Source organism: Ceratotherium simum, chromosome 4, assembly GCF_057802395.1.
Source record: "Ceratotherium simum simum isolate JZ-2026a chromosome 4, ASM5780239v1, whole genome shotgun sequence".
NCBI classification, from domain to species: Eukaryota; Metazoa; Chordata; class Mammalia; order Perissodactyla; family Rhinocerotidae; genus Ceratotherium; species Ceratotherium simum.
This window is the reverse complement of record NC_141903.1, coordinates 46,714,882-46,775,829: the sequence shown is the minus strand read 5'-3', so window position 1 is coordinate 46,775,829 and position 60,948 is coordinate 46,714,882. Positions and strand designations below refer to the sequence as shown.

Sequence of the window (60,948 nt, the reverse complement as noted above, 5' to 3'; positions counted from 1 at the left end):
CCCAAACAGCACTTTCTGGAGAGTAACCTAGACAGCCACCTACACACATTCTCAGTGGAAGGAGTAAGAGTCACCACCGAAGGGAACAACCCATTGTAGTTGCAAAGCGAGATCTGAAGTCAGGGCATAGTTAAATAGCATTAACTTTTCGGTGAGGCATTTTAGAATGCTTACAACTATCAAGTCTAAGAGATATATTGATGTTAAATCTATGAATGGGTTCCTGAAAGAATTTGGGAACAATAAAAACAACTTTTTATGTGTTTTAACAGTCAGCAGTTTAAAAAGTGCTTTCATATACCTTATTTTGTTTGACTCTGTTACTTGCCCGAGTTAGAGTGGCAGATAATATTATTCTCATCTTACAGATGGAAATATGGAGACTTAGTGACCCGTACAGGGTCACAGCTGCGCAACTGGCGTTAGGGTAGTCTCAGACCCAAACCAGGACTTCTGATTTCAAATTCTTTATTTTCCTCCACCGCATTCCATTCACTGATCTATTTAATGTACATTATTGGACACCGACTGTTTCAGATACTGTTTTAAGTGAAAGTACATAAGGTTAAGAAAGTTCATAATCTTTGTCTTTGGTTTTTCAATTTAAAAAAAAGAATATAAAATACATGTACTTAGGGAAAAAATCAGTACAGTAGCTGCTACCTTTTCCCCACCCCGCTCTCTCTCTCTATCCTGATGCAACTGCAGTTAGGTGGAAATCTTTGAAAACACATAGGATAAGTCCCCTGTCTGGAGCGAGGTCCTGCCTGGAGGCGGGGTCTGGACTAGACCTAGGCTGCCTCATCTCTATAGCCATGGGCGGCCACGGCACAGGATGAGTGAGAGACACCTGGTAAGAGAGTGCGATTCGCGCGTCTCGGGGGTGCGGAGGAGAAAGGAGGGCAGTCCTACTGGAGAAAGCTTCTGAAACCCGCAGCGCCACGCCTCGGCGGGCAGCCGGATCTTTGGACCACGGCGCTCGGGTTTAACCTGCGCCCTGGGGGCGGGGCTCCCAGCGAGCGGGGCGGGGCGGGGCGAGGCGCGGGGCAGGGCGGCGCTCGGCCGACGTGGCAGGCGCAGGGGCATGCGCCGCCGGTGGCCATCTTGGAGGCGGGTACGCGCGGTGGCGAGTTCCTGTCTGCATCTTTCTCGTCGTGTCCCAGCGGTAGTCTTAGCACCCCGACCTCACTGTCCCCTCCTTTTCAGCTGCCAGCAGACACTCTTGCGGGTCCCCAGGTGAGCGTCAGCCTGGCAGCAGCGCCGATGCATGCGGGCGGCGGTGCCGGGCGCCTAGGGGTTCAGTCCCTGCAAGGTGGGCGGGCCGGCCGGCGCCACGGGATGCCAGGGTCGTGTCGGAGCCCCGCAGTCGTTCGGTCTGGGCTTGGGCGGTGGGAGCATGCGGGGTGCAGCCCGGGCACACGTCACAAGGCGCGCAGTCCCCGCCGCGGATCGCACTGCGGGTGCGGTTCGCGGGTCTTGTTCCGGCACTTTGCTCCTGTCCGGGGACCGAGGCCCGCGCCCCTGGCCGTTTGGCTCCGCCTTCCAGCGCGCTGGCCCGGGGAGAGAGACCCGCGGCAGGCGCACGCTGACCTTAGCCCGGCCCAGCCCGGCCTGGAGACGTGGCAGACGGAGCCCAGGGGGAGGCCGCTCCCGCCTTGCAGGCTCCTGGGTCAAACCGGGACCGGCTATGGGAAGCTTATTTCCCGTAGGTTCCCCCATCGGTGCCTAGGAGGGCGTTTTCATTCTGCTGTCTCTTTGTTCGTTCCTGGGACCCGTTTGAGGCAAATTTGCAGGATAGCCTGTATCCTAGATTGGCAGAATTTATATCCAAGAGTGTTTTTATCATTTAAAGTAGTTATTTTGAGAGACAGCATGTGTATTGTGAACGTGACACATTTTGGCATTCCAGTCTTTCTCTTTACAGCCACTACTTAATTCAGTGAACATTTATGGAAGTTTATTTTGGGATCAGAGCTGAGAATACAAAGATGAAACTCAGACCCTGCTCCAGCGCTCACTCTCGGGTGGTAGAGACAACCTCTGCGCTAGTAGTACATCAACAATAAGAATTGCTTTTAATGCTTTTACGTTTATCAAAGCTCCATTATTCCGTTTCTTTTCTTGTGTCCTTACAAGTAGCCATTCACTTGTTAACAGAAAAAGCAAGACTCAAGCAAATTGAAAGAGGAGGGTTTGGCCAGAGAGTGAGGACTCAATAATCCAAGCCATTTCCATCCCTTTTTCTTTAGTGTTGATAATTAATACTACTTGTTGTGCTGAGACTTGAGCATTTAAAACATTTACCGTCTTTGACATTTCACTTACCTTATCACAATAGCTTTTCTTTAGCAGAAGGTATTATGTTTATGTATAAAAAATTTACCCAGTATTGTCATTATGCCAATTCTCAATTAGTATAGCTTTTAAAGACTGAAAGAAGTTGCCCAATTATTCCATGTTGTGGGTTGTATTCATTGTACAGGTTCTTTTGCCAACACATTCGTTAATATTAGGGATCAGGATTCTCTTTAAATCTGACTTCCACTAACTACTATAAGGATTTGGTAGCATCTGAAGGAGGAAGATGAGTGACCAATAGAAAAATGGGGAGATGAAGAAAATTTCGAGGTAGGTTTGGCAGGGAGTGCTAAAGTCCCCAGACGGCCGTTTCTCTCTGAGGTTATCTACCTTTGGTGTATAGGTACTGAATGAAAGGATTTTGCCTCCCTGGATCCCTGTTCTCTGCTTATTGCCATAGATCTTTCCTCTACATTCACAGCCGAACTTTTTGAAAGTGCTGTACGTATTTCCCTCACCTCTCAACCCTCAGTCCAGTTGAAACTAGCTTCTATCCCCACTCCTTCCTGGAAACAGCTCTCACTAAGTTCATCTCCACTTTGGCAAGTCCATTGAATTTTTCAGATAACATTCTATTTGGTGTCTCTGCAGCAGTTGATACTGTTGTCTGTTCCTACCTTGAAACACTCTGGCTTTTGGATGCCACAATCTCCTGGTTTTCTTCCTTTCTTTTTGGTCATCTTGCATTCTTCTTTGCAAGCTTGTCTTCTACCTGGCTGGCTGTTCTTCAGGGGTTGTTTGGATCATCTACTCTTTTCACTTGGTATTCTCTTCTTAGATAATCTCATCTCTGAACATGACTTTAGGGACTATGAGTAAACTGATGAAAGCCACACTTATGTGATTTCTAAGCTGCAGACCAAGTCAGTGTGTCTACTTGGATATTTCAAGGAGCTTAAACTCAGCATGTCCATTATTAAACACTGTGTAGTCCCATCCACCTCTAAGATGTTAAACAAACATCTTGACCTCTTCCAAGGTGAATGGCTCCACCATCTATCCAGTTGTGCAAGTTATGCCTCTCTCCCTCATTGCTCCCATATACAGTCTATCACTGAGTCTTACCACCTAAACATTTCTTGAATCTATCTGCTCTTCTCCATCTGCACTATCATCACCTTAGTCTAGTCAAAGTTTCTCATCTTTGGCATTATTGATATTTGGGGCCAGATAATTCTTTCTTGTGGGGGTGCCCTGTACATTGTAGAATTTTTAGCGGTGTCCCCAGCCTTTACCTATTAGATGCAAGTAGTACCCCCACAGTTCTGTCAACCAAACATGATGCCTGGGGGCAGAATCGCCCTCCTCCCCCCATTTGAGAATCACTAGTCTAGGGGTGTTATCATTTTCTATTTGAACTACTTTGATATCCTTCTTAATAGTCTCTCTGCATCTACTCTGACTGTCCTGTGGCCCAATCTGCGTACTGTGGTCAAAGGCATCTTTTCAAAACATAAGAATTGCAAAAAGCTGGAATCAGCCTAAATGTCCTTCATCAGATAAATGGGTAAACAAACTGTGGTATGTCTATAAAATGGAATATTATTCAGCAATAAAAAAGAACCATTGATAACATCCTACAACTTGGGTGGCTCTGAAAAGCATTATGCTGAGTGGAAAAAAAGGCAATCTCAAAATGTTGTATACTGTGTGATTCTATTTATGTAACATTCACGAAATGAGAAAATGACAGGGAACAGTTGGTTCCCAGGGCTTATGGTTGGTGGAGGGTGTGACAGAGGAGCAGCATGAGGGAGTTTCTTTGGGGTAAGGAAACAGTTCTGTATCCTGATTATGGTGGTGGCTACATGAGTCTGTGCCTATGATGATACTTCATAGAACTACACACACACAAGTGAATGTTAAAACAGGTGAAATACAAATAAGGTCTATGGATTAGTTACTTACTATACCAATGTTAATTTCCTGGGTTTGATCATTGTAAGATGCTATTATTGGGAAAAGCTGGGTTTAGGCTACTCATGAACTCCGTTCTACTTTTGCATCTTCTTGTGAATCATTTTAAAATTTCCTCGAAAAAGTTAAAACAAAAGACAAATATGTTACCCCAAGCTTGAATGCCCTGCGTTGACTTTCTGTTCTTAAGAAACCCAACTCTTTAACCTGGCTTATAAGGCTCAATATGGTCTGGGCTCCTGCCTATGTCTCCAGTCCTCCTTTTCTGCTCCTGCCACGTGGGTTTTCTTGAATGTGTCTTGTTCCCTCTACCTTACAAGGCCTTAATACTTCCTTTATATTCACTTTTTCTTGGAATCTGCCCTTCTTATCTCCTTTCCTTTGCCTAATTAAAATCTAATTATCCCTCAGATCTCAGCTTATATGTGACTTCCTGGGGAACCCTTTCCTGACCTCTAAGTCAAAATCATATTCCTGTCAAAGAGAGCTGTGTTCTCACCCTCAGAGCACATAATTCAGGCTACAGTCCATTGTACATTGTTATTATTTGATCGTCTCCTATGCTGGACTCTAAGTATCCTATTTGTTTTTGCTTACATTGTATTTCCAGAGGGAGTGGTGCAGTGCTTGGCAAGCAGTTGACCATCACTGAATATTTGTTAAATGAGTAAAAACTTCAAAAACAAATTTGGTGTATTTAGAAGTTTTGATTTTGTACTTGAGACAGGCTTGAAAATATGTAATTTCTAAGGAAATGTTCCCATATTTTATAATCCATTTTCATCTGTTAGGACATTGCTATCTAGTAGCATTTTTGCTACGGTTAACTTTTTTTTTTTTTCCTACTTTCCTTTTTTTTTTTTTTTTTTTGTGAGGAAGATCAGCCCTGAGCTAACATCCATGCTAATCCTCCTCTTTTTGCTGAGGAAGACCAGCTCTGAGCTAACATCTATTGCAATCCTCCCCCCTTTTTTCCCCCAAAGCCCCAGTAGATAGTTGTATGTCATAGTTGCACATCCTTCTAGTTCCTGTATGTGGGACGCGGCCTCAGCATGGCTGGAGAAGCGGTGCGTCGGTGCGCGCCTGGGATCCGAACCCAGGTCGCCAGTAGCGGAGCGCGCGCACTTAACTGCTAAGCCATGGGGCTGGCCCCTACAGTTAACTTTTCTAAAACCTGAGACATATCATTTAGCCATTACTGGTTATGTTTTAGAATGTGAACTAGGAAAACTGAGAATTGAACACATTTAAGGTTTTTTTAATGTTAATAGGAGTAGCCCACATACAGTGCTTTATGGGGAGAGAGGAAGTGTTTCAAAATACTTTAAATAATTTATTTTTATTTTGAATGTAATAATGACTGGAATCTAGATATAAATCTAACATCTATTCATGTGGCAAAAATTAAATTAGTAATTTACAATGTGAAGTATATTGGGTAATTAATTACATAGTTAACATGAAATTCTTTTCCAGTTATGAAATATGTATATGAAAATGTTACAGATTGTTTGCGTATTAAATATTCTCACAGACTTTTCTTACGAATTTTGACAGACTCTTCATCTGTAAATAAGTGGCATTACAAATAGTAAAAACAGATTCTGTGTCTTGATGATTATTTTTTAAAATTATTCTCTAACTATACCAGCTTTAAAAATATGCTTTTGATTACTGTGTAATATCTATTACATTTTTCTATTTTTATAGTATACCTTAATTGAATAAAAATGATGGAAGAGAGTGGAATAGAGACAACGCCCCCTGGGACTCCTCCACCAAATCCTGCCGGGCTGGCCACTGCTGCAGTGTCCTCCACCCCAGGTCCTTTAGGTACGTGGAGGTGTCTAGTGTCTAGCGTGTCTTGAGGATAGTGAAGATACTCTTATCTTTTCTCAGAGTCATTCAAAAGAAGAATGCGCATATTAAAACTTCTCTGATTTTTGCCAGGATGAAGGGAACTAGCCTTCTTTCTTTAAGCCCAAAGACAGAAAACATGTATGTTTTGCTTTAGGTAAACTTTCGTTCTTTATATTCATATTGCCTATAAATCACCTTTCTTGTGACAAAAATATCCTAAAAGGCATGGGTTAACTTTTTCAAATGTTCCGTGACTTTGTGGTGATTAATCTTCTGACCAACGTTTTTGAGCCTTCAGTGTGTAGATTTTTATGCTCACAACAGCAGGGATGAAAAACGACTATTTTATTAAAAACATCAAAATGAACAAATGAAGTCACAAAGATCTACTTATGAACAATACCTTAATTTTATATAGCTGCCTCTTTTACTTACAGGAGTTCAAAGTCATTTGCACTTAATTGTATTCATTGTATATTTTAAATTACACATTTAAAAGTAATTCTTGGGATATGGTCTGTTAAATTTAAAAATTTTGCAAGAAGGTAATGAGATACTTTGAAAGCTAAGTGAAAAGCATTTCCAATTTTGTGTTTTCTCCTCCCCACCATTTTCTAGCTGCAGCCAGTTCCTTTTCTTCTCCAGATGTGTCCTCTCTGCAGTCCTTGCCGCCGCACGCCTACTCTACCCCCCAGCCGTCCCTCCCCCCTGTGAGGCCCTCTGCACCGATGCCTTTTGTGCCTCCCTCCCCAGTTCCTTCTGTTCCACCACTTGTTACTTCTGTACCACCTTCTGTGCCTCCTCCAACTGCTGCTGCCTTCAGTAATCCTTCTCTACCCCGCTTCCCACCTTCAACTTCTGCCCCAAGCACTCTTTTATCTGCACCCTCTGCGGGTCCTCCTACTTCAGGTTTTTCTGTTGGTTCAACTTATGACATTACGAGGGGACATGCAGGAAGAGCCCCCCAGACGCCCCTGATGCCATCATTTTCTGCACCTCCAGTAACAGGTAATTATCTCTGATACTTTGGAATAAATGGCTATAGCTAATGTTTTGTTTATTTTTTAATAACAGCTTTATTGAGATATAATTTACCTACTATACAGTTCACCCATTTTAAAGTGTGCAATTCAGTAGTTGTTACTGTATTTACAGAGTTGTGCAACCATCACCATAAAATCAATTTTAGAACCTTTTAATCACCAGAAAAAGAAACCTCATAATTATTAGCAATCATTCCCTACTTATTCCCAATCCTCATGACCCCAAGCAACCACTAATCTACTTTTTGTCTCTGAGTTTGCCTATTTTGGACGTTTCATATAAATGGAATCTTAAATATGTGGTCTTTGTAACTGGCTTCTTTCACTTAGCATAATATTTTCAGAGTTCATCCATGTTGTAGCATGTGTCAGTACTTCATTCTTTTTTATGGCTGAATAACATTCCATTGTGTGGATATACTACATTTTGTTTATTCCATTCATCAGTTGATGAACTTTTGGGTTGTTTCTGACTTTGGGCTATTATGAGTACTGCTTTTATGAACATTTGTGTCCAAGTTTCTGTGTGGATGTATTTTCATTTCTCTTGGGTATATACCTAGGCATGGAATTGCTAACTTTGAAAAACTGCTGGACTGTTTTCTAAAGCAGTTGCACCATTTTACTTTCTCACCAGCAGTGTGTGAGGGTTCCAGTTTCTCTGCATTAATGTTTTATTTTTTTAATTCATTTCTTTGATTTCCAGAGTTTCCTGTTCTCATGTTTTTGCCATTTAAATTATTAAAATAAAGTTGATGTAACTTAGTATATGATTTTTACATATGGTAAAACTTAGTATATGATTAGTATATGGAGTGTCAGACAAAATTCCAAAATTTCTTCCTAATGTCTTGTCCACTTACAGAGAAACATCAGGGTGAAGTCTGCGAGTTCTTTAAAGCTTTACTTAAAAAATTATTAGGACTGACTGGTCCAGGAAGTAGTTTTATTTAGCCAGGTAAAAATTCAAAACCAAATAAAAGCTTGTGTGGGCCATAAATTGGTGGTATTGAGCCATTTCCTTTTCTAGGCCAGTTATACCTACTGTTTTGTCTTCCCTGGAATGATTATTGGAAACCAATATCAAACTTCATCCTTGTCATCTTCTGCCTATTTTTCATTTTAGGAAAAGAATCAACTTTATTGTCATTTTTATTATCCAACTTTGCTTATCTACCTTTACCAATAAAATTTTTTGTGGAGGACAGTATTATACCCATGTTTATGTATATGTGAATTTTCTTTTTTGAGTTCCAGTAGAGTATATAGGGTATGTGTGCTAATTGTTAGAAGCTTTCATCTGATGGGCTTGGGTGCTCACTTCCGTTATTTTTATGCATTGAAGAGATTAGGACTAGAGCTGTCCATATCCAAGTGCTAAATAGGGCAAACATGAAGTCATTTTTGATATATATTTTTTGTCCATTTTCAGGACACTTAGTGTAAGCCTCTGAAAAGGGAAAGAGATTTCTTTGGAATTTTAATTTGTATTTTTTAAAGGTTTAGGTGATTCTTTGAGTTCATAACTCAATCTTGAAATGCTTGAGTATATAGTTAACATTATTAAAGCTCTTTTGAACTGCTCATCTTGTATCTTCTTTTTATAGGAAATAGCTTATGGAATAAATTACATATATTACAAATTTTTGCCATTAACTAGGTATTTTGCCAGCTCCCATTACTCAGCAAGCCAGTTTGACATCTCTGGCACCAGGACCTGGAAGCACATCAGCCATTACTTTTCCAGAGGAACAAGAAGATCCTAGAATTGGTAGAAGTCAGGATGAAGCGTCTGCTGGTGGACTGTGGGGTTTTATTAAGGTAAATTGTATTTACTTTAAAAACTATGCTTAATTTTTTAATTATAAAACTAATAGATGTTCATTAGAATTTTGAAAATACAAAATGGTATAAGGAAAAAATAAAATCCTTTTGATTCTTATTACCAGTTTTCTATATAGTTCCTCTCAATCTTTTGTATGTGCATATCTATGTAGATGTATCTCTTTTTTAATAAAAATCAAATTCGGGTAATGACATGTGGACACTGTTTGTGTCTTTTCTTTGTCTTTACCTAGCATGTATCATGAACATCTTCCCAGTCAAAAAATATTCTTCTGAAATTTTTTCTATATGGCTGCTTTGCCTTACATGCCCTTGCATTTATTCCCATGTTTTATTTCACTAATCTGTTATTGGCATTTTCTAATTGTAATTCCTATCAATAGAACTGTGATGAGTGCTCTTGTATGCAGATCTTCATGTGCATCTCTGTTTTGTCAGAATTAATTCCTCATGAATGTCAGAGGGAACATTTTAAAAATTCCTAATACATATTGCTCTCCAGGCAGGTTGTACCAGAATACACTGTCACAGCATTTTTCACTTACCAGCGCTGATTATTAATTTGAAATGCAGTATTTTCTACTTTACTAGGCAAAAAAATAATACCTTGTTTTAATTTGCATTTCTTTGTTATTGAATTTGAACACTTTTTCATGTGATTTTTGGCCATGTGTATTTTTCTTCTATGAAGGTCTCTATTCATGTTCTTTGCCCAGTTTTGGATTGGAATGATTTTCTTCTCAATGAATTTGTAAGAGCTCTTAATGTAGTAAGAATATTTTATCATATGCTATTATATATTGCAGTTTTCTCCATTTTTACCTTACATTTTAATTTTATAATGCTTTTTTGACACAAAAGCTTCGAAATTTTCAAGAGTCCTTTCTATCGGTCTTTTTTTTTTTTTTTCAATTTTTTTAGGATAAAAATGACCTTTTACCACCATAATATACGATCAGTGTTTTTCTATGATTTCTTCTAATTCTGGAGCTGATACTTACTTTACTGTATTATATGAAGTAGAAGTAAAACTTAATTACCGTCCAACCACTTAATGGACTGTTCCAGCATCTTATCCCGGTGATTTGATGTGTCACCTTTATCTTAGTTACGCAGTCGTGTGTTAATGTCAGTTTCTGGGCTCTGTATTCTGTTCCACTGCTCTGCCGTGGTTGCAATAGTACCACACTATTTTCATTCTTATAACTCTGTTTGCTTATTATACTAATATTTATTGAAAGCCTACTCTCTGGTGAGGTGTGGATGGGGAGTATTCGTTGATGAATAAGAGAGAAAGGTCATTTCCCAGTCTCTGTTCATAGAGATATATCAGTATTTGGTTTTATAAGTTTGCTGATTTCTCTTTTCTTCAAAAGTTTTCTTTACTAGTCTTTTCCATTTATTTTTCGTAATGAATTTTGGAATCACTCTGTCAAGTTCCCCCCAATATTCTGCTGAGGGTTTGGCTACAATTTAATTATGTATTGAACATATTTTTAAATTAGTAGGTGGTTAACTGATTACAGTACTTGAGCTTCTTATTTCTGAAAAATGGCATTTTTCTAAGCTTACTTTTTTATACCCTACTGTACTTTTTTTGGGGTGGGTGGGAGGAAGATTAGCCCTCAGCTAACATCTGCCAATCCTCCTCTTTTTGCTGAGGAAGATATGCCCTGGGCTAACATCCGTGCCCATCTTCCTCTACTTATGTGGGACACCGCCACAGCAAGTGGCTTGACGAGCCATGTGTTGGTGCGCCGGGGATCCGAGCCTGCAAACCCCGGGCCGCTGTAGCAGAGCACGCACTTAACCGCTACACTACCGGGCAAGCCCCCTTGTGTACTTTTTAAAGGTTTTTCTTTTTCTTTTTGAGGAAGATTGGCCCTAAGCTAACATCTGTTGCCAATCTTCCTCCTTTTTTCTTTTTTTCTCCTCAAAGCCCCAGTAGATAGTTGTATGTCATAGTTGTACATCCTCCTAGTTGCTCTATGTGGGACGCCGCCTCAGCATGGCTTGATGAGTGGTGCGTAGGTCCATGCCTAGGATCTGAACCGGCGAACCCTGAGCTGCTGAAGTGGAGCATGCAAACTTAACTGCTACGCCACCAGGCCAGCCCTAAAGGTTTTCTTTATATAGGGACTATCACTGCTTTTCCTTGTTAAGAGCATGTGTCAGTGTGTTAGTTACCAGTTGTGACGCCCAGTTCAACTCTACAGGTCTTGTAAACAACTCTTCTAATATTCAGCGTAAGACTGATTGACAGTCTTAAATACCTGTGTTATGAACTCATCTCTTTTCTGAATCGCCTTAATTTAATGACAGGTTGGAAGAGGTGGAATCATGGCCTGTTAGCCAGATGCCATATCAGGAGGCACTGCTCTCTCTAAGTCTCTTTTATCTTGGGAGAAGTGTAGCATAAGAAGGAAATACTCAGCCCTGGTGCCTTCTGTTGACTAGTGCAGTTTTAAGAATTCAGGGAAATAGGTCTGGCTTAAAAGGGAGAATTTGGGAGTGAACAAAACAAACAGGAAATAGGAAAAAAAGAAGAAATTTTAGTGAAACATAGCAGAATATTAAGATAATAAGTAACTTCTAGGGAATAAAGATGACAAATGTTTTTATTGTTTCTATTTTTTTTATTAGGGAACAAAGTATGGGTCTATAGAGACATCTGATTAAAGTCTTTATTGGGGACCTAGATGGACAAGTTTTGCCTAGTCTTTTATATAAATAAATAGAAATAAACTGTACATATACATAGAAATAAATATATATACATACACACACATATGTTTATTCAGTATATACTTCCCAGGCTGATGCTACTCAAAGTGTGGTCTGCAGACTGCTGTTGGTCTGTGATGAGATAAGAAGGAAATTGAGAGTAAACATTTTGAAATTTAATAGCAATTTGATATTGCCATAACCTTGTTTTTCTTATATTTTACAAAAGTATAGCTCTGCAATACCCTGGAAACTAAAAAAAATTTCTTTCACCAACAGATGATCATGGTGTTCTTTGTATTTATATGTTAATTTGTCTTGTGCAGGGTGTGGCCGGGAATCCAATGGTGAAGTCGGTGCTTGATAAAACCAAACATTCGGTAGAAAGCATGATTACGACGCTGGACCCTGGCATGGCTCCATATATCAGTATGTACTGAAGACAGAGCAGCATCTGTCATATGACGTTAAAGTATGTGCCAGAGTTAGCCTCTAATCGTAATTCCACAGGTCTTGTAATCGGTGGAAATCCTCTTGTATTCTCATGTTGTCAGTCTTAGTGTTGGTATTATTAATTCATCTTTTCTTAGTCACTATTAAATAAATTTTGAAAACTCCACAGAATGAACTTTGGAGGAGTAAAGTGATGTGAATTATTAGTATACTTACTGATTTTAATTGTAAATATGGTTAATGTTGCTTTTATGAATACTTCATTCACTCTTGACATTTGAAGTGATGCTTTGTTCATATTTGATTTTGACGTTTCTCCAATTAACTATTTTAATTGAATGTGTTTATGCTTAACTCAGGAATAATATTTTGGGGGGAAGTTAATCTCTTTACTAATAATATCTGATTACTTGGTTTGTTGTGAAAGCTATTTTAACTTCTTTTGAACCCTCATTACCAAGAATCCTCCAGACAGTTGATAAAGACATGCTGTCTGCTGTTTAGTTTTTAATGTACATATCCAATATGTGAAAAAACATAATCACTTAGCAGACTCAGGGACCAGTTAATTCTGTTGAAGATAACAGTTTATAGGCCAAAGCTGTGCACCAGGTACCTGAATAGAGATTTTCAGAAGCAAAAGACTTGATAGCTTTCATGAGTCTTTACTGTGTTGGTAGTGTACTGTCTAGTAAATGTAAAAGATAAGACTTGATGTGATAAGTACTGGTTATTAAATGCTTGCTCTGCCAGGCACTAATTTTCATAAGAGCTCTGCAAGGTAGGTATTATTGGCCTCAAGTTTTAGATGAGGAACCTGGGTTCAGAGAGATTTAATCCTAGATCACACAGCTTGGTGGAGCTAGATTGAACCCATGTTTAATTTTTTTACACTTAGCCACTTTGTTTCCCTTAAAGTAGAAAATCAAATCAAGAATTAAATCAGCTGAATTGCTCCTTGTGTTTATAACTGCCAAAGATTTAGAAATTGGACCCTACCCTATATATCGATTTCATATATTCATAATCAAGTTTGACATAATTAATGCATCTTGTATATACTTTTGTTCACAAGCTCGTATTTTCAATGAGGGAAAGAAAGGAATTAGTGTTTTTGGCACTGTTGCTGTTTTAATGGGTTTTGTGTTAGACTGTGAAAGCCATTATCTTATTTCATCCTTAGAGCCAAGCCCTGTGAGGGGCAGGGATTCTACTCTGAAGAAACACACTCAGTGACCTCCCCAAGGTAACAAAGCTAGTAAATGATAAAGTCAGGGCTCAAACCCAAGACTGTTTCTCAGGCCAGTAGTCTGCCTGACATCAAGAAAAAGGGAAAAACCAAGGAGAGAGGGAGAGAAAGGTAACAAAATGAAATTTGTATTTTAGCAAATATCATAACTGATATAATCAGTTAGGTATAAAAAGCAATAAAACTGAGTGTGAAAAAAGCTGACACCTTACTGGCAGGCAGCAAAAGCAAGACCATTCTGGTCTAACAAAACTCAAAGTAAAACAACGATGTTTTTACACAAATATTCCAGAAATCACCATAACAATTTCAAATCTATCAAGAAAGCACAAGAACTATTAGAAATGGATTTTAGCAGTTTAACTTTCTACATGCTTTTAATTCGTTATCCCTTCATTATCATGAAAGCCAGCACCACTCACCACAAAAAGGCTGAAAAGCTTTTGACTTGAAGCTTAATGGAGCAGTACTCAGCTAGGGTCAAGAGATATGTGCCACATGGAGAAAAAGATGAGAGAAAAGTATATTCTTCCTCTTTTCTCCTATGTGACCCATTGCTTTTAGATTTTAGTAACTTACAAAATTCCAGTAAAGACAGGATCTGTGGAACATTATGTCAATCGGGAAAAAAGAGATCCATGATAAAAAACCCAAATATTTGGAAAATATTTTCAACTATTCTATAAGTTATTTATTAGGGAAAAGCATAGCGTTGTTTCTGGGGCAAAATGTTTTACAATACGAACAGCTTCCTTGAGAAATCTCTTTACCGGGGTAGCCATTAATGCCAAGTAGCAAAATGTGGTGTGCTTGGAACCAGGCCTTTGAATTCCGTGTATCACAGCATGTCAGATTAAGATTTGAAAAATTAATTAGCCGTATTTGTCCGATTACTCTGTCTAAATAGTACAAGGTTTTTAAAATAAATAATTGAAATATTTAAAATGTTTTATTTCATATTGCTCTTAGCCCTTTTAAATATCAAGTTTTATGTACGTTGTATTTCAGTTTTCATAAATGCTTGAATATTTATATAGGACAGTAATAGATGTATAGTTTAGAAATAAATATCCATTTATGTGCTTTTCTTTTAAATAATGGGGCTGTATAATAGAAAAGTTTGGCTCCCACATTTAAGGTATTTTCTGGATAAAAAGCACATTTCATGGTAGTCCTTGTTTAGTGCAGAACTTCTGTGCAACTCTTTGACAAGTTATTTATCATCCGTTACAGTCTTTATTGTCATTTTCTATAAAGTGAGTGTCCTAAATGTGTAACTTATACTTCACAAGCCAGTTATTTAATTTCTGTGATTGTCCCTAGCTGAAGAACTGGAAACTGGCATCCACAAGATGTTAGAAGTTTGTGTATAATAGGTGTCTGTCTTTATTAACCAACTGCAGAAAAACCATTTTGATTTGCAACCTTAAAAATGCAATAAATGTGTCTATCCAGAGTTTAAACTAATCAGAAAATGAAACTTGGCTAACTTAGTAGAGTGGTATAGTAGAAAAACATACTGTTTCCATAGCTGCTATAACATCATTTCCCAAATTGATGTCTATGGAACACTTTTTAGGAGCTGTTATTAGATGCTAAAAAAGTATTCCATGAACAGATGGAGAATACTGGGTTAAAGTTATGATTTTTGATTGTTGGATTTCTCAGACTCTTTATGTTAATGTGCATTGTGCAAGAAAGATACATGGTATGCAGCATCTCCCAAGCGTGTTTGACCACAGCATGCTGTTTTCAGGGGGAGCTACTAGTATATTCTGGAACGGTATTTCATAGTATACAGAAAAACGTGTTCATTTGTGGCGGATATGCTATTCAGAACCATTAGAAGGTATGTACTATCTTCTGCTTACAAATAAGACTTCCTCAGGTATTGCATTAAATTCTCATTTTCAAAACTCAGGAAAAGTTGGTAGTTCAGGGCTAAGCACTTGTTGGAATAAGATGCTGTTGATTAGAGGGTGAAAATGCCTCTGGTTGCATCAGATCGTGAAAAGAGGATTTCAGAGTCTGACAGACCTGGGTTTGAGTCCTGACATCATCACTAAGTAGTTACGTTACCCTGGGCAAGATCTTATCAGCCTCAGTTTCCTCAGCAAGTAAAGAAAATTAATAATCTAGGAGCTGGCCCCGTGGCCTAGTGGTTAAGTTCGGCGTGCTCTGCTTTGGCGGCCCAGGTTTGGTTCCCAGGCACAGACCTACACCATTTGTCGGCAGCCATCCTGTGGTGGTGACTCACATACAAACTAGAGGAAGATTGGCACAGACATTAGCTCAGGGCCAATCTTCCTCGCCAGAAAAAAAAAAAAAGGTTAATCCATATCTTGCATTGTTTTGTGAGGTTAGTGATAATTATGTAATAAAATTTTAGCATATGGTAGTAATTATGAGAGCTTCATTATTTTAATTTGGAATTGAAATTTGCTTCTGGCCTTTCTAGAATCTGGAGGTGAACTGGATATTGTAGTGACCTCAAATAAAGAAGTGAAAGTCGCTGCCGTCCGAGATGCCTTCCAGGAGGTCTTTGGCTTAGCTGTGGTTGTGGGGGAAGCTGGGCAGTCCAATATCGCCCCACAACCGGTGGGCTATGCGGCTGGATTAAAAGTGAGTAATAGCACCCGTTTTTCAGAATACAGAAACTGGAAGTTAATTTTTTTATAATTCTGATAATAATCCTATGACCTGTGTGGAGCTAATGGGTTTTTACCTACTGACATATTGATCAGCTTCGTTTTTTTTTTTGTTTTTTTTTTTTGTGAGGAGATCAGCCCTGAGCTAACATCCGCCAATCCTCCTCTTTTTTTTTTTTTGCTGAGGAAGACGGCCCTGGGCTAACATCCGTGCCCATCTTCCTCCACTTTATATGGGACGCCGGCACAGCATGGCTTGCCAAGCAGTGCGTCGGTGCGCGCCCGGGATCCGAACCAGCGAACCCCGGGCCGCCGCAGCGGAGCGCGCGCACTTAACCGCTTGCGCCACCGGGCCGACCCCCTGATCAGCTTCGTTTTTAATTGACAACTCTTGTAGTGTTACGAAGATATAGTGGAGTTTTAACTTAAAGAGACCTAAGATGGGTTTTGATTATTGGAAGAGGGGAGGAAACACGTGCAGAGAGGACAAAAAAGAGTAGTTAGTCCTAAAAGAGCTCTTCTTAAGGCAGTGTTAACATTTCAACCAATTACTTAAATTATAATATCCTTTGAATCCCATAAGCTTTTTATTACTATCACTATTAATACTACTTTACAGTTACGTATTTCTTCATGGTTTATGGGACTCTCCTGTATTGAGAAGTTTCCAGAGTAGTAATGGGGTTCTAGGAAGCAGGTTCTGGATTGACCCTGCAAGTCTTCCTTTTCTCTTGTACTTGGTGAGGGGACTCAGCACTCAACTGAAAAGCTTTTCTTAGCTCACTTGCTTTGATTCTTCCCCTTGCCTGTCCTTTTAACTCTCTTGCCTTAAAGACCTGATGACCTGGCACCTTATAGGCACATTGCCTACATATAATGAGAGTTTGCTAAGGTCTCATCAACATATAGAGGCCTGTGAAATCTTATTACCAGTAATAACCCACTTATCAAAAGGAAAACATTGCCTTAGTTTTTCCATAGTGAGGGAAGAGGATCTTGTGATTGAGTCTATAGATAATCCCTACGTAATAGAGGCAGATGGTAGAATGACTTATTTTGAAGAGAAATTTCACACAACTGCATACTGACACCATCACTTGAACATCACATACTTTGTCTTCTGGCCTGTTACCATTACAGAACTCATCATACATCTACATAAAACCAATTCCATTACCAGTGTACTAGATCTGGTCCCTTCTAGCCTATTCACTGTTCAAGTTCCAAGAATTTTGCCCTCTCTCTCATACAGTTCTTACCATCAGCATACAGACATACAAACATCTCTCCCACCTTAAAAAAACAAAAATAAACCAAAGAAAACCGTAAATTTTTTGACCCCACTTCCCCTATCACTTACCACGTTAGTTTTTTGCTTCCTTTTGCAGCAAAACTCTTCCAAAGAGCTGCCAACACTTTATCTCTAATTCTTCCCTGCATATTCTCTTAAACCCACCCATTCAGGCTCTCACCCCCACCACTCCACTGAGAATGCTTTCAAGGTCACCAGTGCTCTACATCTTATTTGATCTTTCAGTGGCTTTTGAGACAGTTCACCACTTACTCTTCTATAATGTTTTTTCATGTGACTTCCGAGATACCACACTTTTGGTTTTTTCCCTGCCTTGCTAATTGCTAACTCCTCTGTACTTCCTTTGCTGGTTCCTCCTTTTCTCTCCAACCTCTTGATGGTCTCCTCTTTATCCACATTCACTCCTCTGGTCATCTCATACTGTCCCATGGCTTTAAACACCATCTGTGTGCTGACAGTTTCACATTTGTATCTCCAGCAGAGACCTCTCATGTAAACCAGATTTATGTAGAAGTTGCCTTTTCGACACCTTCACTTGAATGTCTCAAACTTAATATGTCTAGTACTCCACTGCTTTTCTTTCCTCCCAACCTGCTCCCCGCAGCCTTCTCCATCACAGTTGATGCCAGCTCTGTCCTTCCATTTTCTCGGATGAGAAACCTTGGAGCCATCCTTGTCTTCTCTTGTTACCCATATCCAATTCATTGAGAAATCTTGTTCGCTCTACCTTCAGAATGTCTTCAGCATCTGACGACTACTCACTGTCCCCACTGCTGCCTCCCTGGTTGGAGCATCACAGTGTCTTGCTGGAATCTTGCTGTCACCTCCTAACAGGTCGTTCAGCTTTAGCCCTTGTTGCCTTATAGGTTGTTCTCAACAGAGGAGCCAAGATAACCTTTCAAAACATAGGTCAGGCCATGCCAGTCTTCTTTTTAAAACTTTATATTTCACTCAGTGTAAAACCCAAATGCCTGGGGCCGGCCTGGTGGTGTAGTAGTTAAGTGTGCGCACTCCACTTCTTCGGTGGCCTGGGGTTCGCAGGTTTGGATCCCAGGTGCGGACCCACGCCCTGTTTATCAAGCCATACTGTGGCAGTGTGCCATATAAAGTGGAGAAAGATGGGCAGGGATGTTAGCCCAGGGCCAGCCTTCCTCAGCAAAAAGAGGAGGATTGGCAACAGATGTTAGCTCAGGGCTAATCTGCCTCAAAAAAAAAAAAAAAAAAACCCAGATTCCTTACAGAGGCCTCTATAGCCCGACACGACCTGTCTGATAGGGCCTTCTGGTTTATTCTCTGGCTTCATCTGCTAGTCTTCCCCCTTTGCTCACTCCACGCCAGCCATGTTGGCCTCCTTGCGGTTATTCATACTTGTCTGGCACGCTGCTCTCTTCAGTAGCTGGTTCCTCTCTCTGGGACACTCTTCCCTCAAATACTTACTGATTGACTCCTTAACCTCCTCCAAGTCTTCCCCCAGATCTTCCCCCCACGGTGAGGCTGGTCCTGACTGCCCTATTGAGGACCACCCTCTGCACCTGCACTGCTGATCGCCCTTACCCTCCTCTGTGTTTTTTCCTATAGCCGTCAGTACCTTCTGATATACTATTTAATTTACTTTTATATTATTTTTATTTTTTTAATGCTTTTTCCCACTAGAATTAAGTTCCACAAGAACAGGGATCTTTGTTTTGTCCACAGATGTGAACTCTCAGAATAGTGCTTGGAGTTCTTTAAAATGAGTATCCAGCAGTCTTATCAAATTATCTTGGTATAAAAAAATTCAAAATGCTAGGGTAAATTTTTTAAATTAATACTTTATTTCCTCAAGTGAGCAGTCTAATACAGAAGACATTTTCATTCTGGCATCTATTTTGAGTTTTGATGTAACACGCAGTCTTTTGAGAATAGATATTTTTCCCTGAACAGAACTCGAGCAGCCCGCCTGTTGCTATACCTTGGTAGAGTACCTTTACAATCAACTGGTGGTCTTCAAACTGGTGTTTGAAGTACCTCTGGTGATACACAAAGCTTTTGCAAGGTCTGAGTAGACTCAGGTAGTGTTAAGGAACTCAGCTACTTCCTCAGCTTCCATGTGTACTCTTTCCTAAAATTTTTCTGCCTGAATACGTGCCTGTGATTGTATTCCATGTCCCTTTATAAGCCATTCTCCTGTTCCATGTCCCCTTAAAAAGCCCTGTTCTCTCTGATTAGAAAATAAAGACATCTCTCTCACCCACTGAGTCCTAATGTGATACCTTGCCTCAGAACATAAAATCCTCCTGAATGTCATTTGAAGGGATAATTCAAAATACTGTTTTAGCTATTGAGAGGGCAAATGACGTAATGACTAGGTAAAGTCCTTTTGCAAGTTGTGTAGTTTCCGATTGTTTGTTCTCAACAAAACTGAAAAAGGACCAGATAGAGTTGTCAGCAGATTGGTCGTTCATAATTTTTGATGATAGATCACCGTGTGATTTTTAGACTATGACTCAAAATTTCATGGTTTTTAAAACACGGGTCTTAAATATTTTATGTTGAATATCATTACACAGAAGATATTTAAAATTAGATATTGGACTTGAGAGGCTGATGGAGATTTTTTTCTACAAAAACACCTTATTTTGTGGATATTATTAGTAGTTTAATTTGTGTTGTGATTTTATTAGTATTTGACAGATTTATTTTTGCTATGGGTTTTTGTCCTTCAAATTTAGACATATGGGCTCCTTTTCCACAATCTTCAGTACAAGCTTAAAATTAAAATTCATTGAAACTGATATTAAGTATATATAGGAAAGGAATTTGCAAACTTATCAGATGTTTATTTTTCTCAAACAGTAGGGGGAGCTAACGAGAAGAAGAATAATGTAGAATCCTAGAATATTAAAATTTCAACCCAGTTTTTTCTCCCCATCAAATTTTATTGGAAAATGAATGGCTTTTTTTTGACTACAGGTTTCCTTTAAACGTATAAAATTGTTTAAGGAAATAAATCAGCCTTTATTAAAGTTAGGAAGCTTCTGAAGCTTCTCCTATGCCAAGTATTAATTTTATTGAAAAGCCAATCATAGATATGACCATTGTTTTATAGCTTATATTCAACAAAGATGTAGTTAATAGCTACAAGCACTTATCAAGAAGCATGGAATTTTGATTATCTGAACCAAGTTGCTTAGTATAAGCTCCTAGAGTATAGTGTAAGTTCAAGGGGCCTTTCTCTATCTTACTTCAGTTCTGAGGTAATTACTTCAGTGTGGCCTCTAAACTTCCTAATTCTTGATCCCCTACATTGCTGAAAAATAAAGTTAAAATTCCATTCTCAAAACATTGGTATGGACTAATAATAAAGTGTCTGTATTCGTGACTCCAAAAGATGCCACGTTTAATTAATGTTGTAGTCAGAGGAGAAGAGAGGCCAATATAACCCCCTCTTCATTTTCTCTTCTGGATTCCATAAACAAACAAAGAATTAAAATTGTCTGCCTAGCTCATTACTTATAGGTGCTAATTAATTTTAATTAAATATTTTGTAAACCCTATGAACATAAAGCCGTATGCTGTAGGATGGTAAAAAAAATGAACAAACTTAGTTTTTGTTTCCTAGAAGCATAAAATCAAGGAATATTTCATTGTAGTGCATAGCCGAGATATCACCTTCGAAGAGGTAGGGATGAATCTGTAAATATCTCACTAATCCCCTAATAGCTGTTACCGACTTAACATTTATTTAAACTTCATTATAATCAAAATTTAGCTGTAACTCCCTCTTGGGAGGAGTGAATTAGGCAAATTTAAATTATCCAGTATAAAGAGTTAAGTTCATCTTATCTGTTATATTTTCTTTCAAATGCAACAGCTGCATCCTCATTCAATATTACTGGATTTGGTGATGCCGTATTGACACTATTCAGATTCTTAACATTAGCAATGTAGGGCTTCAGAAGCCCTTTATTTTTTCCTTTGTTCAGTTTTTCATGTAGTAAGTTCTTACTGAATGCCTATTAGGTTAGGCATTGCTAGGTACTAGAAATATAAGAGTAAGTAAAGATACACAGTCTTGATTTTATTGTGGTTTAAATCTTGTTTTCTTTTCTCCTTCATCTTTGTAAGCTAATGTCTTAAATTGGTTTACCCATTCTCAAAGTTGTCACTTTCTCTTCATTCAGTTGTCTCTGAAATAAATTCGTCTTAAATGTCCTAGCTTTCTTAATTTTCACTTGAATAAGGCTTGACCACTTAATCTCATTCACTACTTAGCTCTGCTGTCTATAATAAAAACAGGTGTATTATCCATGGCTAGTTTTATTCAGAAATAGTTTTATCTTGCTTTTTTAATATATTCTCAGCAAATCATTTATGATCACTGTTTATGAAGTGAATCAGATAAAAGTAAACAGCAACCTTGCCCTCGTTAATCCAGCTTGTAGTTTTGTCTTATGATGTATATTTAATTAATCTGTATAGTGTTCTCAGCCCCTCTATTTTGTTTCATAAGTGGTAATAATTTTCCTGCATAAGCTTTGGTGTAATGTATACATTTTCAGTTAAAAAAAAAAACAGCTCATTTTGGTACATATTTAAGGCTATATTTAAAGGGGATGAGAGGAAAAGAAAAAAACGTATTTACTGTTGATATGATTGGCTACCAAGAAAATTCAAGAGGGAATCAACTAAAAAACTGCTAGGACGGATAAAAGATTTTTATTTAGTAAAATGGCCTCTTGCCAGATCAACATTAAAAAGTACAGGGTTTCTTTATATTGGTAATAACCAATTAGAACATGTAATATAAAAATAATCCACTTCACAGCAGCAACCAAAATAATAATGCATACGGGAATAATGTGGCGGGTACACTGCAAACTTAATACTGAGGGGAACATGATTGGACTTTCTCATGTTTTATTCTCTGTACTCTTGTTTGAATGTTTACAGTGAGTTTATTTGTGTTTGTGTATAAATGTATACATCTGTTACTTATATAATTAGTATATTTATTACTGAATAATTTGAAATGGTTTCTAACCTACACTGTTGTTATTCAGGGTGCTCAGGAACGGATAGATAGCTTGCGTCGAAGTGGAGTGATCCATGAAAAGCAGACTGCTGTGTCCGTAGAAAACTTCATTGCAGAATTGCTACCCGACAAGTAAGAGGCTTTTTTTTTTTTTTTCTAACATAGTTGCAATTTTTTTTCTTACAATGAGAACTTTCAAGATCTACTCTCTTAGCAACTTGCAAATATAAAAGACAGTATTATTAACTGTAGTCACCATGTGTACATTAAATCCCTATGACTTAATTTATTTTATAACTGGAAGTTTGCACCTTTTAACCCCCTTCACCCATTTTGCCCACACCTCACCCCTCTGGCAACCATCAATCTGTTCTTCGTATCTATGAGTTTGGATTTTTGTTTAGATTCCATATATAAATGAGATCATACAGTATTTGTCTTTCTCTGTCTGACTTATTTCACTCAGCATAATGCCCATCCATGATGTTGCAAATGGCAAGATTTCCTTTTTTATGGCTGAAAAATTGTCCATTATATATACCTTTTTTTTTTTTTTTTGCTTGAGGAAGATGGTCCCTGAGCTAACATCTGTGCCAATCTTCCTCGACTTTTTTTTTGTATATGGGACACCGCCACAGCATGGCTTGATGAGCACTGTGTAGGTACATGCCCAGGATCCGAACCCCAGGTTGCTGAAGCAGAGCGTGCAAACTTAACCAGTTTTAATAGATGGCTTTTTTATGGGGAAAAAAAGTTTTTAATGTACTGGATTGATTTATATTGAAATAACTTCCCAGTGGTTGAAATCTACCTTCTCTTGTAATCACATTGTGGTTTTGTTGTTCTTTGAACTTTTTGTTTGTTTATTTAGTATTGAATAACACTGTGCCCAGTACTTTGTGGCTATAGTATACAAAAAATGTTCTCCCACTTTGGGGGTATATTATAGGCCAGTTGGGAGAGAAAATATATACACAGATGAACGGTTTTAAATAATTACATAAGAAAGCATTTAATTTTTTGCTGACTGGAAATGTTATATACAATATCAGTGGAGGTAACTCAGTGTGGAGGTCATGTCAGATGAGATTCATGAGTGATTGGGACTTGAACTGGATTTTGAAGAGTAGGTAAAATTTGGATAAGTGGAAAAGAATAGGTAGGACATTCTGAGTAGAGGAAAAGTTTGAAGATGATTAAGATGTATTCTGAGGTCTGTGATTATATCAGGATGGCTGAACTTTTGTTGAATAGGAAATGAAGTGATTTGGGGACAGATTGTGAAGAGCTTTAAATGCTAGTTTGAGAAGTTTGAACTTACTGTGTAAGCACCAAGGAACCATCCAATGATCATTATTTCATTTCCCCCTCTATTAACCTTTTACTATTTAATGGTTACCTTAGAGATTGATTACATTCTGCCTTCTTTGATGTATTACATAATTTTTATTATACTGAAACCTCTCAATACCATTTACCTCCTGCCCCTTCATCTTTTACAGCATTGTGGTCAAGTATCTTACTTTTGCATGTATTGAAAACTCCTAAGATATAATTAGTATTGTTCTGTGCAGTCAATATTCATTTATGTTTACTCTGAATTCCTTCCTGCATTTTTGTTTTTCCTTCTGCCTAGAGAACTTCCTTTGGTACTGCATTATGATGGAGGACTGGAGCTATGAATTCTCTCAGCTTTTGTTTGTCTGAAAGTGCTTTTAATTCACCTTTATTTTTGAAAGATATTTTTGTTGGATATAGAAGTCTAGGTTGGCAGTTCTTTTCTTTCAGCACTTTAAAGATGTCATTGTATTGTTTTCTGGCTTCCATCATTTTTCTTAAGCAGCAGCTATCCATCTTATTGTTTCTGTGAAGATAATGTTTTCTGTGGCTGCATTTAGGACTTGCTGTGTTATTTTATTTTTGCAGTACTATGGTACACCTGGGTGTCTGTGTATTTGCTTGCTTTTGTATTTAAATCTTTGTGGATTCACTGAGCTTCATTCTGTCTTTCATTGGATTTATGTCTTTCATCAGTTTTGGAAAATTTATGGCCATTATATCTTCAGAATTTGCTTCTGGCCCATTGTCTCTCCTTTCTCTTTCTAGGACTCTTAATTACATGCTTGTTCACGTTTTGACAGTGTTTCACGTTGCTCACATTGTCGTCCCCCCTGGCCCTCCCCCACTCTGGTTTTTCTCTCTCTGTTCTTCAGTTTGAGTGTTTTCTATTCACAGCTTCAGGTTCAGTAATCCTGTCTTCTGCTGTGTACGGTCTGCTGTTAGCCTATACGTTGAGTTTTTTCCCCTAAATAGTTCAGTTTATCTATTGAATATCTATATATTTTCGTCTATTTTGACTATCTTCACCTCTTTTTTCTTGAATCTGTGAGTCATAGTTATTTTAAAATCCTTGTCTACTAACTCCAGCCTGTGGGTCACTTGTGAGCCTCCTTTAGCATCCTTTTGGTGTGATGATATATGGTGCTGTCTCTCTGAATGCCTATTAATGTTCGAAAGCTAGACATTGTTTATAAGGAACTGTTGAGTCTTCAGGTGAACTTGAGAAGGTTCACCCTTTCCTCTATTAAACAGAGTTGTGGGGTGTGTGTGGAAATGGGTAGTGTGGTGTACTTTAGTCACAGACTGAGTTGAGGCTGGGTTGCACCCAGGCTCAGCTGCAGGTCTTCAGCTCGTCTTTGACTGGTCTGGTCTCCCTGTCCAGCGTGTTATTCCTTTTTGTCCTTCTTGCTTCTGTGTCTCTTTGATGCCTTTAGATGTGTGACTTGTGTAACTCATCCGGCTTTTCATTGGGAGTACTGGCCTCCATCATAAACTGCTCCATCATACCTAGATAGGGTAGTTTTCCTACCAAATACCTTTTGAGCAGAAGAGTAGCATATTAGGAAGATTAGGAGTAGTAAATAGTGTTAGGAAGTCTGTTGGTGGTTTCTAGCATGGATTAAGGAGGAGAGAAGATGGAAAGGTTGTGATAGTAAGATACAGAAGGAGGAGAGACAGAGGACATAAGAACAGACAGCAGATCCAAGATCCAAAACACTTGATAGTTCCTGCTTTGGCTAATTCTCTCTGTGGTGTTCCTGTGGGAAATAAATGTACAGAAGATAAAGTCAAGGAAGTGCATGCTTATAACTAAGACAAGAAAAGACCAATCCGGGAGAGCAAGTCAGCCAAAAGAAGAAATCCCAAATGTGTTTAGCCTCGAATATCGAGTAGAGCCGTTATAGACCTAATTGTCCTTGATGAACTTTGTATCAGTTCATGCTACATTAGAAAAATTAGCATGATGTATACTGTACGTGGAAAAATGCCTGTGTAAGCATGGACTGCCCTTATTCGGATATTAACCTATCAAGTTTAAAAACCTTGTGTTCTGTGTAAAATGTGCTAAAACGTCTTTAAAATTTCCTTTCTTCTGTAAATTGACTGGTGGTAGTAGATGATGGTCTGTCTTTGGTAAAATACAAATTGGCATACCTACATCAGTTCCCTAGATTCTACTTTGAAATTTTTTCTGCTACATAAAATCTAAATATCTTGGAACCACAGTTCTACTTCAGCTCTTTTTAAGTTAAAGCAGCCTCCAGATAGGATTGGTCAAGTCCATGAGCTGACTATCCTTGAACATGATCAGCGGAGGTTACCCTTCTTCCTCCATGCCGGGGTGGGGAGTGGACGTGGAGTTGAAGGACAGTAGGCAGGAGAGGGAGAACTGCGAGTTTACTCAGCCAGCGGTGAAAGAAATGGACGAGGTTTTGGTGGGCATGACAGGGATCACAGTTTTAGATATTGAGTTGGAGAGAATGGGATATCCAGGTTGATATGTTCAGGACCATGATAGTATTTTAGGGAACAAAGGGGACCCTGGAATTCTTCTCATGTGCATTCACTGGTATCATAGAAGACTTTTCTCTTACCTTCAGTGGCTCTGCTTTTTAGGACATCCGTGCCTAACAGCTTAGTCACTGTAATTATGCTCTACCATCTGCATTATACAGAAATCATGCCAAATGAGATGTACCGAAATACAATATTGACTAGTATACCAAATAAAATGAATACTATTTCATGTTCTTAATTTGAAACGTTTTATTATATGACTATTACAAACATTACAAACTGCCATTTTAATACTCCGCAAAGTTGTTTGTTATTCTATATTTTACTTTGTTGTTTCTTTGACTAGGTAAATAAAAGTTTCCTAATCCATTTTGTATTACATTATACTTTATTAGATCTACATATTTTAAAAAATAGACTTTGAACATTTTCTTGCTCCATATCCTCTTGTTATTTAAATTCATAGCTTCAGGGCATCTGGATTCATGATTCTGGTTAGCTAAAATGCTGATGGTGTTACAAATGATTTCACTTAAGTTAATTTTAAAATGTATCACTTTTTATAATGTCTCATTTTTTATAATTTATAAGTATCTTTAAATGGAAGAAAGTTTTCTTGATTTCATGAAGCTATTTTCAAAGACTGATTCGTTGTAAATAGTTCAGAAAATGTGAGTAGAACGATTTATCAGGAATGAGGAGAGGATTTATTTCCTCTGAATGAGCTTATTTTTTAATTTGCTAATAACTTTGTTAGTTGGCTACATGTTAATAATACAGATGGCAATATAAAATTTCCCATATTTTAACAACTGACATTTTAAGAATATTACTCATGACAAACTATTTGCACGTTCAAATGGGCAAATTTATCTGCTGCATATTCGAGTACTCCTATTCCCATTCTTATCCTCCATCTTAGCAAGAAAGGGAACTTTACATGGTAAGTAATTTTCAGGGTTTGTTTTTGTTATTCTCCATTCTCGCCTCTTGTAATTAAGCCAACAGGAATTAAGCCAACAAGAAAATTTTAGATATTGTTTTTATCGATTGTCCTTTTGAAAATTGATTAGAAAAACATTTCCTTTTTGCAATCTGCTCATGTTCTATCTGAATGATGGTACCTGGTTTTTTTGTTGTTGTTTGTGTGCTAAATAGAAGTTATAGTGAATAGACAAAAAACAAACAACTTGAAACTCCTATTCCATTACAGGTGGTTTGACATTGGTTGTTTGATAGTTGAAGATCCCATCCATGGCATTCACCTAGAAACGTTTACACAGGCCACACCAGTGCCTCTGGAATGTGTACAGCAGGTTCGTCTCCTCCTTTTCTTTTTATTGTGCTCCAGAGAAACTTGCAATATTGTTTTCAAAATAAAAATTTGTGTCAGACTTTTCCTTGGAAATCTGATCTATTCTTGCTTTTGTTTCCGTCTTTTCCCTTTTAGCCTTTTCTGTTGGCTTTTCAATTTGCTATTCCTTCCATCTTGTTTTAGTACCTCCTCACTTTGGTTTTCCAGCTGTCTTTGAAAAGGTAGTACATTACATAGTTAATCACTATTTTCCTCATTTTTTCTTTGTTATGATTGTGTTGACTATCCTAAGATCTTCTGCTGGCTTTATGTTCACCTTTCATTTACTTTCCAGTTTATCTCACATTTTATTGCTCTGTTACATCCATTTCCTTTTTCTTTGTCTCAATCATCCTCTTAAGTTTGTTCATCTTTAGTAACAAGTAGAAACCTATATAGCAAAAAGTTTAGAAACTTTAGATGAGAGGTCCGTGTCTTTAGGTTTGTTGAAAAATGTAACTAATAGTTTACCTATCCACAGAGTTTCCAGAAGAATGTAAGCATAAATGTATAATGATTTTGATTCATTCTATATTTTTGTTACATTTAATCCTTTTTTGAGCAAAATGGAATGTAAATATATATTTTGCATTGTAATCTTTATACTCATAAATGGTACTTTGTTGACTTTTTTCTGTCCTTCGTCTCATGAAATTTATCACATTTGTACTTACGTGCATTGTTAAATGCCATTTCAAAACTGTCTCTTTAAGTTATTTGGGACTTCAGGCATTTGAGAATCTGATAAAGCTTCTGGGTTCTCTCCTAAGAAAATACATGTATGCAGTCACATATAAATTTGGCATACATGTTCATAGAATCCCTGAAGGCAACCTGTGGCCCTCTTAGGGGTTTATAGGTTAGAGAGAACTAGGAATTGATCATTGGAATTTTGAAATTTTATTGAATCTTTTACTTATACATAATTTTTATCATATTTTCAGAAGTTGAAGAAAACATTTTTTAGGTGGTAACATTAAACTCACTCTAATATGAAGGTGATTAAAAGATTGTAAGCAAATACTATGGATACTGTTACGCCAATAAATTAGAAAAATGGATAAAATGATTAAGAAAATATAAATTGCCATAGTTGAATCGAAAATAAGTATTAGGTTGAACCATATGAAATTGCTGTCTTTGAAGTCAAAAACAGTCAAATATTGGCAGTTTCATATGATTCAACCTAATTACCTCAATGAAGCATTACAGTGGAAGAATTTCATTTAGCTCCAAAAATATCACTGAGTTCTAATGGTGTTATAAGTGAGGTCTACAAAATATTCAAAGAACGTGATTCTCATGCTATATAGAATGTCAAAACTAGAGGTAGAAAGTTTTCCATTTCATTCTGTGAGACTAGCCTGTCACCTAACACCAAAAAAAATTATAATACAGTATCACTTAAGAACTAAATGTCAAAATCATTGGTAAAATTAATAAAATTTCTGAACTGTATTAGAAGAACATTAAAAAGCGTTCTGGAACCAATTCCAGTGTAGGGGGAGAGTGTCTTCCCCCCCCCCGCCCCCCGGCCACCCAGCAATTCTCTGATACCTCCTGGAGTTGTACAAGTCAACTCAGCGCTGACAATATCTACCCAGACATGGTGCCAGATCCCACAGGGTGTTAAGGGCTCAGTCCTGTAAGACTGCCCCTGCCCCCCAGGCACTAGTCACAAGTCCAAATTGTTACCTGTGCGCTTCTGACCGACTGGCTATAAATCAGAGATTCCCAAGGCCCTCTCCTTGGGTTCAATTAATTTGCTTGAGCAGCTCACAGAACTCAGGAAACCCACTTACTCACTAGATCACAGGTTTATTATAAAAAGATATACCTCATATAACTCAGGAACAGCTAGATGGAAGAGATGCATAGGGCAAGGTATGGGGAAAGGGCACAGGGCTTCCATGCCCTCTCCAAGCTCACCACTCTCCCCAAATCTAAACATGTTTACCCACCTAGAAGCTCTCCATACCCCATCCTTTTGTGGAGGCCTTATTACATAGGCATGATTGATTAAATCATCGGCAATTGGCGGTTGATTTCAACTTCCAGCCTCTCTCTGGAGTTGGGGGATGGGTGGGGGAAGAAACCGAAAGTTCCAACCATCTAGTCTCGTGGTTGGTTTCCTTAGCAACCGGCCCCCATCCTTAGGTTACCTAAGGGCTTTCCAAAAGTTATGTCATTAACATAACAAAAGACACCTTTTTCCAAGGGTCTTAGAAGCTGTGTGCCAGAAACTGAGGTCGAAGCCAAATACATATTTCTTAATGTAAATCACAATATCACAGTCCACCCCCTGGTCTTCGAATACGGGTCCTTTATAGCAAAACAATTGTAAAGGTCAAAAGATACTGGCACATTACTAGAATCGCATTCAGTCATTAATAACTATGCAGTCCATCATCACATCATATGAAAATGTCTCAGGGCAAGGCCACTCAGGTTTGCAGGCTTCCATTTGATCTTGTCAGGTTCCAAAAGCAGAGTGCCGTCAGCAATATATGGCTTCACCCTTTCAGGCATCTGTTATAATCAAGCTAAGAGACCATATCACCTCTTGCGCTGAGCCTCTTTTCAATGTGTTAGTGTAATATTCCATTTCCTTCGTTACATAACCCATTTATTCATTCCTTTAGCCATAGCTACTGTTTTTCCTTTTCTCCATTTGTATCCAAACTTTTCTACCTTTGGATGGGACACTAGGTTCGGCCACTGTGCTGGTCTAGATTGATGCTAGTCCAGCAAGTGCCTCCCCCTCAGTCCACTTCTGTTCAGATAAGGTAAGGTTACACAGGTGCAGAACTAGTGGGCTGTTTTTACCGGCAGCAATATAGCCGCATTCACTGTGAGCCCCAATTTTGCCAGATGGAGTGAAGGCACATCCTATGCCCCATAGGCCCTTGGGAGTTTTAACATAAAAGTTAAAAACATAGTTACAGTTTCTTGCTTAGGAATCATCCTTGTTTCGGGCACTTGTATTTGCAACTCTGGTCGTATGGCCACTACGTCAGATGGGGGTGTTGGGGGGAAGTCATAACAGCATCCTAGTGTCCTCCCTTGGCAAGAATTGCATAGTCATACTAGCATCCTCCCCCACCCCTCTTCCCCAGATCCACCAGAAAAAAACGGGAATCTATCCAGTGTGGACACTCCTTTAGTCCCACTTATGTTGAGTGTGAACACAAACTCCTGAGGAGGATATCTCTCTGACCGTTGTTGGGCTGCAAAGTGTGTTCCTTGCTCTGAAGAAATAATGCTCAGCAGTCCAAATTGGTGCACTACCTTCTGTTCTGGTTCTTTTATAGCTCTCTGAGCATTTGCATCTACCACTGGGTAAGAAAAGCCCAGTCTGGAGTCAGTGTCTAGTCCTGTCAAGACCCGTTTGTAGCCACCTAGGGCTACCAGCATCAGTCTCACTCGTCAACTATGTTTATGGCCCTCCCACCAGGGAATCTGCCACATAGCTGTTTGCAGTCTCTCTCTCTCGCTTATTGGCAGACAGTTCTTATTGGCATTTTGTGCCTCAGAGGGTGCAAGAGGAATATGTCTCGATTCAGCCCATCTCTGCATTGCTGCAGTATTCCGTGTTCACTCATTTCATGGACCCAGGTGGCCATCTAAAGGGAGCACATGGGGATATCTGCTTGTCAATTCCAGTCACCTTCCAAACCTGGAAGCAAGTTGTTCTGATGGTCATCAACATGTCCTACTTTAATGTACCCCTTAAATTCTCCTAGTGACTTTCACAGTGTTGAGCCCCAGGTGGGCATTTTTTTACTAAGCCAGGTGTCTGTAGTCCTCCTGCCTTACCATATAGCCAGGCCATTGCCCACTGCCCATGAGACAGTAAAAAACGAAACATGGGGGATTTTCCCACTGTTCAGTTCTTTCATCACTGCTGGGCAAAGAGCATGTGGTTCAGCCCACTGAGCTGATTTGTTTTTACCCTCTTCAGTCAGAGTGGTGGCCTTCCAAATAAGATGTCCATTCACCTTGGAACTGCTGTCTCTGCACCAAGCAGCTCTTTGTTGTTCAGTTGAGAGCTGCTCATAGGGCACTGTCCATGTGGCAGTCAGTTCCTGCAGCTCCTCAAGTGCCTCCCAAGTCAGTCCTAGAGGACAAAAGGCTCCCTGCTCATGAGTGTCTCTTCCTTCCACAGGCTGCATGGTCCTTTGTCGATCATTTCCATATTATTAAGGAACTCTTCTGGGCACTCCCATCCCCATTAGGGCATTTCTCCAACATCATCCTAGACATTGTGCGTATTTCACATTTCAAGATCATTTTATGTCCTTCAGTCGTAGGAATAGCTTCAATTAATAGTGTCTAGTTGCTAGGTAGTAAAAGCCCCTCAAATGGGAATTCTCTAATCCAAGGTCCCGGTGGTCATCACTGGGAGGCATTCGAAGTTTTTGCCATAAGCTCAGCCTGTGCTGTTGCTGATTGATTTAACCTCCAAGCCCTTCTCCCCTCCCTGGAGTTGAGGGGGTGGGAGGGAGGAACAGAAAGTTCCAACCTTCTAATCTTGTGGTTGGTTCCCCTGGCAACCAGTCCCCATCCTTAGGTTACCTACCTAAGGGCTTTCCAAAAGTCAACTCATTAACGTAACAAAAGACACTCGTATTGCTCTTATCACTTAGGAAATTCCAAGGGTTTTGACAGCTCTGTGCTAGAAACTGGGGATAAAGATCAAATATGGATTCCTTATTATAAATCATAGTAACACAAACATTATATCCCGACCAGGAAAGATTTGTCACAGGAATGGCCAAATGGTTCAAACAATAGCAAATCAATTTACCTAGTTCAATACGTGAACAGATTAAAAGAGAAAAGGATCTCAGTAGAGTTGAAAGGTATTTGCTAGAAATGATAACCCATCTTGATAACTTAGCTGATTAGAATTAGAAGGGTATGTGTCTGATTTTCCAGCACATGCTAGAAAATCAAAGCAAACGTCAGCCCTAATGATAAAACGTTAGAAACTTTGTAATTATAAAGATGCTTCTGTCATTGCCACTCTCGAACATTGCTCAAAATCAGAGGTCAGCAAAAAAATTGCCTTCAGCCTGTTTTAATAATGAAGTGTTGTTGGAACACATCCTTGCCCATCTGCTTACATATTGGTTACATGTTTACAGCTGCTTCTGTATTCCAGCGGCAGAATTGAATAGCTGCAATAGAGACTATCTGGCCCACAAAGCCTACAATATTTATTATCATGGCCCGTTTCAGAAAAAGTTTGCTGACCAAACTTTTTTGTGCTAGATGTCTGACCATTGCAAAACGACAGTTTTTATTTTATTTTTAGGAATATATATTGGAAAGAAATACGCATGATGCTCAAAGAACGCAGCATCAAAACTATATACGCTAATAAAACTATATAAACCAATAGCAAAATTTATCTATGACATTGCTAAAAAATAAAAAACTGCGTTTAGTGTGGTCCATATATACTTTAAAATGTATATAAATGAATAGGGGGAAAAAGGCCTGGAAAGATACACAACAAATTGTTAATGAGGTTAACTCTGAAGAATGATGTCATTTGCTTTTTACTTTGCCTTTTTTTCTGTTGTGATTGTTGTGTTTTCTTGTCACGAGGTTCAAAATTAAGAAGATGCAAAAGTGAGTGTATTAAGATGCCTTCCTCTTATTCCTGCTCTTCAGCTCTCCTCCCTGTTTCTTTTTTATCCACCTTGAGACGTTTAATTCTTTGTCTCTTTATTGTTGGAATTTAAGAGAGCAGAAATTAGCCCTTTAGGGAATTATAATCAGCATGTATATTAGTGAAAATCTGGAAAAAATTTCACACAATTTATGCTTGTTAAATTTAAATAAAAATGACCCCCCCCCCCACAGGTTCCCCCCCATTAAAAACCCAGCTATTCTGGATCTTTGCAGATGATGTAGAATACCTTGTTCCTCAAAGTATGATCCTAGGCCTAGCATCATAAGCATCACCTGGGAACGTGTTAAAAACGTAAAACATTTGACAGACCGTGTTAGTTGTTGGTCAGATCCTCAGTAACCCTTTCTTTGCCCCATACCCATTTCACAGTGTCTGCTGTTTCTCTTCTTTCAAACATAGTGTAGTGCAGTGTACATTGTAGAAGAGAAGACTTAGAGCAGGGTCGCCAACTGCTGGGCTATTTGCAGCAAAGTTACTTGGAAGCTACTTTATAAGTAATGTACTCTTTCTCTTGGAACCTACTGTGGAGTTTCCAATTCAGTGGTCTTAGGTGGGGCATAATAAACTGGTTGTGTTCAAAAAAAAAAAAAAAAAAGCGTCTCAGGTGATGGATAGTACATTTGGGAAACACTGTATAGATCCATTCTACATATGGATATACTCCTCTGGACTGTACCTAACACTCTAAAACAGAAAAACCACATTGTTCTTGGATATCAAGCAATGAGTTTATTCTTCTCTCATTTCCGTGTAGATGAATAAATGATTTGACTGGGAGCAGATATAGGTTGGGTCAAGTGTGAATGATTGATGCCGTCCTGGAGATTTTTTGATATGTGTTAACTTATTCAGATGGAAATGAAGTTTCCGGGATACTCTTCCACAAATTAATTGAACAATTCTTTTTTGAATGGATTGAAGCCTTAATATGCTGTTTCCCTCTTTCTGGTAGGAATTTTATGATTGTAAAAAGATATAAGCAATATTTCTATTTTAGCACTAATTTTATTATTAACCTGAATTGACACTGAATATAGATAGAACTAGAACTTAAGCCCTCTGACCCTGAACTCTGTTAGATGGAGTCACTGGACTTAAGACTTAGATTATATTTGAACAACAAAACGAGCTTAATGTGAACATTTTAAACAAAGTAGATGTGTGCAGTATTGCTTTGACTCTTTTGTAGCCTTGTAACTTCATACAGTTGGCAGCATAACTGTGTTTCTCGGGGTTTGTCATAATCTATATTAAAAGTAACCTGAGAGACTTTGAAATGTCACTTATAACTTGTTCCAATATTTTTTAATGTATTATAAATAGTAGCAATTTCATTTTTCCATAGGCTCAAAGTCTAACACCCCAGGACTACAGTCTGAGGTGGTCAGGCCTTTTGGTGACAGTGGGCGAAGTCCTGGAAAAGAGTTTACTAAATGTCAGCCGGACTGATTGGCACGTGACTTTCACTGGCATGTCTCGTCGACAGATGATCTACAGTGCAGCCAAAGCAATAGCGGGCATGTATAAACAGCGCCTGCCCCCCAGGACCGTGTGAGAAAAGACTGCCCCGGGGTGCTGAGACTTCCCCACTTGGAGCTTGGTAGTAAAGAAGAGATCATACCTTCTAAAATTGGATAGCTTCAATGAATCCAGCAGTTCTGATAATTTTCTTTTAGGCTGCAGTTTTTTTTTTTTCTTAGGCATGGTGTCATTCCAGTAGATGAAACACATCCTTTTTATGATCATATAATTTCATATACCATAGTTCTCAAAAGAGAACTTATATAAATATTTTTATAGGACAGTTTGATATATCAGATTTATAAGGTGCAAAATTTATGTGCTAAGACATTTAACTTAATGATATGTGCTTGATTTTTTTTAAGACATAGTTAATTAAAGAATATGTTTACTAAATATTCTTTAAAAGCGTTGTTTCTTTTAATTCATGATTAATCTCTTCCCTGTCAGTCTTTGAAGCTTTTTGTGTGTGCATGTGATCTGAGGCCTGATGCCGAGTGGTGTGCTCAACAGTTTACCTTAAGACACCTACTCATAGGGAGCTGGCATGTGTGTCTACACATGTTTTTAACATGGGCCAAAGTAACAGAATTGATCATTTTCTTTTTGGTTATCATGTACACATAGTCTGGAAAAATTCTACTTTTTTTGTTTTTTAAAATAAGTTTTGGCAGTTCACAGATTTATACTATGAACATTGGGGTAATACATTTTTTCATTGCTCTATGACAACTGCGTGGCAAATGATTCAAGTATATTTTAAATCAGAAGCATCTGTGTTATTTTCATATAATACTATGCAGTACGTCCAAGTAAACTCGGACAACAGCCATTGTTTGTGCTTCTACACATATTTTCCCAACTGTAATGGAGAAATTTGAGAGGGAATTACTTTGTTGTTTATGGAATTGTCTGCCTCTTATTTTAGTTAAGGTTACTTCTTACTTAGTTTGCCTTAAACACTGCTTTTCTAACTTTGTGCCATTCTGCCTTTACTTTATATGAAAGTTTTCAAAGAAACTTTTATATTCAATCTGGTTTCTTTAGTCTATAATGTTTGTATCTAGTGAAAGCTTGTTTTTCCCCCAAATAATATATATTTCACTGTTTTTGGATTTATACAAATCAAAATTAAATAGCTTATCTTATACTTTTGAACATCTATATATGCATTCAAATAACTTTTTGAGAATAGTTTCTTATATAAATGTAACTTAATTTTTGTTTACTCTTTTGTACAATTCTCTAGATGTGAAAGAATTAGTACAATCTTATAAAGGGTGTTGAACCTCTTATCCTGCACGGGTCGTCATTACATGTAATGTTTGCTTTGTGTTAATATTACTTCAAGTACTTATTTGATTTTTGCTATTTTTTTATCTGAGGATGAGAATAATAAGTATTCATTTTTCAACTATGGTATATGTTAATTTCCAAGCACTGTGTAATGAGTGTTCAGTGAAATTCAGACTTCTGTGTCAGTAAAAGAATGAAAGAGAGAAAAGAGATGTCACCAGTCACAGTGGCATAATAGGGACAGTATACTTTTCCCCTCTTTATGGTATTTATGGAACACTTCATCTGTGTTTTCTCCATCTTTCACGAATAAGAAAGAGAAGCTTTTCTCCACCATTTGCTTCTCTCCTTTATTTTTAAAAAAGCTACCCTTTTGTAGTGATATTTTATCATGGCTTTGGCCTGATGACAGATCACAATTAGAGATGAAGGAAAGTATGCAGTATGCCCTACCTAAAATATTTCTGCTACTTTCCCTCCTGTTATAGGGAAATTTTAAAGATCCTAAAAATGTCTGAGTTTTAATTTTCTTTTCATTTTACCAAGTTTCAAATATCTTATTTGATGTTTTTGAGTCGTTTTCATAGAATCACAAACTGACATCAAATTAGACAACGATTTTCCTAGGATCCTCATGACAGTGGCAGAGTTATTCGATGGCTTGGCTGAAGGGAGATAATTTCCCTGCCCCTGGTAATTGGATAAGCCTTCTGTTCCATGGAACAGTGTGAGTGGGTGAGGAGGATTAGGAAAGGACAGATGGGAAAGATAAAAACGTGATCTGGTCTGGCCTCTGATTCTTGTTTTGGCCCAGAGTTATTTTTGAAAGGCGTCAGAGCGTGACTGACTGCACATGCTCAGCTTTCCCAACCTCTCGTTTATTTTTTCATCCTTCGATTTCCCAGTTGTTCGAGGGGCAAGAAAGGGAACTTATTCTCTCTCCCAGGCCGTGGCGGCTTTAGCCAGGCAGTCTTGTAATGTTGGTATTTTGCCGTAAGATGTGCTGATGATCATCAGTCTAAGGCCGCAGTTCCCTTCACCAGTCATCCCAAGCTACCCCTTGTTCTTTTCTCTTCCTATTCATTTCATTATAACTCCCACATTAGCGTTCTTTAGGAAGAGTTGGACTGGGGGCTGTTGGCTTCCTTCTCCCTCAAGCTTCTTAGGAAAATCTGTCTTTAACTCAGTTCTTTACCACTGTTGTTTTGGTCGTGTTTGTGATATTTTTTTTCCTCTGAAGTACTCCAGGAACTATTTATTGAATTTTATAAGCTTGTACACTTTTTAAAATTAAGTAGTGTGAAAAAGAAGAGGAAAAATGCAAGAAGAGTAATTTAACATCGACCTCAGTTGATAAGAAGGCACTCAGATTATTTAGTTCAGGATCCTCTTATTACATTTGTCAGGTAACCCTGGACCTAGAGCTGTGCCATGGACTTCTCGAGTTGGAAAGCTTCAGACAACGCTAGTGGGTTTCTCTTCTGAGTCTCTTATCCCATTCTTCGTTCCTCTTTCTCTTGAGGATTAATGAGGTAGAAAATTGAGATGAATGAATATAGACAAAATGGTAGTATGATAGTAAGTATAAGTAGATAAGAGTACAGATGAAAGTAATATGTACATCTATTAAAAATTGTGCAAACTAGTAATATACTCAGGGTCAACTAAATTAATTTGTTGTTGAATTTACTTTCTCGGCTAGAAAAAATTCTAAACTGGACTTTGTTCTGTGAAGCCAAATTGATAATATTCTATGTTCTAAAAGATGTTGGGTCATGCATAAATTATTAAGAAACTCGGATTTTTACTCCCAGAATATGGTGTTCATTTTTAAAATACTATGCAGAATGATGTATTCAATAAAACCAATTTTGTAAGTGTGTAAATGTCATAAATAAATAATACCTTGACTTATTTCTCAAAAGATGTATAGTGATTTTTTTAAATGCTAATTCATATTAATATATTAGAAGGACCCAGATTCCTTTTTTGCCTAAACTGGCTGCTGGCTGCCAAGAAGTCTTATGGAACGGCACCTTCAAATACCGTCTTTCAAGTGGAACTGTAACGTTCAAATATGCGAGAGTTGATAACTTAAAGAACTCAGAATATTTAGAGGAGGGGATGCACTGGAAGTAGATGTAACAGGCAAGACGTGTTAAGGCCTGTGTTCATGAGGAGACCTCTGTCTGGAGTGTTGTTTAATTTACCCTTGACCTCCACAAGTATCTTCTTTAAAAATAAAATATTTGTTACCATATTTGCTGTTCTGAGCCTGTGATCCCAGGATGAGATTTTTGTTTGGATTTGGCAGAAGAGATGCTTGCCAAAAGACAGAGTATTGATGTAGGGTGTGTGTTTGCCAAGAGACAAGAATACAGGCATACTTCATTTTCCGTTTTTTTTTTTTTTTTTTTTTGTGAGGAGATCAGCCCTGTGCTAACATCTGCCAATCCTCCTCTTTTTTTGCCGAGGAAGACGGCCCTGGGCTAACATCCGTGCCCATCCTCCTCCACTTTATATGGGACGCCGCCACAGCATGGCTTGCCAAAGCAGTGCGTCGGTGCGCGCCTGGGATCCGAACCAGCGAACCCCGGGCCGCCGCAGCGGAGCGCGCGCACCCAACCGCTTGCGCCACCGGGCCGGCCCCCAGGCATACTTCATTTTATTGCAAGACCCTCCACCAGCAAAAAGACTCGAACTCACTGAAGGCTTAGGTGATCGTTAGCATTTTTTAGCAATAAAGTATTTTTTTTGATTAAGATATATACATTGGTTTTTTAGACATAATGCTATTGCACACTTAATAGACGACACTATAGTGAAAAAATAACTTGTATATGCACTGGAAAACCAAAAAAATTGTGTGACTTGCTTTATTGTGGTGATCTGGAACCGAACCCACAATGCCTCCGAGGTATGTCTGTATTGTTTTTAATAGACTAGAAAAACACCAGTTCGGGGTCCAGGAAAAGACCAGTTAAATTTATACTTGTGTTCCAGAATTAACTGGAGGAGAAAAAAAATTTTGGCAAGGCCTGTATCAAGGAGATATAAAAATTTACAGAGGAAGGAAATCTTTGAAATTATCTTTAAAATTAACTAGTTTTAAGAATTTAAAGCAGTAAGAAAGAAAAGAGAAAGTAACATGATACGTACCTATTGTTGGTTGGGCACTGGAGTGGGAACTTTTTTTATAGATGAGTAACAAACAGCTTAAGCTACTTAGTACCATCACAACAAATGAGTTACAGAGATAGAAGTCAAACTGTGTGTGAAAAAAAAAAAAAAAAAAAAAAAACTGTGTGTGATTTATTAAACCATTCTCTTCCACAGCATCCTGAATATTTGCTTCAGGAAGTTATGGGTACATAATTAATCCTAGTAAATATTTGTTGAATTCAAATAATGGCATGAGGACTTTACCTTAGTATAATTTTCCAATATTATGTTTAAGGAAAACGATTTTTACTCCATGTTTTTCATTTTAGTTTGAAAGGGCTGTTTTGGTCTTTGCTTCTGGTATGAAAATGTATTTGTGATACTTGAATATTCTGCTCCAAAATTTGAGAAAACATAAACTAGATTTATCTTTTGACTATCATTTTTAGGATAAAAGCCAGAAATGTTTTTGTTCAACTAGTTTTCAAGGAAGGTGCTGACCACATACCTTTTAAGTTTTTTTTTTTTTTTTTTTTTTTGGTGAGGAAGATCAGCCCCGAGCTATCATCCAATGCCAATCCTCTTCTTTTTTTTGACAAGGAAGGTTGGCCCTGAGCTAACATCTGTGCCCATCTTCCTCCACTTTATATGGGACACCGCCACAGCATGGCTTTGACAGGAGATGCATTGGTCCACGCCCAGGATCTGAACCTGCGAACCCTGGGCCGTCGAAGTGGAGCACAGGCACTTAACTGCTTGCACCACCGGGCCGGCCCCTTAAAATGTTTTTAAAATAATTTATGGCTGCTCCAGGGACCACGCTTTGAGAACCACTGCTGTAATGTGAATCCTGACTCACTCTGCATATTCTAAGATATTTCATAGTGATATAACCAGATAGCAACATAGATCATTCCTGACTTCACTCCTCCTCACAAGAACAACGGCTAACTACTCATGGATGAGACACCACTGAGAGAATCCTAGAACATGGGGTGAGGCGGAAGCACCCCCCCCTGCACCAGAGAGACCGTGACAGACCACTTCAGAAGGGTAAGAGGAGAGGCTGCACACTGACCTCATTGCCCCTACCCTAGGCTGGTGCAGCACCATGTCAGTCTGCCCCGAGCCTGCATTTCCTCCAGTAAGAAAAGAGAGCCCAGGATGGACATCCAGCTCCCCTAGGGTTGTGTGTCACTTCTTGGGAGCCCCTACTCTGGTCTAGCCCCAGGGCGATTAAGGGAGAATCTGATTGTGATCAAGAGGGGAGGGGCTTCCAACAACCAGCACTCAGATCTTAGCAGATTGAGTTCCTACCTGCAGTGTCCAAGTAACAGTCCCAACCAGCGGCTTTGCTCATCTGCAGAACCAAATCATTGAAGCAGTCAGACCAGGGGACTCAGCAGGGTGCAAGTCTACCTGATTTGGGTCCTCAAACGAAGAGCCTCACCAGCCCTAGAGCCTGATCTTACCCCACCCAGGCAGGAGAGCTGAGTCATAGCATGGCCCACTGCTGGCTGTAGTTCACAGCACATCCTGACCAGAAAGCCTGATCAGGAAAACCTGGGAGGCTGCTTGGAGTTGGCCCTCCCATCAGGGGAACTGAATCGTAGCCCCATCCACTGCTGAGTGAAGCTCCCAGCCCCAGCCAAGAAGAAATCCTGGCGGAACACCTGGACAGCTACATAGCCAGCAATGCTCAAGCACAGAGGGAGGCAGGCAGAGCTGATAGTCTACAGAGCAAAGCCAACGGCTTGTTCAGTAGGGAACATGAGGCATGGGTCAACTTGAGTCCAGTAAGAGCCTTACTAGCCTTGGAGTTGTTTCTCCTGCTGCGCCTAGACAGGAAACTAATTTATAGTCCTGCTTGTTGACACAGTCTTAAGCACACCCAACCAGGGAACTTAACCAGAGCACACTGGAAGCTGTGTAGCCCATCCAATAGCCCTCCTTACAGTGGCACTTGAACAGAAAACACAGCCTGGGGCTTTCCCCATCTGCAGAGTGAAACTGGTGGCTCTGGCTAGGGAATTCAGTGCACAATCTTGCCTGATTCAGGCCCCCAAACAACAAGGCATGCAGGCCCTGAGCCCCGTCCTGCTGCCCTGCCAGGGCAGGGAAGCTAATCCATAGCCTTGCCTGCAGCTGAGTATAGTACCCAGTCCTGACTGTCTGGTAAGCCTGACCATGGACTCCATCCTATCACCTCACTTGAGTGGAGAACCAAGCCAGCAGTCCTATCCAACTGTTCTAAGTAGAAACACCCCCTCAAACTCAGAGCTCCAGCAGTGGCCTCACCCCAGAATAGACCCTGGTAGCCCCACCTGCCCAAGGACGTTACCAGCAGACATATCCAGAAACCCAAACTGAGCTGACTGATGAAGGTCTGTCTCTGCCAAAGTGAACCTGTAAAGTCTGAAAGAGGAGACCACTTGCTCAAATGTGTAGATACCAATGTAAGGAGTCAAGCATCATGAAAAATCACATAAACATTATACAACCAAAGGAAACTAATAGAAGTCCAATAACTGACCCTAAAGAAATGGAGTTCTGTGAACTGTCAGACAAAGAATTCAGACTAATCTTCTCAAAGAAGTTTAGTGAACTACAAGAATACACAGACAACCAAATGAAATTAGGAAAACAATGCATGAACAAACCAAGAAGTTCAATAAAGCAATAGAAACCATCAAAGAAACCAAACAGAAATACTAGAGCTGAAAAATACAATGTCTGAACTGAAGAATTCAATTGAGAGCTTCAAAAGTAGACTCGACCATGCAAAGAAAGAGCAAGTGACCTAGAAGACAGGACATTTGAAATTATCCACTCAAAGCAGCAAAAAGAAAAAGGAATAAAAAAGATTGAAGAAAGCCTATGGGACTTGTATCAAAAGAAACAATATGTGCATTACAGGAATTCCAGAAGGAGAAGAGAAAGAGAAAGAGACAGAAAATATACTTAAAGCAATAATGGCTGAAAATGTGCCAATCTTGGGGAGAGAAATGAACATCGAAATCCATGAGGCTCAAAGGATCCCAAGTAGGTTAAACTTGAATAGGACTACACCAAGAAACATCATAATTAATTTGTCAATAGTCAAAGACAAAGAAAGAACTTTGAAAGCAGCAAGAGAAAAGAGAGAAGTTACATTCAAGGGAAACCCCATAAGACTAAGGGCACATTTCTCAACAGAAACATTTTAGGCAAAAAGAGAATGGGATGATATATTCAAAATATTGAAAGAAAAATATGTCAACCAAAAATTCTATGCCCGGCAAAGCTGTCCTTCAGAAATAAACGAGAGATAAAGACTTTCCCGAAGAAACAAAAGCTGAGGGAGGTCATCACCACTAGACCTGCCTGACAAGAAATGCTAAAAGGAATTCTTTGAGTAGAATTAAGAGGACACTAATTAACATCATAAAAACATAAGGTAGCATAAAACTCACTGGTAATGGTAAATACCCCACTTTAATACCCCACTCTCAATAAGGAATAGATCATCCAGATAGAGAATCAATAAGGAAACAGCAGATTTGAACAACACTATAGACCAAATGGACTAAATAGACATATACAGAACATTCTATCTGACAAGAACAGAATACACATTCTTCTCAAGAGCATATAGAACATTTTATAGGTTAGACTATAGGCCACAAAACAAATCTTAGCAAATTCAAGAAGATTTAAATCATACCAAGAATCTTCTCTGATCACAATGGTATGAAACTAGAAATCATTAACAGGAGGAAAATGGAAAAATTCAGAATGCATGGAAATTGAATAATGCTCTACTCAACAACCAGTGAATCAAAGAAGAAATTAAAGGGGAAATAAAGCATCTTGAGACAAATGAAAATGGAAACACCACACACCAAAATTTATAGGATGCAGCAAAAACAGTTATATGAGGGGTGTTCATAGCAATAAACACCTACATTAAGAAACAAGAAAGATCTCAAACAATCCAACTCTACACCTTCAGGAACTAGAAAAGGAAGAATAAACAGCCCAAAGTTAGCAGAAGGAAAGAATAAAGATTAGAGCAGAAATAAGTGAAATAGAGAACTGGAAAACAATAGAAAAGATTAACAAAACTAAGAGTTGGTTCCTTGAGAAGACAAATAAAACTAACAAAATTTTAGCTAGACTAACCAAGGGAAAAAGAGAGAGGAGACTCAAATCAATAAAATTATAAATAACAAAGGAGACATTACAAACTAATACCACAGAAATACAAAGAATATAAGAGGCTACTATGAAAAACTATACTCCTTAGAGGGCACCAATGTGGCTGTTAAAACCTTTAAGTCTGCCAGCTGTTTTTGAAATACCCAATGACAATGACACTGATGCAATTGCAGAAAATAGCCTTCAGATGTATGTTACTTATATTACTTAACATGGCTTCCATGTAGCTCTAGCCTTAGAGCCAATTCCACAGGCACATACTTAGGCCAAGTTACAACATATATACTATTTACTGTTTTATTTACTGCCTGAGATGTTTCTCAACTAATAAGTGTTAGAATTATATTTATAGGTCATAGTATAAGTACCTATAAACTTTTCTATGGGTTCAGTGTCAGAACTGAATTACAGACACCTGGGAGACAGGGACCATGCCTAGGATTCCTTTTGGGCACGCCTCAGTGTCCAGCACAATGGTACTCACATAACTGGTACATTAGTTCAGTAAATATTTACCAAGACTTCCTTAGGCATTCCGTTTGGAGATTCTTATAGAAACAAGCCAATTTTGAAAATTTTCTAGGCTTTAAAAATTTAATAAATGAAAGGCACTTGCCATTACTGATCATAATTCAAAATAATGGTGATAAGGTTGGAAGTGGTAATTGTTCCGTATGTGCTCACATGTGTAAAGTAAAATCCAAGAAGGAGTTAACAGGTTCCACCAGCAAAACAATACGGAAGAGAATATGAAGAATAGGTTTGAGTTGAAAATGAGCAAAGTCTATTACTTTTTGTATAAATTGCAGCTATAAAATAATAAACTTTATGAGGAAATATTGGGGACAAGGGCAAAGTGATATTTCAAAATAATAAAACTCTTCCGATATAATAAAGCATAATCCTAATAGATTTTTGGGAAAATTGAAGATTGTTTTTTGATTTGGTGACCTCTTTTGATCAATTGTGATTTTTACCATTCCATACACTCTGAATTATAACTAAACAACTACATATTACTCAAAATGTTTCATTAAAATGCAAGGAAAAAATTTTTGGATTCTTTGAGTCTGAACAACCCAGAAACTAAAAGATCCCGTCCCTAGATTTATATACTTGGTTTTCTTACAAAAATGATTTCAGTTATTATGGCAATATTTATCTGAAAAAGGCAGCCTCTTACAGTAAATGAATAATTGGAATAACCAATTATTAAATAATTGGTTATTATATATATTATTATATATTATATAATATATATTATATATTATATATTATATAATATATATTATATATTATATATTATATAATATATATTATATATTATATATTATATATATTATATAATATATATTATATATATTATATAATTGGTAATTATGTATATAATATATATTTATATATTAAATAATAACCATCTCGTACTATTATTTTGGTGCACATAAACAGCATTTCTGTTGGAAATATACGTTAAGAGTAGAATTGCTGGGTCATAGAGTATCATTATGAGCTTATAGCAAAACAAACCTGCAAAGTTACTTTTATTATTTGAATAATGAAGAGATTGGACAAAAGTGAACAACCACAACTATGAAGAAAAAAAGGCAAATGTAAATAAAGGATACACACCAAAACAGAGAAAGTCTAGAAGGCAAAAACATAAATATTAGTAAAATACTTCAAAAATCAACCACTGTCACAGGGAAATTTTTTTTCTTTTTTTTTGCTGAGGAAGATTCACCCTGAGCTAACATCTGGGCCAGTGTTCCTCTGTTTTGTATGTGGGTCGCTGCCACAGCATGGCTGATGAGTGGTGTAGGTCCAAGTCTAGGATCCAAACCTGTGAACCTGGGCCACGGAAGCAGAGTGCGCCGAACTTAACCACTATGCCACGGGGCCAGCCCCTCACAGGGAACATTTTTATGATAGCAGTTCAGAAAATAAATGAACACATCTATCTTTAGAATATAGAACCATAATATTTGATATATTTAGGACACTCTACAATGCCAAGTTAATTGTTGTAAATATTTTTTCCTCAGGTTTTCCTGGATGTTGTAGAAATCTATAGGATTTGTATACTTGCTGTTGCAAAAATGTCTTAATTGTGAAAAATTAAAATCAATTTCTATACTTTTACAAAGGAAAGAAAAAGAAATGGAGAATCTTTTCACTATAATATAGCATGAAAATAGTGTATTTATTTTGTTATGTCATGTGTTAAAAAATTGTTATTGACACATACAGAAAAGTACACAAATAACAAATGAATTGATGAGTTATCACAATGTGTATACACTCATGTATCCACTGCTCTGTTCAATAAATCCTTGAAATCACAGTCCTCTACTTTCTCCACAAAGGTAACCACTGTCCTGAATTCTAACACTATAGTTTTGCTTGTTGCTGAATTTTCTATAAATGGAATTACATAATATGTATTCTTTTATGCCTGACTTTTCTTCAAGATTAAATTTGTGTCAATCATTTGTGTTTGTATAGTAGTATTTGTTCATCTGCCTTGCTGGATAGTGTTCTGTTGTCTGAACATACCACAATTTATTCATCTTCTCTTTTGTTGCTAGAGAGTTGGGCTGTTTCCAGTTTTTTTTTTTTCTTTTACTATAATGACTATGCAGCTGTGAACATCTCGTACAATTATTTTGGTGCACATAAACAGCATTTTTGTTGGAAATATACATTAAGAGTAGAATTGCTGGGTCGTAGAGTATGCATATGTTCAACTGTAGTATTACCAAAATGTGTTCCAAGTGATCGTAACAATTACCTTCCCACCATCAATATGTGATATTTCTTCTTGCTCTACATCCTTGCCAACACTTGGCATTATACATATTTTTTATTTTTTATTTTGTTGTGGTTTTAATTTGCTTTTCTCTGACTTTAAAGATAATAAAGCTGAGCAACTTTTTATGTGTTTGCCATTTGGATATCTTCTTTTGTGAGGTACCAAGTCTCCTACCCATTTTTCCATTGAGTTTTCTGATTTTTAGAAGTTTTTTTATATACTGTAGGCAGCATATGTTGCAGATATCTCCCACTTGTCTTTTCACTCCCTTAATGTTATCTTTCAAAGAACAAAAGTTTAGATTGTAACATAGACAGATGGTTACCATTCTCTTCCTTTACAGTTAGTGTGATTCACGTCCTGTTTAAAAAGTCTTTTCTTACCCCAAGTTCTTGAAGACATTCTATGTTGACTTCTAAAATTTTTTTTATTGTTTTGGCAGTAAACAAACAGTATTGTTTTATTGAGATTGACAGTACTTCTGGAATTGTTTTGTATGTGTGTGAATGGTGTGAAATACGGGTTAAGTTAAAAGTTTCTCCCCCACAAAATGGGTATCCACTTGTCCTGACACCATTTATTGAAAAGACCACCCTTAGATTTGTTGACCTTGGAGCACTTTAACTGGATTGACATCCTTCTACCATGTGCGCTTTTTTTTCTCCTTGTTTTTAAAATTCTACGTATCTAAAATCTCGCTATGCATTATTGATTTTGTTTGTAGAGTCAACATTCATTTACATTTACCTACAATTTACCCTTTCTATTGCTCTCTATTCCATTCTGTATTTCTGAGCTTCCTTCTGTGATTATTTTTCTTCTTCATCCTGATGTTTTACTTCTGATGTTTAAAATAGGAATTTTAAATGAAACGTAACCCTTAAATGCTAGCCAACTACTTAAGATTATCTGGCCTGATGCTGGAGAATTAACTGTGTTGGACTTCCTGTGAGATACATCAATCTTCACTATGGGTCCTTCTGAAGGGATTTTTTAAGGATGGTTTTGACCATACAGGCATTTCTATTTTAATTTGATATATATATTCCCCAAAACCTTTACCTTCTGTATAATTGTATGCTGGAAATAACAGAAGTTATGGGAAAAGTTAGAGTTAGGGACGGATCATTGAAAACCTACGCAACTTTGAAACTAAAGTACTAACAGAACCAATGACAACCTCAACTAGAATACCAGCACAATTCTAAAAACATGTTATATTCCTAATAAATAAAACAACAAGACAACTTTACATTAATGAAAAAAAATGTGATTCTGGTTCAATGTGGTTACCCAGGAGGATCCTGAACTCACCTCCTCCAATGGACATGCTGAATCTACAGCTACATATGGGACAATTTACAATGAAAATAACCCAAAACTTACCTGAGTGATTCCCACACATCAGGCGAATGAGAAAATCACCCACATTGAAGCTGGCAGGAGAGGATGAGACACAACTTGCCATAAAGCACACTCCTGACGCTACAGCCCACAGTTGGGAGGAAACTCACAAACCCGAGCATCTCCCTGAGCATCAAAGGGTTTGAACCCCACATCTGGCACCCCAACTTTTAAGACCTGCCCCTGAGAGATGAGCTCCAATACATCTGACTTTGAAAGCCAATAAGGCTTGTATCCACAAGATCCAAAAGGCAATAGCAAACTGAGAAACAGTTCATAAAGGGCTTGCACAGACTCACCCACCCCAGTGCCCAGTGCAGAGGTAGCTGATTGAAGAGCATCCAGAATTTCTGTGAAAGAGGCCAATTTGCTCATCTTAAAGCATCAGACTGAGGGGCAGGCATCTAATTTAACACACATTTAGGGAGCTACTGACATACTCTCCAAAGATGGAGGCTGGTGGGCACCATCTTTGCATTCCCTCTCTGCTTTGTTCGAGCTGTCTGGTATCTCCCAGAAAGGAGATCCTATCTGTTAAGCACCCTTAGTTTTGCAGCTGCTGCCAAGAGGACACATCTAGATCACCTGGCTATGGTGGCCAGCAGAGCTGACACTTGTGGGTCTCACAGAACTGTAACTAATGGAAAAAGTTCTTAACCAGCTATCACCCTCAAGGCACAGAAGAGAGGCAACAGATCGAGGCACCCAGCTTTTCTGTGAAAGAGGCCTATTAGCTTATCTTCATAGCTTTGCCTTGAGGGGCAGGCTTCTAATTAAACACACATTGAAGGGCCAACTGTAATCCTCTCCTGAGACCTTGGAGGGTGGGCACTATCTTTGCCCTCTCACTCTGTCGTGCTCCAGAGCACTGGTATCTTCTGGAAGGGAGCTTGTATACACGTCTGGTGCCTCGGTTTTTGTGGCTGCTGCCCAAGGGACACCCCTTAATCATTTGACTCTAGTGGCCAGCAGGGCTTGTGTTTGTGGATTCCGTGGGACCAAAGCAAATGGAGAGACAGCTCTTGACTGGCAACCACCCCAAGGGCACAAGAAAGAGACAGCAGACTGAAACATATCCCAATCTTTCTGTGAGACAGGCCTATTAGCTTATATTTATACCTGTGGCCTGGGAGGCAGGCTTCTAATTAAACACACATCTAGGTACTGACTATAATCCTCTCCAGAGTCCAGGGAGGCTGGTGGGTGCCATCTTTACCCTCTTCTTCTGCCACACCCCAGATCATTGGTGTCTCTGAGAAAAGGAGCCTACGTACCCATCTGGTGTCTCAGCTTTTGCCACCCAGAGGACACATCCCTTGATAGCCTGTCTCTGGTGGCCAGTGGGGCTTGTGTTCATGGGTTCAATGGAATGGCAGCAAGCAAAGAAACAGTTCTTAACTGGCTATCACCCCAGAGCTCAGTGAAGAGGGAGCATACAAAAATGCCCATTTCCCAATCTTCCCCTGAAAGATGTATATTTGCATACTTTAAAAGCTACTGCCTGAGGGTCTGGGTTCCAATCATCCTGAATCTAGGTTCTGACTGAGATCCTCCCCACTGGGACACTGAGAGGTCTTGGCACACCCTCAACTACTGGAAGCCACTAAAAATAAAGTCCGCTGCATGGACAATCAAAAAGATTTGAGAAGCAATCAAGAGCTAGGGCAGGATTCAACAATAAGATTTATTTCCTGCACAAGACCACTCCTTCAAGACTGGGAGAAGTGGCTGTTTTATCTAATCCGTGGAAACCAACACAAAGTGTCAAGGAAAATGAAGAACCAGAGGAATATGTTCCAAATGAAAGAACAATATAAAACGTCACAAAAAGACCTTAATGAAATGGAGATAAGTGATTTACCTGATAAAGAGTTCAAAATAATGGTTATAAAGATGCTCACTGAGCTAAAGAGAATAATGGATGAAGAAAATGAGAATTTTAACAAAGAGGTTGAAAATATAAGAAAGTACCAAATAGAAGTCACAGAGCTGAAGGATATAATCATGTGTTACATAATGACATTTCAGTCAATGACAGATTGCATATATGACAGTGGTCCCATAAGATTAGTCTAAGTGTGTAGTAAGCTATACCGTCCAGGTTTGTGTAAGTGCACTCTACGATATTTGCACAATGATGAAATCACCTAATGATGCATTTCTCAGAAGGTATCCCTATCATTAGGGATAAATGATGCATGACTGTAATAACTCAACTGAAAAATACAGTAGAGGGGTTCAACAGAAGACTAAATAAAGCAGAAGAAAGGATCAGTGAACTTGAAGATATGGCAGTGGAACTCACCCAATCAGAGCAGCAAAAAGAAAAAAGAATGAAAAAGAGTGAAGACAGTTTAAGGGAGTTATGGGACAACATCAAGAGGACCAATATTTGCATTATAGGGGTCCCAGAAGGAGAAAAGAGATAGATAAAGGTGCAGAAAACTTATTTGAATAAATAATAGGTGAAAAGTTCCCTAACTTGGGGAAGGAAACAGACATCTAGGTCCAGGAAGTCTGGAGAGTTCCAAATAAAATGAACCCAAAGAGACTAACATCAAGATATATTATAATTAAAGTGTCAAAAGTTCAAGACCAGAGAGAATCTTAAAAGTAGCAAGAGAAAAATCTTGTTATGTATAAGGCAACCCTATAAGACTGTAAGCAGATTTTTCAGCAGAATCTTTGCAGGCCAGAAGGCACAATATATTCAAGCTGCTGAAAGTAAATAAGTGCCAACCAAGAATACTCTACCTGGCAAAGTTATCCTTCAGAATGCAATGAGAGATAAAGAGTTTTCCAGACAAGCAAAACCTAAAGGAGTTCATTACCACTAGACTGGCCTTACAAGAAATGTTAAAAGGACTTCTTTAAGCTGAAATGAAGTTAAGCCAGTTAGTGATAGGAAAACATATAAAACTAAAAATCTCTCTGGTAAAGATAAGTACATAGTAAAATTCAGGATAATCTAATGTAATAGAGGTGGATTATTTAATTATAAAGCTAGTATAAAGTTAGACAAAAGTAGTAAAAATACTATAGCTGCAATAAATTGTTAAAGGATACATATGATAAAAAGATGTAACTCATGACATCAAAAACATAAAATGTGGATGGGGAAGTACAAGCATAGAGCTTTAGAATGCATTCAAACTTAAGTTGTTACCAACTTAAAACAGACTGTTGTAAATATAAGTTGTTTTATATAAACTTCATGGTAACCACAAAGCAAAAACCTATAGTAGATACACAAAAAACAAACAAAAGGAATCTAAGCATTCCACCATTACAGAAAATCATCAAATCACAAAAGAAGAGAGCAAGGTAAGAAGAAAAGAACAAAGAAATTACATAACAGCCAGAAAACAATTAACAAAATGCAATAAGTCCATACCTATCAATACTTATTTTAAATGTAGATGGACTAAATTTTTCAATCAAAAGACAGAGTGGCTAAATAGATTAAAAAAAAACAAGACCTAACTATATGCTGCCTACAAGAGACTCACTTCAGCTTTAAGGACACAAACAGATTGAAAGCGAAGGGATAGAAAAAGATATTCCATGCAAATGGAAATGAAAATAAAGCTAGGATAGCTATACTTATATTAGACAAAATAGATTTTAAGACAAAGACTTAATGAGAGACAAAAATGTCATTATATGGTGGTAAAGGGATCAATCAATCCAACAAGAAGATAACACTTATACATATTTATGCACCCAAATAGGAGTACCTAAAGGTATAAAGCAAATATTAATAGACATACAGGGAGAAATAGACAGTAAGACAATAATAGTAGGAGACTTCAATATCCTACTTTCATCAATGTATAGATTATCCAGACAGAAAATCAATAAGGAAATATTGGACTTAAATGACACATTAGACAAGATGGACTTAACAGATATTTACAGAACATTACATCCCAAAGCAGCAGAATACACATTATTCTCAAGCACACATAGAACATTCTCCAGGATAGATCATACGTTAGGCCACAACACAAGTTTTAATAAATTTAAGAAGATTGAAATCATATCAAGCATCTTTTCTGACTACAACAGTATGAAACTAGAAATCAATTACAAGAAGAAAAATGGAAAATACACAAATTTGCAGAGATTAAACAACATGCTACTGAACGATCAATGGGTCAAAGAAGAAATCAAAAGAGAAATTAAAAAAAACTTGAGACAAATGAAAATGCATCTACAACATACCAAAACTTTTGGGATGCAGCAAAAGCAATTCTATGAGGGAATTTCATAGCAATAAATGCCTACGTCAAGAAAAAGGAAAAATCTCAAATAAACAACTTAACTTTACACCTCAAGGAACTAGAAAAAGAATAAAGCCCAAATTTAGTAGAAGGAAGGCTATAACAAAGATCAGAGTAGAAATAAATGAAATAAAGACTAAAAACATAAAAGGAAAAAAATTGAAACTAAGAGCTGCTTTTTTCCAAAACAAAATTGCTACCCATACCCTCACCAAGAAAAATAGAGAGCACTCAAATAAATAAAATCAGAAATGAACATGGAGACATTACAACTATACCACAGAAATACAAAGGATCATGAGAGGCTAATATGAACAATTATACACCAACAAATTGGACAATCTAGAAGAAACAGATAAATTTCTAGAAACATGCAACCTAAGAAGTCTAAATCAAGAAGAAATACAGTATCTGAACAGAACAATTACTAGTAAGGACATTCAATCAGTAATCAAAGGCCTCCCAACAAACAAATGTCCAGAACTAGATGGCCTCACTGGTGAATTATACCAGACATTTAAAGAATTAATCCTTCTCAAACTCTTCCAAAAATAGAAGAGGAAGGACAATTTCCAAACTCATTTTGAGGCCAGCATTACTCTGATACCAAAACCAGACAAGGACACCACAAGAAAAGAAAATTACAGATCAATATTCCTGATGAACATAGATGCCAAAATCCTCAGCAAAATATTAGCAAACTGAATTCAATTATACATTAAAAGGATCATACACCAAGATCAAGTGGGATTTATTCCAGGGATGCAAGGATAGTTCAACATCTGCAATCAATCAACGTGCTACATCATATTAACAAAGCAAAAGACAAAAATCGTATGATCATCTCAATAGGTGCAAAAAATGTATTTGACAAAATTCTACATCCATTTATGATAAAAACGCTCAACAAACTGGTTATAGAGGAAAGGTACCTCAACATAATAAAGGTCATATATGACAAACCCACAGCTAACATCATAGTCAATGGTGAAAAGCTGAAAGCTTTTCCTCTAAGATCAGGAACAAGACCAGAATGTTCACTCTCACCACTTCTATTCAACATAGTGTTAGAAGTCCTAGCCAGAGAAATTAGGCAAGAAAAAGAAATAAAAGGCATCCAAATCAGAAAGGAAGCAGTAAAACTGTCATTATTTGCAGATGACATATTATATATAGAGGAACCTAAAGACTCTACCAAAAAACTGTTAGAACTAATAAACAAATTCAGTAAAGTTGCAGGATACAAAATCAATATACAAAAATCTGTTGCATTTCTACACACAAATAAACCACGAGGAAGGGAAATTAAGAAAATGATTCCATTTACAATTGCATAAAAAGAATAAAATACCTAGGAATAAATTTAACCAAGGAGGTGAAAGACCTGTACACTGAAAACTATAAGACATTGACAAAAGAAATTGAAGACGACACAAATAAATGGAAAGATACTCTGTGCTCACAGATTGGAAGAATTAATATGGTAAAAATGTCCATAGTACCCAAAGCAATCTACAGATTCAATGCAATCTCTATCAAAATTCCTGTGACACTTTTCACAAAAATGGAACAAAAAATACTAAAATTTGTATGAAACCACAAAAAACCCCAAATAGCCAAAGCAATCCTGAGAAAGAAGACCAAAACTGAAGGTCTCATGCTCCCTGATTTCACAATATATTATGAAGCTGTAGTAATCAAAATGGTATGATATTGGCATAAAAACAGACACATAGATCAATGGGACAGAATAGAGAGCCCAGAAATAAACCCAAACAGATAAAGTCAATTAATTTACAAAAATGGAGCCAAGAATATACAATGGGGAAAGGACACTCTACTCAATTTATGGTGTTGGGAAAACTGGCACATGCAAAAGAATGAAACTAGACCACTATCATACACCATACACAAAAATTAACTCAAAATGGATTAAAGACTTGAATGTAAGATTTGAAACCATAAAACTCCTGGAATAAAACATAGATGGTAAGCTCCTTGACGTTAGTCTTGGTGATGATTTTTTGGATCTGATACCAAAAGCAAAGGCAACAAAAGCAAAAATAAGCATTACTACATCAAACTAAAAACCTTTTGCTTACCAAAGGAAATCATCAACAAAATGAAAAGGCAACCTACTGAATGGGAGAAAATATTTGCAAATCATATCTGATACAGGGTTAATATCCAAAATATATAAAGAACTCATACAATTTAATAACGAAAAAACAAACAATCCAATTAAAAAATGAGCAGAGGATATGAATAGATATTTTTCCAAAGAAGACATACAGATGGTCAGCAGGTACATGAAAAGGCACTCAGCATCCCTTATCACCAGGGAAATGCAAATCAAAACCACAATGAGATACAACCTCACACTTGTCAGAACAGATGTTATCAAAAAGAGATAAGTGTTGGCGAGGATGTGGAGAAAAGGGAACCCTTGTGCACTGTTGATGGGATTGTAAATTAGTGCAGCCACTGTGGAAAAAAGTATGGAAGTTCCTCAAAAAATTAAAAATAGAACTACCCTATGATCCAGCAATTCCACTTCTGGGCATTTATCCAAAGGAAAGAAAAATACTAACTCAGATATCTGCACCCCCATGTTTACTGCAGCATTATTTACAATAGCCAAAACACGGAAGCAAGCTAAGTGTTTCTCGATGGATGAACGGATAAAGAAAATGTGGTATATATAAAATAGATTATTCAGCCATAAAAAAGAAGGAAATCTTGCTATTTGGAACAACGTGGATGGACCTTGAGAGCATTATGTTATGTGAAATGTCAGACAGGGAAAGAGAGGAAAGACCGTATGATCTCACTTATACGTGGAATCTTAAAAACAAAAAAACCACTGAACTCATAGATACAGAGAACAGATTGGTGGTTGCCAGAGGTGGAGGTTGATGGGTGGGTGAAATAGGTGAAGGTCGTCAAAAGGTACAAACTTCCAGTTATAAAATAAATGTCATGGTGTTACAATGTACAGCATAGTGACAATAGTTCATAATACTGTATTGTATATTTGAAAGTTAAGAGAGTAAGTCTTAAAACTTCTCATCACAAGAAAAAAAAATTTCTGACTATGTATTGGTTGTTATGGCTGTTAACTAGACTTATTATGGTGATCATTTTGCGATATGTATTACATCAAATCATTATGTTGTACACCTGAAACTAATATAATGTTATATGTCAATTATATCTGAAATAAAAAAGTGGTGAAGGTAGCTTGATGGAAAGGGAGGGCAATAATAAAGGGTTGAAGATGCCAAGTTATGGAAAAAAGACAAAATCAGAATGCTCATAGAGAACTATGCAATGAGCGCTTCCAAGTCAGAGCAAGGGTCTCATTTAAACCAAAAGAACATGGGTCAAATGGGAAACCAGTGTAGTATTCCAGAGCTTCCTGTTCCCATCTGTGTTTGTGATTTTGCATTTAGATGCTGTTACTTAGTTACATGAACCAATAAGACTTCTAGTTACACAGACGATATCTACCCATTTACCAATTTTGTTTAAGCTAATTGCTACAGAAATGTGTGTTGTAGCAGAATGGACTGAACTTGATATTTTTCCTACTCATAATCTTTAGAAATGTTATGAGCTGAATTGTACCCCTGCAAAATGTATACGTTGAAATCCTAACCCCTGTACCCAAGAACGTGACTATATTTGGGAATAAAGTCTTTAAAGAGGTAACTAAGTTAACATGAGGCCATTAGGGTGGGTCCTAATCCAATATGACTGGTGTTCTTATAAGAGAAGATTAGGTTACAGACCCACAGAGGGAAGACCATGTGGAGACACAGAGAGAAGACAGCCCTCTGTAAGCCAAGGAAAGTGGCCTCAGAAGAAACCAACCCTGCTGTACCTTAATGTTGGTGCTTCTAGCCTCCAGAACTCCTAGCCTTGAGAATTGTGAGAAAATAAATTTCTATTGGTTAAGCCACCATTCTGTGGTATTTTTTATGGCAGCTGTAGCAAACGAACACATAAAATAATTACCACTGCAAGCAAAAAAGCCCTTGTAAACCAACATAGGCCAAGTCAAATGCCTGCAGGGGTCAGGAAGGCAATAGAGGTGAGGTGGAGGGGGCTGCCTTGGAGAAGACATGACCCATCCAAGGAGGCAGGTGCTCTCAATTTCAGCTGATTTGCCTGTGGCCTTAGTATGGCAAGATCATTTGGTTTTTTTTCAAGAGAATCCATATGTCTGGATTTTTATATAAAAGTGCCCAATTCTTAAAACCCTGACCAAAGAAAATATGACAGAGGGTTGGAATCCAGCCTTTGGGCTCCCACTTGTGACCTGCTGGAAGGTAACAGACTGTACAAATCTTTATGTCAGTTCCCCAGGGAGCTTTAAAATGAGGCGAGTTGTGTGATGGTTACGTGTGGTGTGGTCCCAAGGTGTGGGTTTGTACCGAATTCAAGATCTGGTTATTGCTGGAATTGCAAGGGATCTACATAATGTGTACTGTAGACATTGAGATCAGAGTTAAATTCAAGTGTCTGTCACTTAGATTTACTATTATTCTTTTATTTTCCTATTATTGGGCTGTTTCATCCACACTTTCCCCCAAAGTATAAAGATGAGTTTCCTTCTGCCTTTGTGAGTTGGTATATCCAGGACAAAGCCCAACACTTTGTGAAAAATTAGGACCTAATGCAACAGCCTAAAACTTTTCCTCTAACTTTCCTCCTTATCACTACTTTATTTAACATGAAAAAAATGGGTAGAAAAAAATTCTAGTGTTTCTAACAAACATAGCTAATTGGATTCTTAAGTCTCTTCGGTAACATGAAACTTGAAATTGTTTCAAAGCTGAAGCGCCAATTAGCAGGGCTTCTCATGGAAAGAACACTCACAGAGCAAAACCTAATGCCACATTTTTAGATTTGCGTAATGGTTTGTTGGCAAGCCAGGTCTTTTTTCCCCCGTTTCTTTGCCTATGTTAAATGCTTTCAAAGGGTGTAGGCAAGTATTCTTGTCAGCAGGGACTTGGCAACTAATGTCTCCTTCCAGGACCTTCTGTGCCTTGCTTCACTCTCAAGACAGTGAGACAGCCAGCCTCCCAGGCCATGTTTTATGGATCTGATGCTATGAAAGGGGGGGCCAGTAAATTAGGGGGAGCTGGAGTCCATCTGTCTCTTTCAGAACACCCCACTTTGCATATATGAAATGTGTGTTGCCAGCGGGAGTTTCTGAGACAAGATGATGAAGTGAAGGTCTGCTTATATGATTTTATTATTTTTTCAGCTGACTTGGCCCCAGTGGACATATAGAAGGTGAGAGGGGGAAAAAAATGATTAAATTGCCTAGTAGTAAAAACACACTTCCACCTGCTTCTCAGTATGAAACTCAGGAACGGTACACAAATATTTCCATGAAGTAATAATTGCCCCTTGGATAAGATTCTATTAGTTTAAAAAAAGATCAGTCTATGCCAAATGCAAGTGAAAGTGTGCATGGAGTCATGGTAGAAAGTATAGATATATTCAACATGAGATCAGAGAGACAATTAACTAGATTTCATGAGTTTCCACTGTTGCTGCAGGAAGATCAAATCTCTTTAATCATATGCATATGTATATTACGTATCAGATGCACAGATAGAACTCCATTCAGTGAGTGTCTAGTTCCAGGTACTCCTAGGTACCTTACATACATTACTTAATTTAGTCTTCACTTTGTATGGAAAGTACTATTATCTCCCTCCTACAAGTGAAAAATGGAGGCTCAAAAAGGTTAATTGCTTGCCTAAGGTCACACAGCTAGTAGGAGGTGGCAAGAAGTCTCAAACTCTGTCGTGTCAGGTGCTGAATTTCATGCTCCTTCCATTTTTACTGGTGAGATATAGATAAAATGAAGCTGGTGAAGGGGAGGAAGATTATTGTCTACCCACTCTGGGTCCTTTCTGGCTGGGCTACAAATTAAATTGACATGAGATCAAATAGCAGGAGAAAAATCAAACAAAGCTTTATAACATGTATACATGAGAGAAACTCAGAAAATAGAAACTGAGCAACTCGTCATTCTAAGTTGCTCGCTTAAGTATTTTTCAGCTCAAAATAAGGAGGATGTTGGGGTGGTGGTTTGGGATTTCAGAGGGGAAGAAGACAATTCACATGGAGATGGAAATGCAAATGTTTTTCAGACAACTCTTTACAGGGCCACCTATAGAGAACGTGGCTAGAGAGACAGAATTTTTGATAAGATGGGCTTGTTGGTGCCTTTCTTATCACACCTATTTTACGTTATACTACAGCTATCATATGGTAGTGGCTTCTTCCTGGAACAGACCTTCTATGTTAAGTTCTTTAGGCAGTTTTGGAGAAGAAGGTCAAATGTCCTTCAGAGAAAATATTCAAGGTAAAGAGACATATTTTGAGGTGGCCAATTTTGATCTCCCGTGCTTGCCTTCAAAACTGTCTAAAATTTATATATATGTGTGTGTGTATATATGCATGTGTGTGTGTATATATATGGAGTGTGTGTGTGTGTGTGTTGCTACATACTAGGTAACCCTGGGGCATATGAAAAGAATAAGCCTGATTATACTAAATGAAATGAGTCAGAGAGAGACAAATACCATATGATCTCACTTATATGTGAAATCTCGGGAAAAAAAATTGAGCTCATAGATACAGAGCAGATTGGTAGTTGTCAGAGGTGGGGGTGGGGAGTGGGTGGAATGGGTGAAGGTGATGAAAAGGGACAAACTTCCAGTTATAAAATAAATAAGTCATGGGGATGTAATATACAGTATGGTGACTATAGTTCGTAGTACTGTACTGTATATGTTGCTAAGAGAGTAGATCTTAAAATTTCTCATCCCAAGAAAAAAGAATTGAAACTATGTCTGATGATGAACATTAAATCTTATTGTGGAGATCATTTTACAATACATACAAAAATCGAATCATTATGTTGTACACTGGAAACTAATGTTATATGTCAATTATATCTCGATAAAAAATACAAAAGCATGGGGACTGGCCTGGTGATGCAAGCAGTTAAGTGCGCGCGCTCTGCTGCAGCGGCCTGGGGTTCGCCTGTTTGGATGTTGGGCACACACCGACGCACCACTTGTCAAGCCATACTGTGGCGGCGTCCCATATAAAGTGGAGGAAGATGGGCATGGATGTTAGCCCAGGGCTGGTCTTCCTCAGCAAAAAGAGGAGGATTGGCAGATGTTAGCTCAGGGCTGATCTTTCTCACCAAAAAAAAAAAAAAAAATACAAAAGCATGTTCTGTTATATCTCTCTAGTTTTAGCCAATTTTTATGCATAACATTTTTGTGTATTTTATAGTATTAAGAAAATAAAATAATTTTTAAATTAAAAAAAAAGATTAAGCCTGGAATTTTGCCTTTAAGGAGGTCAAAGTGGAGACAAATGCATAAGCAAGTGATAGCAAAACTCCTGTGACCAGCACCGCTGTCAAAGAAGAAGGTGTGGGATCATGGGTGGGAGCTATTAGCATGTTGGGGATGCTTCCTAGAGGAGGTGACATTGGCAGGTCATGAAGGATGGCCAGGATGTAGAGGACAAAGCATGTGCGACCACAGGAAGATGAGCGTTTGACTGATGTGCTCAGCAAAGGACAGAGTGTTTTGTGTCTGAGGAAATGGAAGAAAGGGCTGAAGAAGCGGGCTGGGGTCACTTCGTGATATAGTTCTCTTCCGTAAGATCACCAGATAATAAAGAATGTTTTTTTAGAAAAACAGCTAGCAGCAGTGTAAAAGATCAATTAGCAAGGGAGAGGGAACCAACTTGGAAGATATAAAAATAGTCTCAATGGGAAATGATCAAGGCCTGAATTAAGGCAGCGGTGTCCAGGACAGATGAATGGAAGACATCCCATAGCTAGGTGATGCCCCCAGCTCGGAATGAGTGTGGTCTCTGCCCCGGAGACGAGGTGGGTACCAACTGCAAAGATGGTCCTTCAGGCCAAGGAGCTGTTTTGATGGGAAGAAAGGCTTTGGATAGTGGATGATTATGTAGGATAACTAGGCGGATGATATCTTTGGTCCTCTGCTGGCTTGAAGGGATTTCAGTTTACGAGAGGTCCACGTCTTGTTCTGGCTAGGGATTGTGGAATGTTTGACTTCTGCCTCATTATTCCACAGTCTCTCAGAGCCAAGAGGAATTGTGCGATTTTTGGAGTGTAACTGAATTGTCTGAGGCAGCCTGGAAAAACTCAGTTCCCATGCTATGGAGATTTCCAGAGATACCTGGCAGAAGACTGTCCTCATTTCTGGAAGAAGCGTGAAACTTCCAAGGCATTTAATTTTATCATGTACACCCAAGGATGACTGCTGGGATTTGCCTTCTGAATTACAAAGGCACACCTTCTTTCCTTCCAGCTTCTCCATTTTCTCTTCCTTCACAGTAAATCTGGGGTAGGATAAATTAGGAAGAGTGGATTTCTTTAACTTGAAAGTGTGACAGTGCATGGCTGGAGATCACTCCCCCGTCGCTAGAGGGCACCAGTTGCACGTAAAATGTTTAGGTATCAAAGTCCATAAACACTCTTCAAATACAGCAAAATGTCCCACGGAAATGGCTTACAATAAGGTAACTTCCCCACTACCGCATCCTTATTAACTCCATTTCTGCTACTGGGTAAAAGGAACTGGGTAAAAGGAACAATGCTAACATTGACTTTATAGTGTTTTCAGAATTTTCTTTTAATTTAGAAATCTAATAAGTTGGAGATATGAAGAACATGTTTTTCACAAAATTACATGAATACATTGTCTTTGCTACCACTTATTTCTTACCATGTGCCAGATAATGTGTAAAATCTTAGATGAAGTTTGCACGTGGTTTTATTTCAGATCCTGCAACAAATGAAAATGGTTGGTATGGGTAGAATGTCTCCCCAGGACAGCAAAATTGTCAAAATTCACCACACTACACTGT

The 60,948-nt window shown here is 38.2% G+C and overlaps 1 protein-coding gene across 2 annotated transcripts; it reads left to right on the top strand.

Moving 5' to 3' along the window:
- The first annotated feature begins 1,100 nt into the window (after nt 1-1,100).
- PRRC1 (proline rich coiled-coil 1) lies at nt 1,101-38,077 on the top strand. Of its 2 annotated transcripts, none has more exons than XM_087429856.1 (9): nt 1,101-1,236; nt 5,986-6,108; nt 6,754-7,143; nt 8,839-8,999; nt 12,074-12,176; nt 15,908-16,071; nt 22,452-22,555; nt 27,495-27,597; nt 37,560-38,077. In XM_087429856.1, exons 2-9 carry the CDS (start codon nt 6,006-6,008, stop codon nt 37,620-37,622), a joined length of 1,191 nt encoding a protein of 396 aa, XP_087285982.1. In that variant the 5' UTR covers nt 1,101-1,236; nt 5,986-6,005; the 3' UTR covers nt 37,623-38,077. The 2 variants fall into 2 exon arrangements, with proteins under 2 accessions (XP_087285982.1, XP_004420305.1); XM_004420248.3 differs by having other exon boundaries at nt 34,682-38,077.
- The last annotated feature ends 22,871 nt before the right edge of the window (nt 38,078-60,948 follow it).

Bases quoted from the DNA above. Each gene is read 5' to 3' on its own strand.
- PRRC1 (XM_004420248.3), top strand. From the start codon at position 6,006: ATGATGGAAGAGAGTGGAATAGAGACAACGCCCCCTGGGACTCCTCCA. The intron at 7,144-8,838 runs GTAATTATCTCT...GCCATTAACTAG, and splicing joins TTCTGCACCTCCAGTAACAG to GTATTTTGCCAGCTCCCATT. The intron at 27,598-34,681 runs GTTCGTCTCCTC...ATTTTTCCATAG, and splicing joins CTCTGGAATGTGTACAGCAG to GCTCAAAGTCTAACACCCCA.